General features: G+C 38.8%; 1 protein-coding gene across 2 annotated transcripts; it reads left to right on the top strand.

Moving 5' to 3' along the window:
- Window positions 1–33,983: 33,983 nt before the first annotated feature.
- LOC127430152 (echinoderm microtubule-associated protein-like 2) lies at window positions 33,984–60,076 on the top strand. Of its 2 annotated transcripts, XM_051679686.1 has the most exons (22): window positions 33,984–34,069; window positions 37,709–37,894; window positions 38,365–38,491; window positions 41,419–41,523; window positions 45,412–45,440; window positions 47,305–47,434; window positions 47,849–47,998; window positions 49,596–49,665; window positions 49,892–50,002; window positions 50,182–50,277; window positions 53,852–53,986; window positions 54,266–54,365; window positions 54,577–54,731; window positions 55,078–55,203; window positions 55,294–55,425; window positions 55,658–55,725; window positions 56,644–56,732; window positions 56,925–57,022; window positions 57,167–57,254; window positions 57,345–57,440; window positions 57,764–57,894; window positions 58,007–60,076. In XM_051679686.1, the coding sequence occupies exons 1-22, from the start codon at window positions 34,000–34,002 to the stop codon at window positions 58,130–58,132; spliced, it is 2,418 nt and encodes an 805-aa protein (XP_051535646.1). In that variant the 5' UTR covers window positions 33,984–33,999; the 3' UTR covers window positions 58,133–60,076. The 2 variants fall into 2 exon arrangements, with proteins under 2 accessions (XP_051535646.1, XP_051535645.1); XM_051679685.1 differs by lacking the exons at window positions 33,984–34,069; window positions 37,709–37,894; window positions 38,365–38,491; window positions 41,419–41,523 and adding an exon at window positions 43,249–43,368.
- Window positions 60,077–67,355: the final 7,279 nt, after the last annotated feature.

The following is a 67,355-nucleotide window of genomic DNA, read 5'->3' on the forward strand; positions in this document are numbered from 1 at the left end:
TGGTCCCAAGAAAATTTTTAGTGGGTGTAAGTCAGCTCATCATCATCATACTGTTAGATTATTAGAGATATGGTCAGATGAGAATACAGCATTCGCTTTTCCAGCCTCTGTGTAGCTGCTTCCCCAGTTAAATGGAGTTTTAGCATGTGAATTCTGTGACTTTTTCCAGATGCCTAAAGTATGCTACAGTATGACATTTATCAAGTTTTATTTGAAATAACACATCTTCAAGTTTTTATTGTTAGCCCTGAACATTTTTGAACAAAACCTGATAACCAAAAAGGGATCTGATGTCAAAAAAGATGCTTTGAAGATGAACAGATTTGTTGCCAATCAAGTTAAATTAGGTCACAAAATAGCAAACAAAGTTAACAAAAAGTCTTCACAGTGTTGACATTTGCCACTTTCCACCATGCTAAATGTTCAAGGTTTTTTTGTTTTGTTAATTATCAGCTATTGTGGCATAGCAGTGGGATGTGCTGGAGATTCACCTTTAATCCGGAACAATTACTGGGGAATTTGGGAATAATGTGCCAGTCTATTCTACTTTCTCATTTTAAATAGTATCAGTTTAGTCACTGTTGGTATAGAAGGTTTGGCATCTTAATTTCAAACCCTCCCATATTTTCAAGCAGCTTTTCAGCTTGTTGTGGTACTGTGTCTTGTAGTGTGTCTTGTTTTTTTCACTAGACCAAACAAAGAAATTCTGCATGAGTACAAAATAGAGAAATGTCACCAGTAAAAATAGGGATTGTTTTGGAAGTTTATTTACTTGCAAATTAAATGTAGTGTAGCCTGATCTGTAGTCAGTGGTTATACATTTGCGAGGCTTGCTTGTAACACTAACCTAAGAATTTATCAGACATTCTAATCCTTTATAATAGTTTGAATTTTTTTTTTTAGCGTTTGTGAATAGATATCTTTTATACTTATGGATCAATCAGCACTGCATTCCATTCTAAGGGTCACTGCTAAAATTCACAGGGGTCTGGGACAATTTTTTAAATTGTTTTTTTATGGGCTTCCTCAACAGGTTCTATTGAATAGGCTACATTATAGAGGATCTTAGTGGCTTTCTTGCTGTGGCACAAAAACAGAGAAAACTAGCAGAATGTCCAAGCTGCTCTGTCTCTGGTCACAATTCACTGTCTTTCAATGTATAGAAAAAAATTACAATGAAAGTAAATGGTGATCAAACAGGGACAGAGGAACTTGGTCATTCTGCTAAATATCTCCTATTGTGTTCAAGAATATCATATCAAGTTGAGACAGAATTTGTGGATGAAATATCCCCTTTAATAATGCTGTTCAATATATCTACCTTTTGTGACCAAGACCATGTAGGTAACTGGATTGAACATTTTCCCCCTTTCACATGGTTAAAAAATCAAATCTTCTGCAAAAATCTTCAAAAGTTATTTTATGGGCCACCCATGGATTTACTGTGACAAATCCACCCTGTCAAGCAGGGTGGAATGAACCGAACCCAGTGTGACTCATCAGACTTATCAGTATTTCCAGAGAGAATTGACATGTGTGTATAATTAGTCCACAATATAATTCATATTTAGCTGTCTTTAAGATAAAATAAACAAATTTAGTTACTAATATACCTTCTTTTACACATGATGTGTTCACAGTGTGTAATCACAGTTTTCCATCAAATTCTTTATTGATTTCGATCCATTTGGTCATTTTTCATTTCAATCACTGTAACAATACAGTAAAAACTACAAGAACCCACACTGTTCATTATTGTTATTTTAAGATTCTTAAAATTATTTTAACTTATCACTTATATATATATATATATATATACACAAAGGCAAAGAAATCAGTTTTAACTTCCAGCAGTGTTTATTGAAGGAAAAGGTGTCAGGCAAAATATAACATCTACACTGTGGCAATAGTGTATATCGGGATAGGGTAAATCAATGTCATGGACACCAAAATGTCATTTCCTAACAGAGAGTGGGTACATTTCTAAAATATTATGTCATCTATAATAGTTTCACTGTCTGATCTGCTTCTCAGATTTTCTCCTGAGAAAAAGTCCCAAGTAGTTTCATGTGTGTGTCTTATAGAGTTTCAGAGGAGACCTTACCATGTCACATAATGTGTTTAGTTCAGTCAGGACCACTTTGGCAAACTATGGCAGTGGGGACATGGTCGAGCGTTTGTCCAGAGAGAGAGAAAACGGTAAGGGGGCACACACCTGAGCGTTATAATATCTAACACCTGTTTCTGGTTGCAGTAAGGACTGGGGAGAGCAATTAAGCAGGAATCACGCCAGAGGCGAGAGAGAGAGCCCTGCACACACACCCACTGAGGCTGTGTGGTTGTTAAGCTGAAAAGTAATTTATCGTTTGAGTGTGAAAATAAAACTTAAGTTTCCGTCCTCTGCTTCCTCCTTGTCAACACATATTGAACCTTCTTACACTGGTGCCGAAACCCGGGAGAATTGGACGAAATATAGCCCTCACCATTGGCGGAAGTAATCCACGCCCTCGCCAGCATCAACATCAGGCTCTGCTTGAGTTGCGCAAGGACCAAGATCGTCGGTTCCAGGAGGTGCTCCAGGCTCAAGCAGAGGACCGGCGGGTGATTCAGAACTTACTGCACAAGGAGAAAGCCCTGGCCGCAACACTGGACACCGCTTCCCCCATGCCTCTGGCTGCCTTCATGAAAATGGGGGCAGAAGATGACCGGGAGGCTTTCTTGGACTAATTTGAGCGCATGGCTGAGATCTGGAGGTGGCCACGAGCCCAGTGGGTGGCCAGACTCATCCCACTTCTGTCCAGGGAAGCCCAGCTCGTGGTTCAACAACTACCAGCAGTGAGTATCCTGGTGTATGGTGATCTGAAGAAGACCACCCTGCAGCAGGTTGGCCGCAGCCCCGACAACGGTTTCGATCAATGAAGCTGGACGCGTGTGGCCGCCCGTATGCCTTCGATCAGCAGCTCCGAGAGGACTGCCGGAAGTGGCAGGTGGCTGAGGACCGCAACGTTGAAGGAATCATCGACCTAGTGGTGCTGGAACAACTTATCTGTCATTTGCTGAAAGAAATGGCAGAGTGGGTCCAGTGCCACTGCCCGGCGTTGCTGGAGGAGGCCATCCAATTGGCTGAGGACCATATGTCGGTGTACTTGAGGGCGGTAGAGCCCTCCCACTCTTTCTCTCATAACCCTCTCTCCCCCGCCTCTCTCCACTCTCTCTCTCTGCCCCCTTTTCACAGACTACCCCTGTTCCCAGGGAACACAGGTATGTCCCGTCAATGCCGGCTCCCCGTTCGCGAGGTATTCCCCTGCTGCCGGCCACCCCAAGAGCGCCATTGCTCCACCTTCCTTTAATCGAGGTCCCCTTCAAAAGAATTGGCATGGACCTCGTCGGGCCATTAGAGCAGACGGCATGTGGACATTGCTTTGTATTGGTTCTGGTGGACTATGCAACGTGATATCCAGAAGCAGTGCCTCTGCGTAACATCTCAGCTCATAGTGTTGCGGAGGTATTCTTCAGAATAATCTCCCGTGTGGGGATTACGAAAGAAATCCTCACTCATCAGGGCACTATGTTCATGTCACATACACTACGAGAACTATACGAATTGTTAGGTATTAAATTGATTCGCACCAGTGTTTATCACCCACAGACAGACAGGTTGGTGGATCGGTTTCATAAAACCCTGAAAAATATGATTCGTAAGTTTGTACACAAGGATGCTAGAAATTGGGCCAAGTGGCTTCATCCCTGTTATTTGCAGTTCGAGAGGTCCCACATGCCTCCACAGGATTTTCCCCATTCGAGCTGCTGTATGGGCGGTGACCGCGCGGTGTGCTCGACATCATGCGAAGCTTGGGAGGAGGGACGTTCAAACAGCAAAAATGAAATTCAGTACGTTCTTGATCTTAGAGAAAAACTCCACACTTTGGGTCAACTAACACAGGAGAATTTGCTCCAAGCTCAAGAACGTCAAAGCCGACCGTATGACAGGAGCGCTCGGCTATGGGAATTTGCACCGGGAGACAAAGTGCTTGTATTACTCCCAACATCGAGCTCTAAATTACTTGCCAAGTGGCAAGGGCCCTTTGAGGTCACACGACGTGTAGGAGATCTCGATTATGAGGTAAGGCGAGCAGACAAGATGACGCATGTCAGATATACCATCTCAACCTCCTGAAATTATGGAGGGAGGCGATCCCTCTGACATTGGCAATGGTGGTTATGGAGAGAGCGGAGCTCAGTCCAAAGGTGAACTTAAAAGCCAATCATGTCACCCCGGTCACTTGTGGGGACCTCTCACCGTTGCAAATAACAGAAGTTGCAAAAGGAATTTGCAGATGTGTTCTCCCATCTGCCTGGTCATGCAAACCTCATTCAGCACCATATTGAGGCTGCACCCAGGGTAGTGGTACGTAGCCCTACCGACTGCCCGAGCACAAGAAAAAAGTAGTTCAGGAAGAATTAGATGCCATGCTCTATATGGGAGTAATAGAAGAATCCCAAAGTGATAGTGTTCTTCTCCTGCAGTTAAATGAAGTAGATGGAGGCCCTACATGACCCCACATTACACACTCTACTGACTGGTTAAGTTTAGATAAGGGGTTTGGGTAAGGGCATAATATTAATAAGTATGTCCTTAATGCCTCGTGCGCGGAACTTGTGCTTACTTCCACATTACAAATCCAGGAATTTGCACGTGATGAAGTCGTATGAGTTTCTGGGAACAACATCGTTTGAGACCATACGAATAGCCAACTTGTAAATTATGTAAAAATTTTCATGAGATCGGGTTGGCTGCCCTTGGTAGAGAGACTACTGGGGTTGGAGGAATTAGGTCTGCTGGGTGTCAGCTGGTGCTGAGCTGTGCCTTTCGTGGCCTGCCTAAACTTTCGCTATGCTTGATGTTTGCCAAGATACCACATTCTGCAAATCAGAAAAAAGAAAAAGAAAAAAAGACTGATTTCAATTTGAAACCAAACATTTCTCATCAAATTCTTCTAAGACTAAATTTAATTGTTAATCAGATTATATATATATATAGCTCTAGTCTTAACAAATTATGGGAACAACAGGTTTAGACTTTAGATCTTAATAAATGATTCTGTAACTTCAATGATAGCACAACTCTGTGAAAGAATTACAGTTAGGCGTTGCACCATGACAATGCACTATACAGTTCACTTTTCTCTCTCACTGACAAAATCAGAGATAGAAGTATGCATTAGTATGCAGTAAGAGTTTTGAATTACACTACTGTCAGTTATAATTCTGATGGAAAGAGAAATACATGATACAAACCAGTTTAGCTGAGGTCGGGCTTTTAAAACAATGAGAGTGCATTGAAAGATCTAACCAAGGAGCTGTGCTGTTAAAAGCTAGTATTGCAAACTTGCAATTTCACTTAGCAGTGCATCCATTTACACCAATTATACTGTGCTATGACTCAGAGAATGAAACTGTCAAAGTACTAAAGTAATTAATTGTGAGAACAAATATTACAATTGATTCTTGGCTTCCAAACAACAAATCTAAAGTCACAGATTGAAGCTCCCTGATAATCGTTTATCTCTAAAGTTCAAGGAGAAATTAAAATCACAGACTTGTTTATAAAGTGGTTAATGAGTAATTTTGGACTGATTCAGCATCTTCAAATAATTTACTTTACTTCACTCGCCAATGAAATCAAAATTGGAGTCTTTTAATCCATGTCTATTAGCTTTGAAGCCATTAATATGTTAGTGTACTCCTAAAAATTGACAAAAATATATTTAAATGTACAGTCTTTCTCTATTGGGAAAATGGAGCAAATATATTGATGACTCATCTCGTAACTAACAAGTAGCAGATCATGGCTGACGGCTGTGATGTAGCTAAAACCTATTGGTTATAAAAAATAAAAAAAAAGACAATCAATATGCCCTGCCCAAACTTCCTGTTTCAATGAGAAACATGTCAATAAAGAAAGAAAACTGCATTTGTCAAGCCATTTCATGGGGTCATTAATGTATAATAGGAAATGAGGACAAAAATCTGATTCATTTTGAGTTGAGTGTATTGTACATGAAAAATTATCAATGTGTCACTGTTTCTTGGCTCACCATGTCCTTAAACTAACAATTTTTTTTCTTAATTTGTTCTTTAAGCATCGACTCTGACATCCTGAACTTATAGTGTCCTAGAAATGTCCAGAAAAGCAGATCCAAAAGTGAAGGAGTATTTCACTTTGTCAAGGTGAAAAGCGGTTCAATTGCTTCTTGCTTATCCATGAAGCAGCCTATGAGCTAGGAGCAATTATTCACATCAAGCTTTACGGTGGTAAAGCTCTGTGAACAGCACAAGGGCATAAGCCCCAAGTAATTGTTAATTCGAGGTTTAAAACGAGACAGCATCTCATAAATCTAGGCCTGTCACAATCAGTGTGACTGGGAGCATATCACTGATTCAGATAGGCTGAATGATGACAAAAACCTCACTGGTGCAGAATTGTTCTTTACCTATCTCCATGATTAAAATGACAAACTTTTGTGGATCCTGCATGTGGTGAAACTGGGTAAATGTGAGGACTGAACTTTGTTGTTTTATGGTGCTTTTTGTGGTTTATTTTGTATTTTTTGGCATATTCTGAAAACTCCTTTTGTGTCCCATGGCAAACAAAAATAAAATTAACTGATTAAGAAATGATTAAACGATTACAGAGTTTTTATTAATTTTATTATTTTTAATTTTAGTCTTGGTTAAAGTGATATAATCCTTTAAAACATTGTATAGGGCTGCAGAAATCACACAGAACTGAATGAGACCATTACAATGTCATATTATAATGTCATCTGCGTTAAATGAATGTGATGGCATTATAAATTAAATGTAATTAACTGATTAATTCTATGAATTATTCTATATTAATGAATTAAAACAGTACACATAAACATTTGTATGTTTCTATAGGTGTTAATACATAAAATGATGTCGTTTAGATGCTGTCAATATGTCAATATTGTACGTTTCAGTGTCTTTGCAAATGTAACAGAATGTACGTTTGCTTGAACTAAACTTTGCATAAGAATACATACAAATTTTCATGAGATCACGTTCCTTCATCATAAAGGGAGTTTGAGCAGCCACAAACACAGAGACAGCTCACTGGCTAAACAAAAATGAAGATATAAAACAAGATTTAAAAAAAAAAAAAAATTATAGTGATGGGAAGATATCCTAAAAATAGCATCTCTGTAATGTCCAAGGAGAAACAAAATCGATTTGTTCATAAAGTGCATAATGAGTAATTTTTTAATGATTCAGGGTCTTCAAATCGTTAACTTTAATTCACTTCCCCATGAAACCAAAATTGGAGTTTTGTGGCTTTTAGTCCATGTCTGTTTGCTTTGAAGCCATCTATATGCTGCCTACTGCCAAACATTGACTAAATTTACCTTTATCAGAAACAGTATGCATGCATCTTTCTATCTCTTCTGGGACAGTGACATATAAAGGTCAAGTTTAAAATAACCACCTGGATTGAGGCAAATCACTACGCCACCATGAGGACTTAGAGCACATTGGGAATTGGGCATTCCAAATTGGGAGGAATAAAATAAATATCTTTAGAACATAAAATGAATAAGGAAAGAAAAAAAATTCTTTTAAAATAACGCAGTGTATCCCTTTAAAGGAATAGTTCACCCAAAAATGAATATTCTCATTATTTATCCCAGATGTGCATGAATTTTTTGTCTTCTGCTGAACACAAACAAAGATTTTTAGAGGAATATCTCAACTCTGTAGGTCCATACAATGCAAGTGAATGGGTATAAAAGTGTAAAGTTCTTCTTATGTTTTTGGCGATTCACATTCTTTGTGCATATCGGCACCTACTTGGCAGGGAGTAGAATTTATAGTGAAAAAGGACTTAAATATTGATCTGTTTCTCACCCACACCCATCATTTCCCTACTGAAGACAGATTTAACCACTGGAGTGTGCTTTTTGGAGCTTTTGTGTATTTTGGCACCCATTCACTTGCGTTGTGAGGACATACAGAGCTAAAATATTCTTCTAAAAATCTTCTGTTGTGTTTTGTTGAAGAAAGAAAGTCATACACATCTGGGATGGCATTCATGTGAGAAAATTATGAGATATTTTTCATTTTTTGGTGAACTATTCCTTTTAGTGCAATACAGTGTTAAGTCAGAGAATGCACAGGTAAACAGGTGTGCTTTCAGTCTGGATTTCGATGGGCCTAAAATAGTTGTTATTTTTAGGGGAGAATACCGTCCATTATACAATAGGTGTGTTTGTTAACTCCTTAAAAGAAATCCACTGTTTACACCTTAAATGAAACACAGATTTGAACCAATACAACTGATCCAACCCATCAGAGTTAAAGCTGACAATTTGAGATGTCCAAACTTTTTCTTGACAAAAGGCTATTTTGCCAGATACAGTATACGCCTGACTTGTAATTGCCGTTGGGGACAGGGATCGGTTCCAGGGACAGGTGCTTGGCTCAAACAGTTGAGGTCTACTCTCCACTAGTTACACTTTCCACTGGGGCTGCCAAAAAAAGTAACAGTGGAGCTTTGAGAGTAAACTTACAAGAAATAAAAATCTCTTCTAAATTGGTGACAGTCATACATTGGCAGTGGTAGTCTAATGCTAAAGATTCTAGGTTAGTAACACAATTCCAGAGCTGCCAGATCTGTTATCATGATGTCATGATGTAACGCTATTTGTTGTGAATTCTCGATGAACCTTTGTCAAGCAGTTACAAAAGACTTAAAAACATCCATAAGATATTGACCAGTTTTACTGAGATCAAGAACCAGAAGTAAGTTCTACTCTAAGACAAACAAGTCATTTGTGAAAAGTACACTCTGACAAAGATATGAGGAACCATCTCAGGAAATTTTGGGCCATGAGACACATGGCTGACGTCCACAAACAATGACCCTATTTGTGAGCTCAGAATCCCAAAGAAGATGAAGAGTTGAGCCAGAATGATCCGCAGACTTTCAGGAGTTGTGATTTATTTTAATTTCCATTCCTCATGAAGTTCAGACTCGTTTGTGCATATCAGTTTAAACAAAAATGTAAATCACAAGTCAACGCCAAAATCAGGTTGTCTTAGTCAAGTTTGGTCTGAAGTGTTGGGATAACAATTACAGTAAATTGCAAAAAATTTCCCAGATTACCCTAATTCAGCCTACAGTATATACATAATGACAATAATGCAGTATTCAATTGTCCTGTTGGCTTTCCCATTTGTTAGGTTTATGTCTTTGAAAGGGGATTTTAAAACAATTTCATACACGCTTCCGTATTGAGCCATCAAAATAAATCTAAATGTCACAATAATGCTGTGCTCTGCTTTAGTTTCCTTTCACATACTCCTGTCTGGATGAAACATGACAGTTCAAAACAACACATTTACTGGCAGATGCATCTTGAGTCAAGCTATGGTGTTTTACAGAATTAGGACTGTCTGTTTTGATTATACTGTAGTAATCTGCTTAAAAATGTGGACCATTATGTGGACCATTAGAGTAAATAAAGAGAAATGAAAACACCAGTTGCTTCTGATCAGAAAACCTCCAACATCTTGCATAATCAACTTGTCTAGAGTGGCATTAGTTTAGCAGTTGAAGCTTTAAGCCTCATAAGCTTATTAACAGTAACTTTACAAATACTCGACATTCCTCTTTTAAGACTTTGTAGATTTTAACTGAACTAATTCATCCCCCAATCCTTAATATTTCCCTCTGTTATAACTCCTAAGAACAATGAATCTCAGATTTGTGGATGTCCAGCTGATGAAGCCAAGCCAATATAACATTTGCAGACAACACCTAAATATGTGATTATCTATAATTAGAAATTAAATGTAATTTAATTGAGAAATCACAAAGTTGCTATTCTGTTTGCACAGTGATATGTAAATATACCTAAAGTATGAAAGCTGCTGTGTAAGTCAAATTGAAGCACAATATCAGGTGAAAGGTCATTAGACTTGTGTGTAACACTGAAACATTTTCTGTACTGTATGGTGTAGCTTACACATGTCTGTATTGAGAACCTTTACGACAGTTTAATTCCTCACAGTCTGAGGTCGGTAGGTCAACCTGTAATGGTGTTTGTTTACCACAGTTTAGCTCATTATTGTATCACTGCAGGATTAAAGCAAAATAAGAGTTTAGAGTTGCTCACATTGCTCTATATAATGATGGTTTTAGGGTCAAAATTTGATATTTTCAACACAGTGCCTATACTGTACAAGTGTAAAGTTGTAATCTGCGCAACTTCAGCAGAACCATGGAAAACGTTAAAAAAGATTTGAACTAGAAAGTTTTCAGTATATATCAAGCGCAGAGTAATACTGTATATATTCCAAAATGTGTTCTCAGACATATAAGCTCAGACACTTTTTAGAATAACATGAGTTAGCTGGCTGTGTGTCTCCTCTCATGTGACTGGCCTCAAAGGTCTAATTAATAAGGTTAAGAATGACTTCTGAATGTGCTAGACTGGTGATTCCTGGTGATTATGTAATTCATATTACACCAAGGGGCTCTGACTACTTTGACTGAGGAGGTAGGTGGGGACTTAGATATTGTGGTCAGTTCTCCTAGAACAGATTTGCAGGGACACAGTGTTAGAGGAGCAAGTGCATAGTGTTTTTATCAGATCAGGAATAGTATTGGGAAATTTTTATTTTTTATTTTTTATTTTTTATTGAATCTGTTTATATTTAATCATTTAAACCAGGAAGAAATGGGAAGACCAAGTAGTTCTGAATTTGACAGTGGAAGAGAATAAACAATGCCAAAACTGATGATGCTACTTTCTGTGTGTGTTTTGGGGGAATAAATGTCAAAGCAACAAAGGCAGCATAAAATCTAATTGTATTTTAAATCAGAATTGACTTACCCACCATTTTAAAATACTGTATTACTGTGCAGTATATTAATTCAGATCCACAATCCTCAGCTTGACAACAGTTTAAAACTGCTGCTTTGGTGTATACCATGTTATTAATCTTCACACTGACCCTGGCAAGTTACCGATCTCGACCCACGCAAGCATGAAAGAAAAATTGCGTTGCAGATCATATAAATGCATATTTGTAAGTCTTTGTGGTTAATATAATAATAATTATCCAATATTATAAATGTTTGCAACAACACTTTAAGGTTAACATTAATGCAATAGTTAACATACTAACAATGAACTATACTTTTAGTATATATAATATTCTAGGTTAATGTTAATTTCTACATATTACATTACTTAATGCATTATGAACTAGCATGAACTAACAATGTACAACAGTACATTTATAAATTAACCAAGATTAATGCATGGTATAAAAAAATATAGTTCATTATAGTTCATGAAACCTAATGCATTATCTAATGTTAACAAACACAACCTTATGGTAAAGTGTACCTAAATGTTACACTATCGGCTCTAGACAAGAAACAAAGCTGCTGTTCATGCAGAGCATGGTGCTTCAAATATTTTACTACCACCATTATGAAAAGGCTTGACAGTTTGTTATAAAAAGTTGTGTCTAAAACTAACAAGTAGAGATAAGATGTTATGAAAGTGCTGAAGCACAAATGAACTAAGCATTCATTTTCTTTGTTTTATGGATTTTCGCAGCACCGGTTTCTCTCTGAGATATTTCACTATTGAGCAGCTGACAGATGTGGCATAATGGAATTCAGTGAAGCATTCAGGTGTCAATGACATGTGACAACTATAGCAAACACTTTCCCATTATAGTGTTTTGCCTATGAATATTAAAAATGCATTTAAACAGACAACAAGTGTCAAGCCACTTTGGAACAATATGTATATCATATCAAATTGAACTTTTTTTCTTCTTTTTTTTAAGGAACAAAAGTGCAAACACACTTTAAGCTAATTGTCACAGTAAGAACTCGGATGCAAAGGGATGGACTCAATTGCAAGGTTTATTGACAAGGAAAAGGATGAGAGGTGAAACAGATGAGGTAATCAAAACACAGGTATGACACCAACAGCAGGTGACTAAACTCCAAACAGGGTAATTAACAAAGTGCAGATGATCAGAAAACTCACAATAGTCTTTTGGTCTTTGTAGGAATCGTGACAAACAATGGGAGAGTCAAATCCCTGGAGGAATACACAGAGGATGAAACGTACAACAAACTCAGACGATGGGAACAAATAACAAGGTAGGTAAACAAACTGGTAAGTATTGAAGTAGCTAGGGAGTCCATAGTCTTAGGGTGTATATAGACGAGAATAGACAGTGAATGAGAATGTGAGCAGGTTTTTTATGCAGTCCATGATTGGCGTTCTGATGATGCGCAGGTGCGTTTAATCAACTCAGGGGAGAGTGAGCGCTGTGTGGAGTGAGAGAGGGAGTCCGGTGGATCCGTGACACTAATAGGAGATATTAATTTTTAGACTGAATTCTATTCTAATAAGGACATCATTCCAACAAGCACACCAGAAGAGTTCTAGTTCCATCTTGTCTTTCCTGAAACTGACTTGTGATCTGTTAATTGAAAATAACTGCTAATGTCTGTGATGTATTAAAGTTGTATCCCACCCCCCCATGCAAGATGCCGCCCTGGCCAACTGCCCATGTCGCCCATGCCTAAATCCGCCACTGGTTGTATTATTGTATATTTTATAAACTTAAATTAGCATATGTTGAAAATGTCACATAATGTTAGTCACATAATAGAGCATCGTTTAGAAATCATGTTTATTGTTTAGGGTGAGTAGATAATGAAAATTACTATTTTTTGATTTCTTCAAAAAAATGAAGAAAATTACTCTTAAGAAATGAAATCATTTGAAAGCTTGAGTAAAATCATTACTTGAGGGCCTGTATTACAGTAAGGAGAAACCATCCTGCAACTTAAAGATGCATGTCCGAATAGTACAACTGACAAAATTACATTTGAAGTTGCCAATTTGGGAGAAGGGCCTGAAATGGGCAGATTTTTAATTTGTTATGTCCTGGTGCCATTCAGACACTGAAAATGTTTAGTTTAAATGCAGATGCTGTACCTCCTTTAAAGGCAATATTAAGTGGAATAAATTTGCAATGATTCCCAAAGCACCTAAATCCACTTGGCAATTGTCGCTGTAAGTACTGTACTTTTATGCAAAGTCAGGAATGTCAACATAAGTGTAATCAAACAGAGGTATCTATTGTATTGTAGCACTACTGAAGGAATTCTTAAATGGGCAATGTGCCCTGTCCTTTACAGTATCTGACTAGTGACTACCACAACTTTTCATTTTCACAATATCTCCAAATTCAAATCATCTCACTTAAAGTCTATCATTCTGATGATACACAATATTTCACAGAGTCCAGCTATAAGAATCTGAGGATGTTTAAACATACCCCATTACATAGCTTGAAGAGTGTTGACATCACTATTGAAATAGGAAGCTTGGATGGGACATATTGAAGAGTTCATATTGTAGTGTACATCACAACCACCATGTGATGCTGCTTGCTAGACGTTTGCAGGGAGACGAACAGTCTCATTCTAGAGAGCATTTGATTGGACAAAAATTTGTGTAGTGCAATATGAGTTATCAGTATTTGTGATCCTTTTTCCTGGTTGAGAACAACTGTACATTTTAAATATCTTTAGAAGATTTGCTTCAAGTTTTACTTTCAGTAGTATTAGGACATAGATAGATTCAAAAGCCACAAAACGCCAATTTTGATGTCAAAGGGGTCTTCAACCAAGACAGAACAATAAAGTTTCAATTAACTTAATTATTCTGTCCAGTACTTAAGTGCTGGCAAAGCATCAGATTATTCACTGCACTGAAACACACCATAAATGGTCAGAATAAGTGGTAAAGTAAATGTATTGTCACAGCTGACTATGATATCATGCTGTATTCTGATAGCACAGAGACTACAGAAGCATTTGGTTTATTGATATTTCACAGAAAAGTGTGAAATTGCTGTTCAACAGTTTTTTACATTTCACAGTAGGGATGATTCTTACAGACTGCATGTAATGGAATAGCAATATTTGAAAACTGTAAGCACAAGATTAGTGTGTGTGCAGAGCTGGCTAATAAAGTTAACAAAGTTGACAAATGAACACTGCAGAGGTCTTATTAAATAATCCTTTTTGAAACATATACTGTAGCTGTACTTAGATCCTAAACTTTAGTTTTGGTTGAAGTTATCTTAATATTGTATTTTTGTTGAACACTTATTTCATATTTAATTTAATTACAAACATTATTTGGAGATTAATCAATAGTTAGCGCACACCATTTGAAGACCCCTGATTTATATCCAAGACTCGAATCTATTAATCATATTTTCCTTTAAAAAATGATTGATCCTTATCTCAACAGCACATTGAGCCAAATAAATGCATTTGGTTTTACTTCTTGCATGTTTTTACACACAGCAACTCCCAGCACACATACATACACACACAGAGAGATAGAGAGAGAGAGAGAGAGAGAGAGAGAGAGAGAGATTGAGTTGAAAACATCATAATAAATAAATGATTTATACAAAATTACAATATGCTAACAGAATCTACTTCAGTCAAACCGATATTTGCTCATTTACAAACATCTTCCAAAAAAAATTGAAGCTAAGCTCCTTTGGAACATATCCACAAGTCTGTGAGGTGATCTGACATGTCTCGTTTGCCAGCTGAGATTTAATGCATACTTAATTCCTATTAGCTCAGTATCTGGCACTATTACCACCAGAACCCAGACTAATCACTAGAACCACACTGACAGAGGTGGACAAAGTAAAACAAAAATCAGAAAGTCATTCTCTCTCTCTCTCTCTCTCTCTCTCTCTCTCTCTCTCTCTCTCTCTCTCTCTCTCTCTCTCTCTGTCTCTAATTCAATCAAAGCCTTTGAAAACATTCCTTCTAGTGATCACTGCAACCTTCTTTCATAAAGTTAATTCAAAAGTTTGGGTTTTATCAGCTTTTCCACGACACCCATTGGGCTGTTAACAGCTGTTGGGAAATGTCAGTACGGATCTATTTTATTTTTGATATGTCAAGCAAAGCTTGGTGCTGTAATTCTAGATTTTTCTGAAGCCCCATGCAGCTCTGAGAAAGACAATACAAGGAAGCCACTACTTTTGTATTTTATCATATGTGACATACAAACTACAGTGGACAAAATTATGTGGACACCCCCTTCTAAATGTAGCCGGTGGGTTGCAAAGATACAACACAAATACAAAAATATATTTTTTGGGTTTTATTCTGATGGCTATTTAAATAAAAAAAGAACAGCGGTCTATGGGGCCGTATTGTATTTGAAAAAGAAAGAAAGAAAGAAACAACCAAAAATGGAATAATGGAAGATTCAAAAATGAAAAATGGAAATGAGTCTAATGTCAAATGAAAAAACAAAAAGGGCATTAGCCTTCCCACATGCTTCAGCATACATCACATTAATACATGCTTATAACATTCACAGCATTTTATGCATTTAAGTACTTGCTTAAACACAGTATTTTATTTATTTTTAACCAGGCTTAAAGGACATTTATAATAGAGTTCTCATATTTTAACATAAAACACATATTAAACATATTTACTAAACTGGAAAACACTCTGGGCTATAAATCATTAAATAAGATATGATTCATTCTAAATATACATACCCAGTCCTCCATATGCACCAAAACGTGGTCAAACTCCACACTTGCAATCCATATGCATCCTTCATAAATGATCCATAACAAACACTCAATTTTAACACACGACTCTTCTGAACACATATTTAATGCAATTTATCAGCAATTTGTGTGAAATGTAATATTTACCCAGATAATTCTCAAACAATGAACACTTTTCTAACATGAGAGAGTGCTGGAAACCAAGCATCGCAAAACTCCAGTGTCGCAAAACTCTGGTCTTAAATGGGCCAAATTTTGAGAATTACATGAAATTTCTCCACTTGGCTAAATAAATAACAGGTTTGCCTATTCCAGTAAATCCAGTGAAAACAAATAATACAATGACATTCTAAAGAACTGAGCACTTCCAACTTTGTGGCAACAACTTTCTTGAAGGCACTGTGTAACAGGCAAAGGATGGGCAAGGAGGAGGCGGGAAACGACTGAACAGTCAACATAAAGTTTAATGATATAAATGAACTTAAAACAACATAAAACATAAAGGAACCCAGACACACATGCAGCGCGGCTGCGTGCATCTCTTTCTCTCTCTCGAACTGGTGCCTCCGGCTACCCTTTATCTCGTTCTTCCGCTGATCAGCTGATTCAGCACCGGCCATGCACCATCCCGGCCCGACAATGCCCTCCTCCTCGCCACACTCCTCCCCCGCCCAATTCAGACCAGGGCACCACCGGACTGATTTACCCCCCCCCCCCCCCCCACCTCTGGAGAGGAGATACTGCCCTTCCGGCTGTTCTGTCAGCCAGTGGTCAACCCTGCCTCCTGGGAACCTGGGGAAGAGATGAGGGGAGGCATGGGGAGAGGGAAAGGGTGAGCGAGAGACACATAGAGAGAAAGAGAGAGAGGGGAGAGAGAGAGAAAACTTGCTCGCTGGTTCCCGGACACGCTATTGCCCGGCCCTCAACCATTCCTCCACCCTCTGGCAGATGACAGCTTGCTCCTCCCCCGGCGGATGGCAGCGAGCCCTCCAACCCCTGGTTGACGGAACCATTCCTCCCCTTCTCTGCAGACGGCAGCAGTTCCTCCGGCTCTCAGCAGCCGGCAGCAACCCCTCCTTCCCCAGGCAGATGTCCGGGCTGCTCCCCTGGTGGATGGCAGTGGCTAGGACTCCGTGACAGCGTATCCCTCCTCCCTCCAGGGTTTTGGCACCACAGTAACAGGTAAAGGATGGGCAAGGAGGAGGCAGGAAACGGCTGAACAGTCAACATAAAGTTTAATGATATAAATGAACTTAAAACAACATAAAACATATAGGAACACAGACACACATGCAGTGCGGCTGCGTGCGTCTCTCTCTCTCTCTCGAACTGGCGCCTCCGGCTCCCCTTTATCTCGCTCTCCCGTTGATCAGCAGCCGTGCACCATCCCGGCTCAGCCACGTCCTCCTCCTCGTCACACTGTCTGTTCCAACATGAAAATGCTCCTGTGAACAAAATGAGGTCCACAAAGAAATGGCTTACTGAGCTTTGTGTGGAATAATTTTACTCGTCTGCATAAAACCCAGACCTGAACCCCACTGAACACCTTTGAGATAAATGCATCAGTAGCATTTTACAATAAGGTTCCATTTTTTAACATTAGTTAATGCTTTAGGTATCATGAACTAACAATGAACAATATATTTTTTACAGCACTCATTAATCTTTGTTAATGTTAATAAAAATACAATAGTTCATTGCTATTTCAGTAACTAACGTTAACAAATGTAACTTTTGATTTAAAAAATTTATCAGTATATGTTGACGTTAACATTAACTGAGATTAATAAATGCTGTAAAAGTATTGTTCATTGTTAGTTCAGGTTAACTAATGTTGTTAACTACTGTTAAAGGTGCACTCAGTAACTTTTGTCATTGTGTCATCTTGGACTTACACTGACACCTAGCGGCTTAGATGCAGCATAATTTGAAATCAATAGTTTTCAGTTTCAGATGCCATTTTAGACATTTAATTTAGCATTCACAGTCAGCTATGATTACTTTAATCAATTAGTGAAAGTGTCAAATGAAACAACTGAGAGTTACTGAGAGTAGTATTCGGATAGTCATGTGATCTAATATGGCAGACCCCTTGTGCGGACCTCTCCATGTAGAATAAAACAGCTTTTATATGGTTACTGAAATGACTTGAGTCTTCATTTTAATGTGAGTGGTCATGATTTCCTACATATTGTCGCTGTCTGATGAAAAGCACGTATCTCCAAAAAAATAATGTTTCAAGAGCATGAAAAAAATATTTTTCTCATAAACAATCTATTAGTCACCTTTAGCACCATAAATAGAATTATTATACACCCGTCAGTGAACTGTTTGATATTTTAATTGGACTTACATGGATTTTTGTTAGTGAACGTGGACAGACATGCACAGTTTTCTTATCATGGGTTCAAATGGCGCATGTTCAGTAACAGTATGGCGTTAAATGGTGGACAAAACAGCGCAAGTGCATAAACACAGCGCGCAAGTGAATTACAACAGTGTGAGCACCATTACAAAGCTTACACGTAAAATGTAAACCTGCAGAACTTGCAAATACCAAACTCGAGCACAAAAAAATATGATTGTGCACACAAATTAACAAATCATGAGCAGAAATAACAAAGTTGCGTGTCCTGACAGTTCCCACATAAGCGCACAGATCTGAACACATGCGCGAGTGGCAAGCCAAAGGGCTCACAATACGCTATAGACTAATTGCATTTTCATCCACTTGTGTTCACCACCTGGCGTGGGCTCCCAAGACTCCCGTCCAGGGCCTGTAGGTTTACGTCGTCCCTGACGGCTAGAGCCTACGTTGCCGCTGAACAAGCCGCCTCCACCCTGCACACCATGGCTCTCCTGCAAGTACACCAAGCCAAGGCGCTTCGATTCACAAAGGTCGCAGAGGCTGCCCTTGCCCCGCTAAGGGAAGTTGGTGTCCGAATCCTCAACTATCTCGACGACTGGCCAATCCTAGCTCACTCTCAATAGTTACTGTGCACACACAGGGACCTCGTGCTCCGGCACCTCAGCCGACTGGGGCTTTGGGTCAACTGGGAAAAGAGCAAGCTCTCCCCGGTTCAGGGCATCTCTTTTCTCGGTTTGGAGTTGGACTCAGTCTCTATGACAATGCGCCTCACTAATGAGCATGCACAGTCAGTGCTGAACTGTCTGAAGGCATTCAGACGGAGAACAGTGGTTCCATTGAAACTTTTTCAGAGGCTCCTGGGGCATATGGCATCCTCAGCGGAGGCCACACCGCTTGGGTTGATGCATATGGGACTGCTTCAGCACTGGCTTCAGACTCGAGTCTCGAGATGGGCAGGGCACCGCGGCACACATCGCGTGGCCATCACGCCAATCTGTCGCCGCCTCTTCAGCCCATGGACCGACCTTGCATTTCTACGGGCAGGGGTTCCCCTAGAGCAGGTCTCCAGGTGCGTTGTAGTTACAACAGACACCTCCAAGACAGGCTGGGGTGCCGTATGCAACGGGCACATAGCCGCCAGCTCCTGGACTGGCCCGCGGCTGCGTTGGCACATTAACTGCCAAGAGTTGTTGGCAGTACTGCTCGCTCGAGGAGGTTTCGGCCGTTGATCCAGGCTAAGCACTTGTTGGTCCAGATGGACAACACAGCAACGGTAGCGTACATCAACCGTCAAGGTGGTCTACGCTCCCGTTGCATGTCACAACTAGCCCGCCGTCTCCTCCTCTGGAGTCAGCAGCGGCTCAAGTCGCTATGAGCCACTCACATCCCGGGTGACCTCAACACCGCAGCGGACATGCTGTCATGTCTGGTTACCCTCAGGGGAGAGTGGAGACTCCACCCTCAGGTGGTCCAGCTGATTTGGAGTCCATTCGGTCGAGCACAGGAGGAATCCTCCCTCTGCCCTGATTTGGTATGCCCTGACCGAGGCACCCCTTGGTATAGATGAGCTGGCACACAGCTGGCCCCTTGGACTACGCAAATATGTGTTTCCCCCAATGAGCCTACTTGCACAGACCCTGTGCAAGGTCAGGGAGGACGAGGAGCAGATCATCCTAGTAGCACCCTACTGGCCAACCCAGACATGGTTCTCGGATCTCACACTCCTCGCGACAACCCCCCTCCCCCGGCGAACCCGCGACCAGACCTCTGCAATCTCCACATCTGGCCCCTGGACGGGACATGGAAGACCTAAGTGGCCTACCACCCGCGGTGGTAGACATGATCACTCAGGCTAGGGCTCCCTCTATGAGGTGCCTGTATGCCTTGAAGTGGCGTCTGTTCGCTAAGTGGTGTTCTTCCCGATGTGAAGACCCCCAGAGATGCACAGTCGGATCAGGGCTTTCCTTCCTGCAGGAGAGGATGGTAAGTATTTGGGGTAGCACGACTTGATAATCAGGTTCCTGAGAGGTGCTAGGAGGTTGAATCCCTCCAGATCATGCCTCCTTTTAGGGATCAGGTGGTGAACCTGCAAGCACTGCCCCAGGAGGAGGCAGACCTAGCCTTGGCATTGCTGTGTCCGGTGTGAGCTTTCACATCTATTTGGATCGCATGCAGAGCCTTAGAAGCTCAGAGCAGCTCTCTGTTTGCTTTGGTGGACAGCGGAAAGAAGCGCCGTCTCCAAATAGAGGATCACCCACTGGGTCATCGACGCCATCACAATGGCATATCAGGCTCAAGACATGCCACCCCCTGCGGGGTTATGAGCCCACTCCACCAGGAGTGTGGTGGCCTCCTGGGCCCTGGCCAGTGGCACCTCTTTGGCAGAAATCTCCAGAGCAGCGGGCTTGGCAACACCCAAAACTTTTGTGATGTTCTACAATCTCCGGGTTGAGCCGGTCTTATCCCGTGTATTGGCAGGCATGAGCAGGTAAGTTCCGGGACAACTGGCCGGGTGTACTTCTTGCGCATAGCGCCTTTCCCCTCCCTTGAAGGGAAGACGTGTGCTCTTGACTCCCAGTCGTGTTCACAGACTGTGATCCCTGGATGACTTTCCTCCTTAGCCCTCTGGCAGCTGAGTTTGTGGAGAAACTTGCTGACTGGCCCAGTATGTGTGCTAATGAGCCCCTGTACTGAGGTAGGTGCTTCACATGTGCTGCTTCCCTGAAGGAGACTCCATGTGATATCTTCCACAAAAATTGTTTCCCTGACGGCAAACTGCATCTTCCTTGGCCCTCTGCCCCCGGTTGCCATGCTCTGTAGAAACTCCTCTCCCTTCGGGTAGGACCTACCATGGGACCGCTCCACATGAAGTACTTCCGAAAAGACTCGGTAAGGCCATGTGACGTATTACACTCAAAATACCCCCCCCCTTTTTGGGCGAGGTGTGGTCTCTGCAGTGACACCCCCCGATGCAGACTCTTATGGCTCCCAGTCAGTTAACAAATTCCACTCTTTTCCGGGAGAAAAGAGAGGGAAAAGAGGCCTCGGCTGGGCTAGCCTGTCCCTATAGTTGGGCAGTCGACTTGTTCCTGATGGACCGTTTGACGCTCATAAGAGCACTGGGGGAGGTTACGTGACGGCCTGGTGCGCTGACTATGAGGCACACAGCAGTCTGTCCATCACACACCACCAGTTCACATAACACAGTTCAGCTAGTTGTGGCATTTTGTATAGGGACCCCTAGTGTCACTACATCGACACAACGTCGAGTGAGTGACAGATAGGGAATGTCCTGGTTACTTTCGTAACCCCTGTTCCCTGATGGAGGGAACGAGACGTTTTGTCCCTCTTGCCACAATGCTGAACTACCCGCTGAAATGGCCGGGACCTGGTCTCGGCTCCTCAGCACAAAACTTGAATGAGTGGTTGCATACCAGCTCCTTTTATACCCGTATGTCCGGGGGAGTGGCATGCAAATTCCACTTGCCAAATCTCATTGGCCTTTTTTCAAAAAAGCAGAGGTGTTTGGGGCTCCCAAGAGTGACCCCTATTGTCACTACATCGACACAAAACGTCTCGTTCCCTCCATCAGGGAACGGAGGTTACGAAAGTAACCAGGACGTTATACCCTATTGAAAATAGATATACATGCCAATAGAGGGCACCAAAATGCTCATTATTGTAATTTAACATTTTCACTGTATAACATTTATTATTACAGATAGGCTACTTATTGTTTTCAAACTTTCATTATAATTCATATTACAAAAATGTATTGAATATAACAATTGTCAATAATTGTCGACCTTTTTTTCGTATTTAGACCAGATGCATAATGGGCACTCATTTTTCTCAACTATCACAAACTTTTCTTAATTTAACATGAGTAGGCCATAGGAAGAAATAGAAATGTCAAAACCTCTTGTTTTAATTAGAAGTTAGAAAAAACATGAATTTATTAAATAAATAATCAAAACAATATCTAACCATGCATTTATTTAAAGTAGCCAATAGCCTACATTTGGAAAATACCACTATTCTTACCCTCGTTTCAGATTACATTTTCTTGATTTTAAAATATCTCAGTGGATCCTGCTCTTTTTGCTTTGGAGAACTACTCAGACAATATATATATATATATATATATAGAGAGAGAGAGAGAGAGAGAGAGAGAGAGAGAAACATACATGAGGAATTGTTTATTTATTCATTTACTTTAAATGCGTTTGTCACCTAAAAGCAACATCTTGTGACAAAGAAATAAATTTGCTATCATTATCTCTCACTTGTGTAGCCTATGCCATGCACGCCGACACTATAGAGTGTTCATTATTAAAGTATTACCCGTTTTTGGTAGACAAAACATTTTAATTCACTTTTCATCCTGCGTATATTTTTTGATTGCAACATTTTATCATTTATTCAGTTATTTCATATATTTATTTGTTTTATTTAGTCCTCTACATTTATTTCAAAGTGTATTTCATGTCGTATTTCATGAGGTTTTTCATTTTAAGCTGTATCTCACGTGGCATTTCATATCCTTTTTCATGTTTTATGAATAAATAAATTAATACATTAAACTCCTTATTTATTTATTTATTTATTTATTTATTTATTTATTTATTTAACAGGGTTCCTACAGAGTCTTGAAAGTTTTAAAAATGGATGAAAATGCGATTAGTCTATAGCGTATTGTGAGCCTTTTGGCTTGCCATACCTGTCAGGACTCGTGGCTTTGTTATTTCTGCTCAGTTTGTGTGCACAATCATATTTATTTTGTGCTCAAGTTTGGGATTTGCAAGTTCTGCAGGTTTACATTTTACGTGCGAGCTTTGTCATGGTGCTCACACTGTTGTAATTCACTTATGCGCTGTGTTTATGCTCTTGCGCTGTTTTGTCCACCATTTAACGCCATATAACAGACTCGAGTCTAACTGTTCGTGTTCCCAGAACTCAGTTGGTAGGTTATCGATTGCTAGAGAATTTCTTTTTGGATATAATCTGAGCTTTCACCTACTATTTTAGGGCAAAATCAGTTTTATAACTAGGGTTTCTAGTCCAGTTGTTGAGTCGGCAGTTCGGTTTTGAGACACGTTTTCCGCATCCAACGCATATTTTGGCTGTCAGAATTAGCTTTCTCTCGCGGTTTTGTGAAGATAGAAATCTGGCAACCATATATGGCTGGTGTAGTCTACTTTATTGCGGTAAATGTAGTTTTATATTTGACATTCGTTTGACATTCGCGACAATACCTATTAAACTCTCCGTGCAAATCACATTTTCAAGCCAAACCAACTTGGACATGCATGAATAGGTTTTCTTTGCCTAGCACAAAGCTGTAAATTTCACAAACAGAGCCTTGTGTCATGAAAGGGATATCTTTAACAACATTTCATATTTGATGTGATGTCATAATATCAAATGGTTAAATTGTTTAATTGATATATAGGACTAATAAAATTGATATGAAAAAAAACATTTTTTTAAAATTCAGCTTTGTGCTAGGCAAGTAAAACCTATTCATGCATGTCCAAGTTGGTTTGGCTTGAAAATGTTATAGGCACGGAAAGTTTAATGGGTATTGTCGCGAATGTCAAACGAATGTCAACTATAAAACTACATTTACTGCACTGTCTACATTTTAAAGCCACCTGACATTGTGCGTGCATGAAAAGCTTTGGTTGTCAGGGAAATCACAGAGTCAGCACGATGTAGGCAATCTCTTCACTACGTTTCAGCCAGATAGCTGAGGTAAATTAGTTGACGCTCTTCAGAACATAAGGGTTAACATATGTGGTTTTGATGGACACTTCTCAAGGCCAATGGAGATACTTGTTAAACAGATGATAACTGATTAAACTTCTTTTCATTGGTCATTTCGATGCACAAGTCAAACAGTAGGAAGAGGTCATTTGGCGTATTCCGTCTATGGTAAAAAGTCAAAATTGCCAAAAGTGTAGATACATGTTTTTCATCAGACAGTGTCGATATGTTGCAAAATTACAATTCATGTCTTTCTGAGTGAACCTTTAACAAATGGAACCTTATGGAACCCAGTGTTATGCTTTTGTGTCTGAATGGGAGCAAATCCCTGCAGCCATGTTCCAACATCAAGTGGAATGAAGAGTGGAAGCTGTTATAGCACCAAAGGATTGAATTACTGTAATGCCAATACTTTTTAATTGAAATGTTCAACAAGCACATATGAGTGTGGTGTTCTGGTGCCCAAATACTGTACTTTTTCGACATGTACGTAGAGTATCTATGGTCTCATAGGCTAATGCTGCTTTGAGAATCTTTTTTTCAGGTGAGGTAATTGTGATGAGAATAGTGTAGGCAAAAATCATTGCTGAAATTGCTTCATTGTTCTGAATAATGAATGCAGAGAAGATAATCACAAGGTGACATGTGGCCATGTGAAAACCCTGGAGGAACACTTGAGGTGGTGGACAGAATTCACCAGACCTTACCACCACACAGTCTGCAACTATACCAGTCCATCAGCATTCCCTTCGGCTGTCTTCTTTTTAGGTTTTAGTGCAAAGATTTACTTGTGGCTCATCCACTGGCGTGGAGTGTGCTCTGTGATGAGTGCATCCCCCAGTGGGCCAGCACAGCCCACTTGATTGCCTGCACTTTCTGCATTTCTCCTCAAGGTACAGCTTTTAAAGAACTTTCAGCAAACTGTGACTAGATGCTCGTTCTTCTTCAGAAAGCCCCAATCCTGTTTCTAGCAATCTTTTAAAAAAAAAATAAATAAAACAATTCCACAGCTTTCATCCATTCTATTCTTTTGGTTAGAACCTTTCTTGTCAAGTTTTGTAAAGAGAAAAAAATATATATAGCAGAGGTTCTCAACCTTCCTGTCTTTTAAATGTAATCAAATCAAACCAACCTGAACCAGCTAATGAAAGTATTTCGGTTCACTTGAACATTTTCAGACTGATCTCACTGTGAATTCGGTGACAGTTTGAAAGTTCTTCAGCTGAAATTGGTCTGCGTTTACTAAAATTTGAACCACTGCCACAGTGGCTGAAGCTGGAAGTGTTGTTAAACACAGGGGCATGTGTGAGTACCTGTTTCTGGGTGAAATGGCCACAAAGTGGCACCAAAAGCGAGTTGCATTTTTAGTTTTTTAGTCATTTATGTAAAACTGTGAAGATTAATTTTTCAAATTATTTGCATACATTAATATTTGCCATGAAATGCCCCCAAATAAAAGTTATTCAATATAATGATTAAATAAGAAACAGTTATGTAGATAATTATAAATATAATTTATATAATAATATAATACTTCAGACAAGTAAAATACTTTGCATTATTGTGGCAGACAATTATTGCATTGATTAGGCAGTGGCTTTAGAAGACAATATTGTCAATTTCCATTTCACTGAACAAAAGCCTATCATTGGCTTACAATACACAATGCATTTTGTAATTTAATTTGTCAATCTGTCTGAGGTATATTTATAAGGGCTTTTTCAAGGACAGCTATGTACACAAGGGTCTAAAGAATGCATTTGGAGCATCTTTAATTGTGTTGCACTAAAAACAGTGATTTTATGATGCTGTGTCAAGTTAAACAGTTTTGAAACTTAGAAGCCATATTTTGAACACATTCTCATCTTGTGCTGTCAATAAGTGTATTTTTGTTGTTGTTGTTGTTGTCTATACAGCTGTATTTGCACCTACTATCCCATGCTGACGGAAACTTAAAACATGAAGGTGGTACAGACTTCAAGATTGGATTGCTCCAATGGCAGGAACGTACCTTACTATGGTCCAGGGACCCTAACTTTTTTTATACAGTTAATTTCACTGAATTAACACAATTATCAGCTCAAATATTTTATTAATCTTACACCCTTACTTAAACCCTAACCATCAGTGGAGTTAAAAAAAAAAAAAAAAAAAAAGGATTCTTAGAGGAAAAACAAACTCATTTATTATGTGATTGCAATTACTTCCATGAAAACAGAACCCATGTCTGTTGAGGCTGCTCACACAACACACTATCAGTACAGCTACAGAAAAAAGGTGAACACATTTGAAACACTGCAAAGATGTCTGATGGCAATTGTCAGTAACTCAGCAGAATGGGGTTGATGTCAGGGTACTGGTACATTCGGTAGCAATATGTTGAGATCCTGTGTGATTGTCACAAGTTGTGGTAGTGAAGATGAAGAGGCGATGGATCTATTTGCAGGCTTTAATGAGGATGGAGATATAGAACAACGTGGAGTGCCATAAACTAAATAAACCATCACAAGCTTTACACGGACAAGAACTGACAACCAAAGAACAAAACTGGAGGGTATTTATACACAATGGGACTAAATGAGGGAATGGAAGACAGGTGAGGATAATCAGGAACAGATGGAAGTGATAAGGGTAGTGCACTATGGGAAATGGAGTCCAGGGGGAAATTTCCAGAATCCATGGAAACAGGGAGACAGAACGTGACATTACCCACCCCACTCCCCCCTTTACAAAGCGACTCCTGGTGCCTAAAGATGAAGAGAGGCAGGAGGAGACGTGACCAAAGGACAGGGGTGGAGTCAGGAGGTTTGGGGGGGGTGGCCACGGAGCAGGGACAGGATCAGGAGGCCTGGGAGACTGAGTCATGAGAGGCGGAGCCAAGGAAGGTGGAGCTATGGAGCTCGAGGAAAGGCGGAGCTAAAGGAGGGCGGAGCCATGAGGCTAGAGGGGCGGAACTGGGGATCCTAGTGCCCGGAGCATAGCTGAGGGATTGGAGGACCAAGGCAGAGCTGGAGGGAAGGAGGTCCCTGGTAGAGCCAAAGGCGGAGCCAGGTGGCCGACTGACAAAGGACAACAGTGACACCGACAGCCCACTTTGGAGACGAGAGGATGTAGGGCTAAGGCGGAGTCCAGGGTTCAGAGGGTGAAGGTAGAGTCAGAGGGTAGGCAGATCCCCTTGTCCGTGGGGTCACCGGGGCCGATGGTCAAGCCGGTGATTTGAGGGGAAATGGCTGATCAGAGGGAGGAGGAGCCAAGGAAGGTGTCGAGGGAGGAGACATGGAAGGCGTCGAGGGGCTGAAGGGAGCCTGCGGAGCCGGGGCCGAGGGATTGGATGGCCTTGGCAGAGGGAGTGGGAGGATGGACGGGAACAGCAGAGACGAGGAGACTTGGAGACTAGATGGGATCAGGGGTGACTGGAGACTCAAGGGACAGATTTCAAAAACAACTATTTTAGTAGGGACTGGGCTCAGCTCACCCTCAGTGGCGGGAGTATGGTCGGGGCTCCACTCAATGCCCTCGAACTCCACTAATATGCCTTCTGGGACGGATGCTGGTGCCGGCTCTCGCACCTGGTCAGACTCCGCGATGGGATCGGGCTTGGAGTCTGCGGTGGGCTCTGGCTGTTGGTCCGTTGCGGGCAAGGCTGATGGCTGGGCTCTGGAGTGGGGCTTGCATTGTCCTCATTAGCAGGGCAGAGAGTGAATGGAGTCCAGGGGAAACTTCAAAATAAGAGTCCATGGAAACAGGAGGGAGACAGAATGTGACAGTGATCATGTTGGTTGTGTACTCTTTGGTTTCTTTTTCTATTTTGGTGCTGAAAAATCAGGATTAGAATGAACTGACTGGGCAAGCGACCAATCGTGAGTTACCATATCACTAAAGCCGTTCCACCAGAACAGTTCTCTGTCCTGAGAACAGTTCGTTAACCAAACTGAGAAATCCGTGTGGTGAAGAGTTTATAATCAAACCATACCATGCGGACCATGCTCAGAACCCTTCAGCCTGTTGATGGAAAATCTGCTTTTTAGAAGTGACATGGGCACCTGCCAATATCTTTTTGTAACACCTAATATGAATACAAAACATGCTTTTACATGGTGCTCACTGAGTTTCCCAATGCAGGTGAAAGGTAGCTTGGAAGATACTGTAGCTTGCAGTTCATGCGCTCTTGTAACACTTTTTTTCATCTGTATCTAAACTAAATAGCCTGTCTTCTTTTCCAAACTGCTGCCAGTAGCACTGATATGGCTACACTATGAAGCTGTGCGGATATGTCATTCTGCACCACTTTAGACTGCCGAAGGACATAAGAAAAGACATTGGAGGACTGAGAGATCAATTCTTTTCATGTTTGCTTTTTAAAGGAGGATAGATGAAGGTCCCGGGTCTACTACAGGTGAGGATTCTACAGTATGTGAAGGTGGAGAACTATGAAGTATCCCACATTGCCAAGAGGTCAAAAACTTGATCTCTTGACAAGAATTAAAATTAGAAATCAAGACAAGCAGGTGTTCAGGTGTTTCCAGTCTTTGCTTGGCGACTCTGTTTGTTTACCATCACCAGGGTGACGCTACCACATGCACAAAGAACTCTTGACAGGTGTATAGAAACAGACTTTCAAAAAGCTACAAATTTAAAGATCTTTTGCAACTTCCTCTGTGGCAGTGTGTGTAACAAGTTGATTGGTCCTTTTGCCTGAGTTATGAGTGGTAGATTTCCGAGCAGTTAATGAAAACCTCCTTACTGATTTACTGATGTATTAAGAGCATAGGTAACAATATACAATATGTGGGTAGGGCCCTTTTGAAATCTCATGTTTTGTAGGTGACAATACAGTCTAACTGGTAAACTTGAAAGTTTTTATCATGCAAACTGGTTTGTGTTGCACCTACTGCAAGGCAAAATTCAATTTCCATCTATAGCATGTCTTTAAAAAAATGTTCACCCAAAAATAAAAAATCTGTCATTATTTACTCACTTCAACCTTACTCACCCTGTTCCATGGAAAAGAAAAAAAAGTCATAAAGGTTTGAAATAACATGTGAGTAAATTATAATTGACTTTTCGTTGTTGGGTGGACTATCCTTTTAGCACACATACGGAAGTCATGAAAGCGTAATGCAGGAATGCAGTGGTACTTACTCTGTCATGGGTAACCTAATTATCTAATCCTGCATTTAAGTTTATGCCACCTCAATGTACAGTTCTCAAGACTGACAATAAAGTTTATTCCCTTTGTTGGCACCTACAAAGTGGTACTAGCCTGAACCTAAACGTATGACTACTCTATATTCGAAGACGGGCAGTGACACACTCACAAGGGGCTGACCACCTCTGTTTGGGGTCATTGTGAGCTTTGATATGGCTTACTTAGTTGAATAAAAGTGTGGTTATACAAACACTTATTAGAACCGCTGACTCATTGATTTAGTTTCAGTGCAGGCTTTGGGCACACCTTTATACTGTATAGTTCCTTGATTACATACTGTAGAAAACACCCTTTGGTCTCACAATGCCTAAAAAACAAACCTAACCTAACACTTCCACTTTGTATTGAAACCTCTACATACCCAATGGCATGTTATTCTTAAGGGGTTAGTTCATTCAAATAGGAAATTATGTCATCATTTCGGCCATCATTTAACATTTCATACCATTCCAAAATTTGGGAGAATGACAGTTTCATTCACTTTCATTGTATGGAAAAATGATGTGACTAATATTCTGCCAAACATCTCTATACATTTGAATGCACTTGCTGGCTTCATTTTTGTAGATTGCTTCTACAGAAGTAGTAATCATTACCAAAAAACAAAAAACATATGCACTTTTGTTGAAGTTGTTTTGTGTTTGACAAGAAAGTTCTTGCCTTGACAATTAAATTGTAAATGTTACAACTCTTTAGGAAGAAAACCCAAAAATGGAGAGCCATACATGCATGCATAATGTAAAACTATTGGACTCATAATATGACTGTTTCCTGCCCCTCAAACCACTTGATAAAATTTGCACATTCACTTTTCCAACCATGTAACAAATATATTATAAAGCCACATGCAAGATATCTCTATGACAAACAACATCAAAAGTAGCTTTCACTTAAATACAATGAGAAGTGGATAAGACAAATGTCCTTTAGTCTCAATGGAAGGATGTTCACAAGAAGAAAAGGAAATGGGGTGACCACATCATGTCTAGTTCTGTCTTTGCATAGTTGAGGTTAATGTCAAACAAAGGAAGGTGGAAAGGCATCATGGAGTGATGAACTAACGCTCATGTCCAAGTAGTGCTGGAGCATTAAAATAAAATGTTAACTGAAAGGCTACAACCCCATCCATATCAGGAGCTTAGTCAGATATTAGTACTGATAAGAAGTAATAATACAGTCTTTTTATTGATATTATGCTATAGTGTCTGTCCAGTGGTGTCTTTTAGCAGAATGATGGACGAATCTGGAAATCACAATGCAAATCTTTCTTGCACTCCCTCTGTCCACAACCCAATTAAAACTCTTTTTGCTCCAGTCAACCTTATATCGGGGGTAATCAGAGAAGCTCTGACCTTACACAGTGCACACAGAGGGCATCTGCCATTTGACAGCCATCTGAGAGGTATGTGTCTTCTCTGTGTTGGCACATTGCCACTGAGGCACAAGATGAGAAGTGAACTGACAGAGCAATGGGGCTTATAATAAGCTACAAAGTACATCAACTCAGTACACCAATTGTGTATCATAATGATCTTGCATAAGCATGACCCATGAAGTCATTAACAAGCCACTGTTAACAATAACATCTCTTGATTTATGAATCAGGTGATAGAGATGCTCAAAAACAGTTTGAGAGGTCGCTTCCTGATTAAAAGAATAGTTCACCAAAAAAGAAACTTCTATAAGCATTTACTCACCCTCGTGTCATTGCAACTGCTTATGACTTTCTTTCTTCCGTGGCGTGAACACAAAAGCTAACATCTCGCTGAAAACGCTGCTCTTTCCCCTGCGATTACAATGAACTGGGACTGAAGTCTTCTGAAGCCATACGAAAGCTTTGTGACAAACAGTAGAAATCTTGACATTGCCCTTGCCCTACCTGGCCTGTTCATGAGAGTTCATGAGAGAGCAGCAGCAATTTCCAATTCACGAATCATTATTTTGAATCGGATCAGACTAGAACAATGTTCTGAGTAGCATACTGCCATACTACACTTACTATTTCTGTAGTAGGATGTAGATATGACAGAAATATGAGCAGCATGGTAGTATGCTATTCTGACACAGATTCATTCAAATCAGACTAATCCGGTTCTAATTCAACTCACTGACTGAAAATAAAATCAGTATTTTTGTCTTGTTTTTCATCTCAGCGTTAAAAAGATACATTTACAAAGAAAAATGACCTAAGATATTGACATGTTTTCAGAGAAATCAAACAAAATTAAGTAAAGGTTATGCTTATAACAATAAAAAATTATTTGCTAATGGATTAAGGGAAAACTACTTTTTGAAAGAAAGCTACATTTATTTTTCTTACCTCACTGGCATATAGTTTGTTCTTATTTTAAGCATAAACCTGACAAAATGTTGTTAGATTTCTCTGAAAACACAACAAAGTATGTTATCTCATTCTGCTTCTCAAGTAACTTTTTCTTGTTTTAAGGAAGTTTTGATATTTTTACTGAAAATAAGATTTTTTTTGTTTGTTTGTTTGTTTGTTTGTTTTTTAGCAGTGCAGTAGCTAAAAGATTTAGTGCCCCATCATTGTAATTGCATGGGGAAGAGTGACCTGCACAGACTTTAAAAATGTTTCTTTCGTGTTACACAGAACAAAGAAAGTCAAACGTGTTTTAATGACATGAAGGTGAGTAAATGAACAGAATTTGCAGGAGAACTGAAATTTTGGGTAAACTCTATTGATGGTGAAATTAACATGTTAGCCTCACTCTCGGAAGAGACATCTTTGTTTCTGTGACAGGAAAATGATGAACAAACACAAAGGTGGCTGTTGAGGTTTCAATGTCAATCTAACTTATATTTCACTGCAGAATTAAGACACACTTTTTAAAGGGATAGTTCACCCAAAAATGAAAATTCTCTCATCATTCTCATCATATTCCTCTAAAAATCTATGTTTGTGTTCTGCTGAAGAAAGAAAGTCATTCACATCTGGGATGGCATGAGGGTGAGTAAACAATGAGAGAATTTTCATTTTTGGGTGAACAATCCCTTTAAGTAAGCAGGTAAAGTACAGGCAAATGGGATGCTAATTTAAATGTAGGGTATATTACTAAAATAGGTAATTGAACTTGAAAGTGTAGAATGCTTGACTGCAATATAAACTGCCCATCCAAAACCCATCTACACAAACACACATCAGCAGTAATTTGAAATTGTGTTCTCTTTATTTTTTGCTACATCCTTTGTTTCAGTCATATCCATTCAGCAGAATCATGTACTATTAGAACTGGATTCTGATACCTGGGAGTACATTACATGACAGTACAATACACATTGTGAATATTTTCTGACACAACAAAGATCTATAATGAAATATTAAATGAATTAAGTAAATTACAGTAATGCAGTAATTGAAAATTTAATATTGATTACTGTTATCAGGATTCCCACTGTTTTTGAACCAATGAATTTCAATGACTTTTCTGATCTTTCCAGTCATTTGTGATTGCTAGATAAGGATTTTGGCAAATCAATTTGTAGAGATTTATTGGGCTGATTTTCATTTGTTCCAGTCCTTGGAAATAATAAATTGTTCATTCCAATTTGTGTCCCATAGTCAACAATTTATTAGTTACTAACGTCTGCAGCCATGTGATGTTGTCATGCTGGCGTGCAAGTTTTACTCTATACAAGCACTCACAAAGAGCAAAATCTAGCTAATAAAATATTTCAGAGTAGCGCAAAACTAAAAAAAAAAAAAAAAAAAAAAAATAACATTCACTTTGGAAGTATCCATGACTTTTCAGATTGTATTTATTTCCACTTTTCCAAACCTGGAAATCATAATTTTTAAATAGCTGATATTTCTATGTTTTTCATGACCATGGGAAACCTGTGTATCATTGCATTGGGATGCCAACACAACATACACTCAAAATGATTTTTTGGCCTATTTTTGAGATTTACGCATTTCAATTTCATAACAAAATTCCATCAAATTTAATTTTATTATTTTGTTTCATTTAATTTCATCAAAGATTACTCAGTTCAATTTAATGGAATATTGTTATGAAGTTGAAATGTGTAAACCTTAAAAAATAGGCTAAAATATATTTTTTTAGTCTACCAGTTGTTATAGGGGTAAGATTAGAGTCTGTGTTAGAGATGTATGTCCTGCCTCACAAAATGTGCTACTTACTTTTATTTTATTTTTTACAAGTTTTTCAAGGTTGCAGTATGCCCACCTTGTTATTTTCAGCCTGACAAACTGTGCAACCCATGATTTTCTACACGTTTATTAAGGTATATACATCATTAACACAGTAGGATGCCACTTTACAGAAATGGTACCGTATACTGTACATAAAAGTCATCTCTTGTATTCAGACACAATGTAGTTTTTATGTAGTGTCTCACATCCTTTGCGAGGCCTACTCATCCTTTTACTAAGACCTGCACTGCCCTCTACTGTTAGATACTAGAAATAGCAATTGTTAGACTGTCAAGGACAAGGCTCTTTATGACACCAACATCATTTGCAAGTACCTTTCCGCTGATACATATCTTTCGAGCGGTTAAACTAGGAAGTTATGATCTGTTAATCTCTTATATGCATATGCTGCGCAAAACAGTCAAATATCATGATGGGACTTTGTCCACGGGGCGTCATAATTTGACTAATCTGTATCACATATCTGAATATCATACACGCATCATGCTCATGTGGAAGTAGTAACTGCAAATTATAGGACTCCAAGAGTAAACATGCTGTTTTGTTTCCTGTGGGGAGCGGATCAGCAGTGAAGCTGTTGCTATAGAAACGCAGGCAGCACAGGTTGTCGTTGGCTGTATGGTGGAAAGGTATTGAAGGTGCACTCATATGTCAGGGAAGTAATAGGCTGGTGGGTCTGGAGACCGGCGATTAAAATAATAATAATAATAATAATAATAATAATAATAATAATAATAATAATAATAATATAGGATTTGATAAAAAGAGACGGACATGTCGGAGCGAGTAGCCTCATGTGGGAACCTGTATGATGCAAACACCCTTCTGCTTCGATATTGCAACGGTAAGTTTGGCAGCGACTTGACTGAACACACATAATGCGCGCGAGACCGCAAGAGACGCTAGTATTTGTTGTCGTCACACGCGCAGGTGTGATCGATTCGAATATGTATTGTTTCAAATGTTGCACTTTTTAGTCATTATGAGGTCATTCAGAATTGTACATTAACATTCCACTAATGTAATGGAATTGACGTGTCAGAGTGCGTCACTGCCTGCGCGGGTACAACAGAATAAACGGTCTCAGTGCTATTACCGGCGACTATATTTGTTTAAATTGCTAATCATTTTTGAATACATGCAAATTTCACTCCTCCCTTAAAACACATTTTCTTATTATCGCATATCCGCGGTTTGGTTACATTGTCAGATGGTTTCGTCTTTGTGAGGGTACAAAAAAGGAAATTATTCAGATTCACACAGGCTCTTGAATGATGTGAAATATTTCTGTTGACAGAAAATCTATGATCTGACTTCAAGATTATGTGTTTACATTTTCTAGTCTGTGTCAAGCAGGTGCCCTCATCAGCTGTTGATATGATTCCAACCTGTTCCCATTTTCTAAGACCGCACACATATTCAGCTTGTTAAATCACTGGGACTTTGATGATTGAATTAAGCAATAAGAAAGCTTTTAGTGAAAAGAATGCACAGAGTTACTTATGTATTGTGATACATTAATCTAGTGTATAATATAACCCCCTTAGATGGATATGTCTTGGTTACAGTGTTGTATCCCTGGTATACCAATTTCTAATGGACAGTGAGTTTAACAAAGAACTCTATCACAGATACAGTGTCAGGATGATGTAAGCATTAGCAAGCAATAGTCAAGTCTTGTTTATTTATAGGCATAAAACACATTTAAAAACAACTGAAGTTTGAGCTAAAGGGCTGTATATTATAAGCAATTATTTCAAAGCAATTAATAATTTATAAATGATTGAATTTATTAAAAAACAATTGTTTACATGCACGTCCTCACACTGATTATAAGCCGGCAACGTGAATAGTCATGTAAGTCATTAAATGGTTTTACTTTATCGATGCAAGGTCATAAATGGCTTAAGAATAAATCGACTGGTAGATTTTTGCCCATTATCCCGATTTCGTGTAGCATGTAAACACCTTTACCGGTGTTCATGTAATTGTTGAGCGCATACCTTTTCACTGAAAAGTGCACATGCCTTTTCAGCAGAGAATAACTAGATTTTTTATTTTTATTTATGTTAATGTGGTTTTCTTGCTTTGTTGGATTTTTTTTAATAAACAGATTTTTGGGAGTTGTTATTGGTGTGCATGTAAACTGGCTCATTGTTTGGGTTTTCAAGTTGGTCAATTTCTGCGACAGATGGTTGGCTGAACGACAGATGGATGGGTAGACCCTATATGATGAGAATAGGCTGGTGGGTCAGAGAGAGTGTCAGTCCATGTTGTACAGCTCGATTAGTGCACATCAAACAATACATGGTTCATGCTCTCTCATGTGTCTGTGTCTGTCTACTGTTTAGATCCAGGGTTTTCAACCCTTGAAGGACTGTGACGTGAAGGTACTGCAGGAGGTTAGTGGAAAAGGTCTATAAAATATATGCAATTTTCTTTAAAAATTGTCATGACATTGTTTATCTGTTTGAATGAACATCGACTAATGATCTGATGAACATTATATGATGTAAAAAAGATTTTTGTTGTTTTTAATTAAACTTCCCTGTATTTGGGTTCCCGGGTCTGGATGAGAGTGTTCCTAGGTCTGTAAAGGTTGATAAACCCTGGTTAGACTGATTTAATATGTTGGATCTCAGAATCTGAGATTTGAGGTCTGGCTATGATAGAACCATAATCCCTAATGTGAACAGTATTGATTCAGATTATAAGAAAACAAGCATGCACTCCAAGGATTTGATGGTGCAAGAGGTTGCAAATTGTCAAACAGACAGACACACTTTTTGTGTGCTATTGGAGAGGCTGGTCAGTGCACTTCCTGGTAGTGCTTGGCCAATGCATCAGACAGGTCTGGAGTCCAGCCAACCCCTTTTCTCTGCCAACAGCACCACCAGCAGTTTTATACCGCATAGGAGACGGCAGTGAAGAACAGCGTCCTATTACAAACATCACTCTTCTCTTTACTCACAGCACAGAGTGGTAAAGGGTGGGGGGAGGGAGAGGAAGGGAGGTCCAGACATGGGATCAGTCATCCAGCAAGCAAGGGGAAGGTGGGAGAGTGAAGCCTTGGCCGGGAAGGCATTTAGTACCTTTAGGAAACCCCTAGAGAAGTACAGTGGATCAGGCTGTCTGACTGGTTGATTGACAGGCGGACATAGTACTGACTGGAATGGCAGGTAGGAGGGAAATACAAGCAGAGCGGGATCAATGAATATTTCAGCAGGATCGGTCACTGAGCATCCGGTTTCCTCCAGACTTCTTTTGTCTTTAAACATCGTTATACCTTTTTCTTCAATCTCCCATCCTCTCCCCTCCCCTCTCTTACCTTCTACTTTTTCCTCCCATCTTGTTTCACTTTTATTATTGCGGTTGACGTGCTTGCCACCTGCTGATGGTGCCTTACGACTGTGATCTCTGTGTGTTTAGCAGGTGCAGGCGTTAAAAGAGGTTTATTAGATATGCACACTTGGCGTGCAGCCCGTTGCATTGCCCTTGGGAAATATGATATTGTGCAGCTAAATTTGGAAAAATGACAGAATAGATTCTGATTCTGTTTTCTGTAATATATGCATATGTAATATATAGAAGTTTTAGACATTTGTTAACATTTCATTTTGTTTGAAGATGCATTCAATTTCTTAGGCTTCATTTTTTAAAAAAAAATTTTTATCTGGTTTGTACTGTAGATCAGTGGATTTCAACCGGTTTTGTGGAGACCTAACACAAGTTATTTATCGTACTAAAGTAATTAAATATTGATTACCAACCTACAGTAACATGGAACAAACAAAATTTGGCAATTTAATGTCAAAAATTGTGTTTTACTGCTTATATCAAGGAATGGACAGCCAGATGTTGTCATCCGCCTATGTTGGCTAGCTTTGACCAAATGACAGATGAGTTTACCAAAATAACTTTGACTTTGATTGGATGCACTGCCTGTAACTTCAACAACAAAAGATAAAGGGAACCCTTTTTAAAGTACATAAGAATGTTTAATTTGCTACCCCTACTATGTATAATTACTGTAGTTTATTATATGCATTTAGCTAAGTTTCCCCCTGCTGTTCACGACCATATCAGAACAGACTTGCGACCCTTTTTTGAGTCGCTATTCACCAGTTGAAAACCACTGATATAAATTGTTTGATTTATTATTTATATCAGTATGTACAAATTATGTTTTCTTACCAATCATGTAGTCTGTCTTTTTAACCACAGATGTTTTGATTTAATATCACAAATTAAAATGGGCTTTTCACTTTAAGTTGGTGTAGTGGCTTTTTAGACAAAATCCATTGTTTACATTTGAATCTTTCAACCAAAGCAACTTAGAGTGCGTTCATGCCATGCTTTACCAGTTAAGCTACAGCAACACAGCTTCTTTGAAAATAATGCTAAATGCCAATAACGAAATTCCATTCAATTTTAACACTATATTTCATCTGACTGTCTCCCTCCTTTTCTCTCTTTTGCTCAGATGATAACTTATCAGCCGGGAGTGGGATGGAGATGGATGACCGTCTGTCTCACCTGGAGCAGAGGGTGCAGCTGCAAGAGGATGAGATTCAGCTGCTGAAGGCGGCACTGGCGGATGCTCTAAGACGATTGGGCTGCTGTGAGGAGAACACCCAGGCCAGCAGCAAGAAAGGGGGACCCACTAAAGGTCAGAACTCCATCACGCCCTTATGTTTAATACCAATATGGTCTGTAATACCAGGAGAGAGCACCACAAGAAAACACTCAGTCCCAAGCCCTTACTAACGACTATCCTGAGCTCTGACGAATGGCCGCAGACAGTGAAAAACAGGGGGGAAAAATTTATTTCAGCCCTTAAAAAAAAAAAAAAAAAAAAAGTTACTGGCACAACATCTATAATGAAATGTGTTTGGTTTAAAAATTATGATCGCATTGAAAGTATGGCAACGTGCACAACTAGTAATTAGAGCCAAAGTTTTGTAAGGGGACAACCAGTTTTTGTGCTCTGCTTAGAGACAATGTAAATGTTAATGTTGAGCCAAAGCAACCAATTTAGAGGGTAGTGGTCAGAGGGTAATGTTAAATAGATTGCATGTGGGAGGTGAATTTCATTTGCATATGTCATCTCAGTTCTTCTGTTTCTTCCTTTCTGTTTAGTTCGGCAGATATTGCAAGCTCTGCCATCCAAGCCTCTTACCAATGGCTATGTACAGACAAAACGCTTGAGTGGCTATCCTTCCTCTCCCTCCTCTCCTAAGAAGGAGGTGCTGATGTCTATCAAAAGGTGAGAGTTACAGTATATGCAAGATATATAAACATTGTTTACACATTTTGCAAGTGTTGTTTTATTGGAAGGCATGCTGGTATCAGATGTCATAATAGCATTAGAATGTTGAAAAAAAAAAACGTCTCCGGTTACTCTCGTAACCTCTGTTCCCTGAGATGAAGGGAACGAGACATTGCTAAATGCTTTGGGGAAATTTCATTTCCACCACCTAGTTGAAGCCTTTGTATCATAACGGCAATCTTATGATTGGCAATGGTGTTTGAGCCTTGCCCTTTTAGGCGTGCATTTACCCTATATAAACGGGCACTCACACACCATTTCTTCAGAATTTTCTGACTGAGGATGAGAACGCATCAATCATACCTCGAAATTCTGAAGTGGTAGTGCGGCCAAGTTTGCAATGTCTCGTTCCCTTCATCTCAGGGAACCGAGGTTACAAGAGTAACCGGAGACGTTCCCTATTGATTCAGTTCAAGAGACATTGTTGAAAGCTTTGGGGAATGGAGTCCCATCACGGCGTGCTACGTAACGTAATACCCTTAGATGCACCAGAGTATAAAACACTTAGAAGAATATGTATATAAGGTATATAGTGTATATAAGGTCACAGGCCCATCGTGCAGTGGATTAGTATAATATCTCTTAAGTGTGTATGAAAATAAATATCCCCATATGGTGAAAACCAGACAGGGAGTTAATCTTAGTCTGAGGATGTATATGAGTCATATAATACACACAGTATAATTTAACCACTTTGTACCAGAGGTTTTATTATTTTTATTGGAAGTGCTTGTGACTTCTAGTGGGAGTAAATTGGGTAGAGGCCTACACAGGCGACTGTATTAAAATATAACAGGTAGCCCGCCCGTGATAAGGGCTCGGGCTCGGGCTCACCTGCCAGGTGTTGGAATAGTAAGTTCTCTAGACAGAGAGGACTCGTGAAGTGATGGTCTAGGTTATAAAATCTTGCAAACGTGTTTTGTGAAGACCATCCTGCTGCAAAGTATACATTCTGTAGGGATATACCATTTGTCCATGCCCATGAAGAGGCCATGCCTCTAGTTGAATGCACTTTCATGCCAATTGGGCATCTCACACCCTGTGATTCATAAGCGAGGTCAACTGCTTTTGTGCATCCTCCATAACAAACAAAGAGCTGATCTGACAGTCTAAACTGGCGAGTGCGCTCCACATACGTGTGCAATGCCCTTACGGGGCATAATAAATGCACTACCTGCTCCTCATCCGATTTAGACGGTGGAGAAGAGAAAGCTTGCAGGTGCACTATCTGAGCCCTAAAGGGTGTGGAAAGCACCTTAGGCACATAGTCTTTTTTGGGTTTGATGGTGGCTTTTGAAAGCCCAGGACCGAATTCCAGACATGAACTGTCAACCCACAGCGCCTGTATATTGCTAACTCGTTTGACTGAGGCCAGAGCCAACAGCAGTGCCGTCTTTAAAGAGAGCACACGTAACTCAGCAGATTCCAAAGGATTGAACAGCGATGAGATCGTGTCTGCCAATAGAGGAGTCAGCCTCTGGAGAGTGAAATGCAGAGATGGTCACTACATAAACCTTCAGAGTTGACAGAGTAAATCCTGCATCCAACCGCTCTTGAAGGAATGTAAGGATCTCCGTTATGGGGCAATTCAATGGGTCTTTGCTATGTAAAGAGCACCAATCTGTAAACACACACCATTTTAGTACATAGAGGTGTCTCGTAGATGGCACTCTAGCCTGCAAAATGGTGTTTATTACAGACTGAGCCAATTCTGTCTCGTTCATTGTGCTCCATTCAGGGGCCATACGTGTAGGTTCCACAGCTCCGACTGGGGATGCCAAATCATGCCCTGCGCTTGAGAGAGCAGATCCCTCCTCAGTGGTGTTTCCCAATGAGGGCCACCTAATATCTCCATCATTTCCATAAACCATGGTTGGTTGGGCCATTTCAGTTGCCATGAGAGTCACGGCATCGTTATCATTATCAGACCTGCCAGAGACGACCACATCACACTCATTCATAGAGGGCCGGAGGTCAATGTATAGTTTAAAAAAGATTTGGTGTGTGAAACCTATTATGCAGTGTTGATAAACATTTCAAACAGTAGTATGCTACATAGTCACATGACCTCAATATGTTGCATGTTTCAACAAGTGGCATTCAGTTACTCAGTTATAAAAATGGTTATTTGAATTTTTTCATTCTAATTTTGTGCAAAAATGCCTTAACTCTTGACAGTCTGATCAAATAAGGAGTTAAGAAGGAGATTATAGCTTCCCACCGGTTCATTCATCACACTGAAAATAGAAGGTCAATTTGAACACACTGCACTGTGGAATACAGTATTCCACACAGTCAGTTTGCTCTGTTGCATACTGCACATTTTAGCAAATGTTGGTCATCCCATTCAGTGCATAGGCTACTAAACATTTATGCATATTGCATACTGCAGGAAGTATTACAGTAAAATGGTAGTGTGCTTTTCTGAACATTTCGAAGCCTTTGTTTTTGTACTAGCATGCTACAAACGGACTACTACATCAGTATATACTCTGTACTGCATGTCTTCTTTTTAAATAGTATACAGTTCTGTACACAGTATTCAATGAAATGTGCAGAGTATTCAGATAAAAATGCATGCAGAATTTTTTTTTTTATATTTAGCATTATTAGTATGATTGTATGATTTTTTTTTATATATTTAGCATTATTAGTATGATTGTATGATTGCACACCTCTGAACGTCTTAAAAGACCAATACCTTATAGCAGATGAAGTCTTATAAGTGTTGTTCAATATTCAATGCCTAAACCGTGATTGTATTATGTTGTCAGCCATGTCCAAGGTCTGCATTGTTCTGTCTCTTCTTCTCCTATTTCTTCACCAGTTCTGTTCAATCTCATGCTCTTGTCTCTGTGTGTTAGGAAGAGCATGTCCACAGAGCGTCTGTCCACGGTGAAGAAGGATATGGCCGACTCCCGCAGCAGAACCACCTCATCTAGCAGCTCAACCTGCGGAAAGAGAGACAGGTGATCACACAGACAACATAAACTCATTCATCAAGGAGAATGCATCACATTTCTCTTGTACTGTCATTTTTCGAGGAGTATAGTGTCTACTATAGTGTACTAGTCAGATTTAAACAGTTGTGCCTTTTATCGGCTCTCTGTAGTACTTGATTCTGATTGGTCAATCACAGCATCCTGCTGTCAGATATTTTTTAGAATGACTACTAAACTGACGATTTAATTGAAGATTTGATTGACGATTGACCCTGGCAACCCAACTCCTATGCTACCTCCTTCAATTCTACGTGGCCACTTTCTAATTACAAGAAATAATTTCTACTCGAAAGAAAATTTCATGTCCATTTATTTACTTATTTGTCAAGTAGCCTTGTAATAAGTAGAATAAAATACAGTCTGCCTTACTTTATGGACCCTTTTGACAAAAGCTCAGTATAGTCCTCTCACTCTTTCTCATCTAACTGAAGTGCACGAAACTAAATGATTTTTCCAGAAACTGATATGGTGTATTGAAAACAGGAATGCAAATTCTGTTCTTCTCATGCTTTTCCTCAAAACCATGACTCTAGAACAAGATCTTGGGCCAAGACAGACAAAAATAGTCACTGTGTTTAAGCTTCGGTGTCTAATTAGATGATAGCCACAGACCTTTGTTCGGGGAGACACCCAGCAATTATTAGGTTTCCATTATGTGCTTGGGCTCAAAGCAGAAGAGCACAGAGAGTGCTGTCTCACTTGCATGTTGATGACAGATATGTCTATTGTTTTGTTTCTCATTAAAAAAAGACATTACATTTATTTTATGCATGTGATATATTCACCACTAGAGGTGCATTGTTGTGCATTTAGGCAGCTTAGGGAGAATATGATCAAATAGTCAAATAGTATAAATAATTTAGGATGTGTTTACATGGAGTTCCAGGAAAGAAGGTAAACCAGATGTTCAGGGTAGATCTTGTTTCAGACAAGGCAAGTAAAGTGAATTGCACAGGGTCAGCAAATTGTTGACCATTGACTTTTTTTAATCAACATAAAGATTTTAGCTTCAAATTGCTAAGAATGTATAAGGGAAATTGTATCTTAGGTCCTGTTATTTGTCACCATTTCTTTAACATTTTTAATAGTTAAAGTTTATTTTAAATGGTACTGCAGTGTGGAAAATTAATTTAAAATACAAATATTCTACGTAGTCTCTTAATTGCTGAGGTTATAATATCTGCATGCATAATAATAATGAAATAATTTGAAAAATGTTGTTAAAATCATTTTAAATGAAGTTTAGTTTGTCACAGGCCAGGACAATGTCAATTTCCCAGAAGTATTTCATGTACCCAAATACTGAGTAGAGAAAAGTTCAAGCTTGTCGCCATTTGTTAAGCCTTTGTTGGTACTCCAAACCACAACAAAATGAAAACTTAATGTCAATAAAGGGTTAACTGTCAGATCAAACAAGTTCCCCACTGAGCACGTGCAGGGTATTTGTACAATAGATAATCCTTCACGATAACAGTGTTTCATACTGTATATGGCGTGCTGATTGGTTGAGACTGAACATTGCCATGTGCGTGGCAGTTCTGTACAGGCAATTGGTTGGCACGCTCACCACTGAAAAAGTCTTGACCACAGAATGCATCATGTTACTGCATAAAGGACTGGGGGGTGTGGTCACTCAAAAAGGGGCTGTCATGTCTAGTCAGAAAGTGTTCTGTCATTGGCTAGTTAGGTCCATATTTCTGCAGAGCTGAAGTTAACTCAAACAAGGAACTGAGTCTTTTGCCAGACGGTTCTGCAAATTCCAGCTAGCACTTGAACTACATAACAGAAAAACACCATGAAGAGGTCAACAAGGTAAACAGCATTTTTGTTTAGCTCTTTCTTGTCATCAAAAGACAAAGTTTTGATAGCTTTGTAGGTAAGTTTGGTCATGGAGTGGTTGGTTTCATCTTCCTGCAACAAAACAAACAGAAGTAGACAAACACAAATGTTTTCAACAGCATCCCTATGAAAACGCAACCACAGATTTTGTTGATAAGCAACAAACACCTTTCTTTTTTCTTTGTACTTCAAAAGGATAGATTTCAAATGTGAAAACAATATTATTGGTAAATGTTAAACCTTTTAGATCCGGAGTTCACTCTGCTGTTTAATTTTATCTGGTTTTATTATTTGTTTATTCTTATTGCACTGAAGGGTTTGTGCATGAATCATCTTGCAAAAACTTGCATGTTTCCATCTGGCTTTGATTGCTCGTCAGCGTTGTCAAAACAAAACCTAGTTATTGATTCCCCGACTTCTATTGAAGTTGAAGCACGCCACATATAAAACAAAAGTTTTACTAATTGGCTCAGCACATTGCTTATTTGGCATTCTGTGCAGAGTGAACTATTGATTTGTCACTGCTGCTCAGCCGTATGTATTAAACATGGAACCCACCCATGGCCACACACACATACATCTTTCTGAAGGCAAATTAGAGTGCTCTGCTGCAGGAAAGGGAATGGTTTGCGGGACATCATGTCCATTAAATGCAGGCAAATGTTTTTAATGAACTCTGTCAGGGATTTTCTTATTTTAGAGATTTTAATTAATCCATTATACTTTGTGCAGGTCTTGTGTGTTGTTTTTCTGGATAAAATGTATGAATTGTGAAATTGGAGTACCTCGCTAGCACAGTCTATGGTATGGATGGGTGAATGCATAGTCAGCGCATTAGTAGCAAGTATTTGTATGGCTCTCACTTCCTTTGTGGTCATGCACATTAGTGGTACACATACGAACAACATTATATTGAGTGTGGTTGCTACACAACCTAGAGTGCTTGGTGGATTTTTCCAGTAAGTGCTAATAGGAAAATGGCTTTGTTGCCTGGTCATCTAACATTGTATGTGCCATCTATAAACCTAAAATAAGATGTGTAGACCCATTTACAAATAGAAATAGTTTTCTTTATACAGTTAGGCATAATATGTTGCTAAGTGAATGTCAAGTTATTTTCAACCCACACTACTCAGTAAAGGATGAGGCTTGGTTTGGTGTGGCCTGCTTTGGTTTAAGCATTGCTTTAATGAAGGATTTGGATGGTTTCAGCAGTATCGTCGGGAAAGAGCATTGTGGGGCTTTTTCTGTTCAGTGCCACCCACAATCATTCTGTCTCTTCTTTACATACTGTAACAGCCTTTGCTTTGCTCTGCATTGTAGGGAAGGTTAGCTCTTCATACCAAAGACAATATTTGCTATCCAACTCTCCCACTCTCCATTAGTGTACATGAGTTTCACACACATTTACCAGCAGATTCCTTACATCAATACTGGATTGACAGGTCTAATTGATCAGTGGTGTACATTTCGCGGTCTTAAACAAGCTGTCAATCAAACCAATCTTACATCAGCATGTAGTGGAAAGGTGTGTGGTTAGGAAAAGGTGATACAAAATGCACGCACAAACACTTTTTATTTTTCTTCAGTTTGTCTTTATTTCATTAATTTCATTTACATTACATTTTTAGCATGGTGGTGCAAGTGCATGGTTGTTTTTGGAAAATAATTATCCCCAATGCTGGCGTTCCCCCAAATCTGTTGTTTTTGTCCAGCACACGGCACTGAAACTGGCCGTACTGAAGTTGAAAGCAGTTTTGGGTGACCCTCTTCTCCTGTCACTTTAACTCAGTGTTCTCTCCATTGCACAGCAGTATACAGCTCAATGAGTGAGGCCACATGAAAGCAGGGGCGGAAATAATGACAAAGTACAAAAAAAGCAAAGAAAACATGCAAAACTTTACAGTGTTTATTATTATTTTATTTTTTAAGTTATGGGGCCGTTTTTGGCTTAAAAGGCTATTTGATCTGTGAAGTAATGAATGAATAAAAGACTTGTCTCTCTTTTTCTTTCAGCAAAACCAAAGAGTGTACCATTAATGCTGGTAAGTTTTCATACAGTGTATTCTTTTCTGAAGTAATATGATGCAAATTAAAAAATAAGTGTTTTATTGTTCATAGGTACATTAATAAGAGGCCAAGGCAAATTATTAGTGGTCCTTACTAAGACAACATCACTGTTACTATTGCTCATATTAATGATTTGAATAAATCCCTAAATATTAAACTCCTGTCAGAGTTCGGCCACTTATGTTGGTTGAATTTTTGTTGTCTTTGTGGCTGAGCTCTGACACCCCTGTTTAGCGTTTTGTCTAGTCTATGTGAGAATGCATGGCTCGCCCTCTTGGTGTTGTCATGCATTCTCTTGTCTTGTTGGTTATTGGCACGAGTGCATTGCTCTTATGTCATCCTTGCTGCATGCAGTCGTATCAGTTGTTTCATGTTTGTCTCTTGCGACCTTAGGCACGTTTCACGTTGCGCTCGCTCTGCACTGCGCATCCGGGTCGTGATTCTTTGTAATGTTGTGCTGGAGTTCGGCCGCTTCTTTCTTGGAGCCTGTTTATCTGTGGCCAAGCCCTCGCACAAATGTCACGTCTTGTCTGTCGTTTGGCATGAGCGCGTGTTGCCTTTGTCTCTGGCGATATGTGCTTGTGTCATTCGGGTGTTATGTCTGTGAGAGCGCGTGGCTTTGTTTAGTTTCTGTATTGCCACGTGTCTCTCAGTCTTGCGTCACACCCCGCCTCCTTGTCTGCTCATTATTAGTTTATTGGTTTCACCTGTCCCTTGTTTACCTGTTTGATTTCTCTTTCTTTATTAGCTCCTCGTGTGTGCTGTCCTGTGCTGCATTGTCTTCATTCGTTGGTTGGTTTTCTTCCCTGTCTGTTCAGTTCATCGTGTATTTATTTCAGTTGGTTTTGTTGGTGTTCTTTACTCCCTCGAGAGAGTTTATGCTATGTTTGTTTTTTATTTCAAATAAAAGCTCATTGATGCCATCTGCGCTTGGGTCCTTCCTTCAAACACCCCTTTACGTAACAACTTCAGCTCCTGATTCATCTTGCACCATTTGTGGTGTGCTATTACTATTCTGTGCAACTGTACTTACGATTTTGCTTGGGGACCGATAAAATCGGTGAACAAAAAAAACATATACTTTGCATAGTGGCACGAGTTTTGCATAGGCAAGCTAGCACCACTTACATTTTCTTCAGAAACTTAAAAGTCTAGTTTTTAATTCGCCCATTACTGTGTTTCTATTTTGAGAGGAGGAAATTCTTGTTTTATCTGTATGCATGTTGTTTAACTGTGGTTAGTGCAGAGAGACACTGAACCACGTGGTACCCTGTGTGGAATGTGAAAAGACTCATAAATTAGTCTGACCGCATCCAATTATTGTCTACATTACAGATGAAAACCATTTTAGTTTGACATAATGCATCAAACAGAAGCTTAGAGAGGCTAATTTTTTAATGGCAAGTTGGTTTCAATGGCAAGTGAAAATGTATCTCTTTGTAGGGCCACAATGACTTGACAAATCATCCTTTAACAAACCAAATGTCTATTGCTTGCATCTGTTTTTGCCACTCATGTTTCTTTTTTTTTTTTTTAAATCAAGCATCCCTTTTATAACCGGTCACCTGTTTCACAAAAAAAATAAAAATAAATAAATAAAAATAATAATAATAATATAATTTTTTTTTTTTTTTTTTTTTTTTTTTTTTTATTGAAGAAATTAGCAACAGTGTAGTTTTAGTTGATCACAGATGAGGTGAATGCCTTTCTCTCTTGGTGATCACACTTTGCAATGGTGTTCATCACAGATTTAACCATCTGTCACCACTGATACCATAATATGTACCACTTCAAAATGGGCCCCTGGGAAAGCCACTCATGTTTGTCACTCTTGAACAGATGATGGTTATGTGAGGATGTTCTTACGAGGACGTCCAATTACCATGCATATTCCATACCAGCTGAGGGACAGCTACAGCCTTGAACACAAGGTGGCGCTGCCAGAACGTAAGCTGAAGCTTCAATGGGTGTATCCTTGTAATTTCCCTGAAACTTTTTCTGAATGTAACTGTGGAAAAAATTAATTCTGTTCTTTGTTACCAGACAGATCCAAATACATAAATATTTGATCTCATCTTCAAAAGCATTGTTTTTGCTGGATATGTTAGACAGGCTCATAGATGGGAGTCCATTTTACTATAATTCAACCAATACAGAAAATGTTTTATAGGTCATATTTTAAGTAAATTAAATTAATAATATAATGCATCACTGACTATCAATTAACTTTAAGCTAATTTTCTAAATAGATTGAACTGAAACAGAATTAACACCTGGGAAGAGTGGGAAAAGGAAACTGATTGAAGAGCACATACAGTAGGCTATCTTAGGTCATGTACTGCAGTCCTTGGCAAGCTTTACATTTCTTAACACACTTCATTAGGTATGGCTATAGGGGCAGAGACTGCCGTTCCAACCTCTACCTGCTGCCGACGGGAGAGATTGTGTACTTCAATGCTTCTGTGGTGGTGCTCTACAACGTAGAGGAGCAGCAACAACGACATTATATGGGCCATAATGATGATGTCAAGTGGTAAATCTATAAAATATATGTGCTTAGGCTGTGCTGTCTGCATCTGTTATGTACTGTAAATAGGGTATATAATATATACAGTGGCTCCCAAAATTATTTGGATACTAAAAGTAATAGTTCACTCAATTTAAATTCTCTCATCATTTACTCACACTCGTGCCATCCCAGATGAGTATGGATTTCTTTCTTCTGCAGAACACAAACGAACTATTATGCTGAGTTACACCTATTATAACTTCTAAAGACATGGATTTAACCACTGGAGTCGTATGGTTTATTTTTATGCTGCCTTTATGTGCTTTTTGTAGCTTAAAAGTTCTGTCCACCATTCTCTTGCATTAAAAGGACCAACAGAGCTGAAATATTCTTCTAAAAATCTTTTTGTGTTCAGCAGAAGAAAGAAAGTCATACACATCTGGGATGACATGAGGGTGAGTAAACCAAATACAGAAACACTTGAATGGTGATCTTTGATGAAGCCATTATCAAGTGTCCAAATAATTTTTTGTCTTAATTTTAAACAGAATATCTATTGTTTTGCAGGGAGAGAAGTGATAGAAATACATTTTTCAAACTGTTATGACATACAGGGAACACAGTCTTTTATGCAGATTATTCTCAAATGAGGTCATTGTTCATAGGTCCATAAGTGTTATCAATGTGCTTATCATCGAAGTGAGAAAACAAATTGTACATCTGTCCGTCAAGCAACAAAAAGAGCCAAAGTACTCCGGAAGTGTTGTTAGTTTCTCTGCAAATTTGCATTTTTAGGGCCAGATCTGCCTTCGGTTAACAGACTCTTATCTTCAAGATAAGCAAATCTTGCAGTATATTAAAATGAACCTGCAATCAAACCAAATCTCTTTTGCCTTCCGTTTTCTCTTTGTTGTTTGGCTGCTAGGCAATTCTTGTGTTATTAAAGGGGCAGTTCACAAAAATAGATAATTCTGTCATCATTTAATCACCCACATGTCATTCCAAACCTGACTTTCTATTTGTGGAACCTGAAAGGAGAAGTTTAGCAGTATGTCCATGCTGCCCTTTTCTTACAGTGAACATGGATGGGGGACCAGGGGCTGTCAAGTGCCAAAAGGACAAAAACACCATAAAAGCATCATAAAACATGTTCAAACAATCTGTGAGCTATATTCCAAGTCTTCAGAAGACAAACAATAAATTTGTGCTAGGAACAGACAGAAATTAAGTAGTTATTCACTAAAAGTCTTGCTTGACATCTGTGGTCACCATTCACTTTTATTGCATGGAAAAGAGCAGCTTGAACATTCTGCTAAAAGTAACTTATTTTGTGTTGCACGAAAAAAAGGTTATTTTGAACTTCCTATAACAATTCGGATGCTATAACAAGTCATCTACACAGCAAATGAGCAATTTGTTGTAAAACTAGCTAATTCAAATTTGCTGCAAATTAAAATAGCACTGTTGAATATGTAAAAGTATGTATGGAACGTTCTCTATGCGACTTCTGAAATCCCTTTGCTGGTTTGCAAAACAGTCACAGTGTTCTGCTTTTCCTGGGATCAGAGAGATTGGAAATCTTTTCTGACAAGCACTGATCCTGACAAAGTTCTCTTTGCAGTTTGGCCATCCATCCAGACATGGTCACCATAGCAACAGGACAAGTTGCTGGAACATCCAAAGATGGCAAAGTAAGGTTAAAAATATACATTCTGCAGGAGTATATCAATGTGTTGACCTTGTGGCTTTAATAAACACTCAGAGACAAATCCCCTGTGCATTTCCCATTATATCTCAGTCGACATATGTTAGATTATCAATTTGCCATTTGAAGTGCGTTAGATACCTTAATTTGTATCAGAGAAGATCTTAAAGTCCAATTGTGTTTACATAGCTTCATCTTTGTTTTCCCATTAGCCTTTGCAGCCTCACATCCGTGTCTGGGACTCTGTCAGTTTGAACACCCTCCATTTGATCGGGACGGGTGTATTCGACCGCGCTGTCACCTGTGTTGCCTTCTCCAAGTCTGTAAGCGTCTTACCATTTTAAATTCTGGATAAATTGTCTGTGCAGTTTATTGGTGCTAGTATTTGCTCTAAAATATGAGAAAATGCACAAATGGATGTACACAATGAGTATTTGAATACTTTTGAATGACTGAATGAACAATGGTGTTTTAGATAGCTTTAATATCTCTCCCTTCTCAGAATGGTGGTGCTCATTTGTGTGCAGTTGACGATGCAAATGACCACATTTTGTCTGTTTGGGACTGGCAGAAAGAAAAACAACTGGCGGAGGTTAAGGTGAGACTGGGCGCCTGACATGCTTACTACTTTAAACAAAGCAGTATTGCTGGCCTAAACTGTACAATTTCCCAGTATAGTGTGGCTTGTGCTAGATGTCTTTTTATACACTTAATAAAGGTTCTCATGCATCCTGGAAAATCTGGAATTTTGCAATGCAGTTTTCCAGTCATGTAAAATTAGAAAAATAACTAAATGTTCTGGAAAATAATAATTTGTCTTGGAAAATATTTTAGTATAATAAAACGGGTTGACTGTTGCTAGCAAGGTTTTCATTACATGTACAAAAACATGGTAGCGATCGGGACTTGGAATAGGAATCAAATAAACAAACTCGTATAGTTTTGTCTCTGCCGGCAGCTGCACATTGTGAAACAACGTCAACGGTTAAGGGCGCTTACACCCTCATGATTGATTACAGCAGCATCCAATCGTGTGCTTGGCAATCGCGGTCCAACCGAGGCAGATCTTTTGATTGGTTACAGCTACAGCCAATCGCGTGCTTGGCGCGTGCACAGTGAGTGGCACTCGTGAAACTTCTCATTTAAAAACAAACTGAATGACCTGGAACATGTACCGACAGACTGAAAGAGAAGAGCATGTTTTTTGTTCACTTCACCATCGTCATGTGAGTCTACCTTATTCATCACTGAGAGAAAAGGGTGGAAAAGCTATTAATGCGTAAAAATGACTGATGTTTATACACGTTGATGGGCCTCCACATGACTCACGTCAGCGCTGCCGAATATATTGTAGTCTATGAAGTGATGCATCAGCGCAACCTCGGCTCCAACTTCACACCAGTGTTTTTCACACACGTTTTTGCCTCACAGATAATGGCTTTGAGAGTACAAAGCTACAAGAAATATTTTTAAACTGTCCAAATTTATGAAGAGATATTGAATGTCTCATAATTTATTTTAATTATTACCTTATTGTTTCCGGGTATCCAGAGACCCCAATTATTGAACTACAGTAATTACAATTATCAAAAAAATAAATAAAAATGCTAAGACCTAAACATAAACAAGTCCTCTTTTTATTTTCTGTAATCAAAGCAATTGCCATTTTTTTTCTCTTCCAAATACATGTTTTCAATGTTTATTATGCACACTTCCCGCTTTCTTGCATGGCAAGCTTGTAAATTCACCCCTCCGTGGCGCTTTCTGCAGCGCTTGTCATGTGGAGGACAAAGCGTCGCTTAACGTTGCCGTTGAACGGAGCGTTGATACCTCAACTCAGCTTTACAATGACGAAAGGACATTATTGAAAATCAATATTATTATTATTATTAGGCTATTATTGTTGTCTTTTCTGATAAAAGTCATGCTCAGCAGTTTAAATGCTGTAGGAAAATGATACAGTAGATCTGCTTTGTTCTTATAATGCTTAAATATTCTACTGAAGTCAGTAGATTTGTCATGCAGATTTTAATAAAGGAGAAGGTAAAGGCATAATTGATACTCATTAATATTATTAGACTATTATTGATTGTCTTTTTGGATGAAAAGTCATGCTTGGCAGTTCACAAACTGAAGGAAAACTATAGATCTGCTTTGTTCTTATAATGCTTAAATACTATATAAAGTATCTTGGCAGATTTTGGTCATGAACATCTCAAAATCATTCAGTGACTCACTCATAGCACATAAGATGCTCATTTGTCACCATCTAGTGGCATCTCCAGAAGGAGTCACTTAACTAGTCAATTAATTAAACTGAACAAATTTGTGAAAACAGAAGCAAGCCACAAAAAAAGTACCCTTTATTTTTGCAGCTAATTATGCACTATTGTGCAGATAATTTTCTATATTTGAATCATTGAAATGGCTTAAGTTGGTGCTTTTAGCTTATTCTTTAAAAAAATAAAAAAATAAAAATAAAAACAGAAAACATGTTCGTGGACCAGTAATTGCCTCACCCCTCATGAGTTTGCATCCCTGTGAGTTATACACTTTCACAGTCTGACCACTGATTTTCTTTTTTATGATTTCACACTGGGTTGGTAGCGTGGTGATTCGGCCTTATTACCTCAGGATGTAAATTCATTTTCAATAATTCTATGATTGGAGTTAGCTTATACCATGGTTACCACATGTAGTATGCTGAAAACACAGAATCTAGTCATAAAAATAGCATTAGCAATAAAATGCAGAATGTCATGGAATATGACACATTTGGATGAAAATTAATGTTTGAAAGTACAATTAATCAAATTAAAATTGTGATATGTCCTAGTGTGATAATTAAACTAAAAAAGGCTCTGATTTAATTGAATAAATAAATAATCTGCAAGTGATGCACGCTTCAAAATGAATGTGTAGAGCCGGCCGCTCATACACTGAAAACACCTCATCATGATCATCACGTGCATGTGTGTGTGTGTGAGAGATGACAGAGAGCACTCTGAAGTGCACAGCACATACAGACTATGTATTTATTAAATTGAATCACAGCTTTGGAGCAAACTGTTTATCTGGAGGTGTGAAACTACTGTCAAAAACAAACAGAAACGCCAAAATAAATTGATTTAAATGGACGCATGTGTTTTTGCTTAAATATTACACTTGTTGGGCACATAAAATGTCCTGGAAATGTCCTGGAGAATTGTGCCTTGAAAATAGTGGGAACCCTGTTAATGTTTCTTACAACAGGAACCTGAGTATTTGACCTTTCACAGACAAAGTGGTTCAAAACCCTGACAGTCTGTTCGATCTGGAAGATGTAATTTTAACCAGCGTCAGAACTTTTATGAAGGGGCAATATTTGCCCCCTAGAGTTGGTTTTCATGGGCATTTTTTACCTCTATATGGGCATATTTTTTTCTAACCATAAAAAACGCTGTGTCATTTCATGTTAATATTTTTAATCTGTTCAATAAAATACATTTTCAATAAAAATAAAATTAAATCACCATCAACTAATATTTTGTATGATAATATATTTAAACAGACCTAGAATAAAATATATCAGATGATGCAAACAAAACAGATGAATTTATAGACAATTTAGAAATTGACAGTTTAAAATGGGTGCATGTCCCCCCCCCCAAAAAAAGTTTGCTTCATAATCTTCCATTAAAATATACTTGCTCTCTGATAGACCTTCCTTTTCGGCTGATGTCACAAAATTCTCTTATTTCTCAACCACCTGGCTGCATTCTAGTATGCAAAGGCCACTTCTTACCATCCAATCAATTCTGGAATGATAAAATCAAGCCTCGCCCTACATATTTTCCCTGTTTCACCCAGTGAAATGTGTAGCAAATGCTGTTTCATGTTGACTTTAAAGCATTAGCTTTTCTGTAACACATTATAAAACACTAAAACATTCATTGTCAGGGGTTAGAACAATATTGATCAGATGTTTTCCTTGCTCCTTTTAAGATGTTTAACAGATATTTGAACATAAATGGCACGTAATCTGTTTATGCAAAAATCACGCAATTTTTAATAGAGCGCAATGTTTTCCAAATGATGTGCTCTTTCACACATTGCCACTTTGTTTTAGAAATAGGCGGATAATGTAAGATTTCCTTTTACGTTTCTCATTTTGTGTCAAATTTACTTTGCAGTGTTCCAATGATTCTGTGCTTGGTGTTGTCTTCCACCCCATGGAGGCCAACCTGATTGTCACCTGTGGGAAATCTCACCTCAACTTTTGGATGGTGGAAGGGAACATTCTGACAAAGCGCCAGGGACTTTTTGAGGTTAAGATAATTTACTTATAATATTCTCCCTGCAATACAATGTTAGTATTAAGTGATATACAGTATTTGCACTTCTTGGGCTTTATCACAAGCACAATGAATTTCTGTATAAAGTGTTGAAAAATCCAATCTTCCATAAATTATCAAGTTTCTGAATTGTTTTACAACCAATTTACAATTTTAAAGAATAAAGACCACTTTCTGCATGTGAATCATTCTGTGTTTGTTACATGTGATTGCCCACACTTTTTTTTACTCATTTTTTTTTTGTGGTTTCAGAAACATGAAAAACCCAAGTATGTACTATGTGTTGCTTTCGCTGAGAACGGAGATGCAATCACTGGGGATTCAAGTGGAAACATTTATATCTGGGCTAAAGGTCTGGAAATAATTATGCCTTTATACAAGTTTCTATACTGTGATTGACTTATCCAGATGCTAGTTTTGAAAGTCTGAAATTTCTAAGTAATACTTCTATATGCACATTCAACAGTACATTCATATATTTGACTGCTGTTGGTGGAGATACTCCCTCAGTGTTCCTGTGACTTGATGGTGAATCTGATTTGATGATGAACTTTGATTTAAAGGTGGAAACAGGATCAGCCAGGTGGTTTCGGGAGCCCATGAGGGTGGGATCTTCTCTCTATGTTTGCTGAAGGACGGAACGCTGGTATCCGGCGGAGGGAAAGACCGCAAAGTGTTGCTCTGGGATCACGATTACCGTAAAAAGAGTGAGATTGAGGTAGAATTATTGTTTTCTTATTCTTACAAACAATTCTATGAAATTAAAGAATGCCTGACTCTCGTAATTAAATCCAGAGAGCAGAGTGGAATTAGATACTCATCTCAAAGATGACATGAAAGCAATCATTTTTATTGTTTTGAAAGAATATTGTGGACAATTTATCATAGTACTAAAATCCATTTCAGGCATTGCATTTGTCTTATCTATTAGATATAGCAGCATCAGCAACGTTCTCAATGAGTTCACTCAATTTAGAACAATGTGGACAAATCTTGCTGCAGCTGAGATGCACGGATTAGATGCAGAGGTTACATGTTCCTTAAAGTTTTCTCTGCGTAATCAGGTTTCTGAGGCTTTTGGCCCCGTCCGCACTTTAGCAGAGGGAAAACAAGATGAGCTGTTTGTGGGAACAACCCGGAACGCTATTCTACGGGGCTCTTTCTCTGGTTCCCTCACTCCTATTGTTCAGGTATAGATGGAAAGATGATATGACTCCATGATGTCTTTGATGGAGAGTTGCCATTCTAACCCTGGTCTCTATGTATTCTCCCTATGAAAGGGTCACACAGATGAGTTGTGGGGTCTAGACGTGCATCCCAGTACTGAGCAGTTTGTGACATGTGGTCAAGACAAGCAGGTCTATCTTTGGGACACCGGCTCCCATCTGCCTCTGTGGAGCAAGAACATTGAGGTTATTATGAACGGCAGCTCTCTCTTTCCATTTGGAATCTTTTTACAAATATTACCTGTTGTGCAGATTTTATTTTTTGTGCTATATTATATACCGTACTTGGGAACGGAAAAGTGTCTACTGTGTTTACATTGACTTTAGGGAGCAAATGATATTTTAGCCTGGAATTTGTGTTGTGTCTTTACATTTAAATGTTAATTTGATCATTTTTGTTTTGCCGGGGTGGCTCCAGGACCCTGGTCGTTCTGTCGGCTTTCATCCCAGTGGCACTGTGCTTGCTGTGGGCACCATGACAGGAAGGTAAGGTTGCTCTTGGGAACTTCACAATAAGGTTGTACCTGTCACATCAAGAACTGACAGCTGATTTTAACCAAAAACAATTTAAACCTAAAGATTGACTTGGATTTGCTGACCCATATAGTCTTATTCGATGTATGCTGAAACTTGGTGGCATGGTTGCAGCAAAAACAAAAGGTTTTGGTTATAATGCCATTATGCCTTGTTTGTGGTCAGTAATCATTAATTCATGCGAGGAAGCATATTTTACTATACTGTCCTTGTTTTAAAAACACTAGACAACATTTCTATTCTGAAAATTCTTTATTGGATGTGTTTAAAAAGGTTTCACCAGGATTGTTTTTTTAATTATTATAATTTATTTATTTAAAATGTCATATTGAAAGATCTTGTATAGTTTTTGTTGTAATGCTGTAAGAAATGTTTTTGTTTATTGTTTGTCTTATCTTAAACTACTTTGATCTTGCCATTAAAAAATCCATTGATTAAAATGAAAAGATTTAAATAATTATTTTGCTATAAATTAAGATTAAAAGAATAATAAATAATTTTATTCTGGGAGCAAGGGCATCCAATAAAAGAGGGGCTAGTGAGATATTGTGAGAGTAGTATTCGACTGGTCATATGATCAGCTAATAAAACCGTTTTTATTAGGCTTCTAATATGACTGAAGTCATCTTTTTATGTGAGCCTTTGTCATTTTTATCATATATAAAAATTACTTGTTTCTTTATTATAAAGCTTTTTTAACAAGGAAATCAAATACTGAGTACACCTTTTTAAATCAACACATTTTTTTAAAAAGCAATGTTTTAAAATTAGAATGTTCTCTTCTCAACTGTTGATTTAAAATATAAATATATGTAGTTTTTATTTATTTCATGACTGCTTAAAATGTACCAAAACTGTTATTTATTTTAGGTGGTTGGTGCTGGACACTGACACGCATGATCTAGTCTCTATGCATACAGATGGCAATGAAATCATCTCAGTTGTTAAATATTCTCCAGGTGTGTTATGTCTTTTTTTGTGCTTTTAGCCTTTAGTCATGGCTTATTCTTCATTCACTGTCTGACTGTTCCTTGTCTTTTGTTTTTAAACCTATTTCACCCAGGTGAAATGTATATGAAACTTGTGTCCAGGAATCACTGCTCACATCCTCTCTCGCTCTCGCTTTCGTTCTCTCTCTCTGTCTCTCATAGATGGGGCGTACCTGGCTGTTGGTTCCCATGACAACTTTGTTTACATCTATTCTGTTACTGAGAACGGCAGGAAATACAGCCGCATTGGCAAATGCACTGTGAGTGCTATAAGGAAGCAAACAAATTCATCATCCCTTCAAAAATGTTGCTTCAATTCCAAAGCAGATTCACAGCTATAGAGGTCAGTTGCATGGTACTCTTTTTGTAGCATTCAGTTAATTTTATTTTCCTTGCATTTGTAGGGACACTCCAGTTTTGTCACTCACCTCGACTGGTCCACCGACAGCCAGTTTATTGTAACCAACTCAGGCGACTATGAGATCTTATTCTGTAAGTTGTTTTCTTATCTTACACTTGTGGCAGTGAATGGAGCTCATATTTCATTGTCTTACCAGCCTGTGTCTTGCCTCCTGTAAAAAGGGGAAGCGTCCAATGGGAAGCATATAACAAATGCAGAGTCGGTGCGTAACCTAGAGTGGGCCACCTCCACCTGTGTGCTGGGTTTCAGTGTTTTTGGTGAGTCACGCCTTGCACATAAAATATCAAACTCAACCCTTCAAACCATTTCATAAGCATCCATCTAATTATTTATTCTGGAAACTGCTGTGAAATGTTGAAGTGATGTCGTCTGTATGTTATCAAAGCATGCTTCTTATTTCTTTCTTTACTTGTAACTGTTTTGTTTTATTGCTTTGCTTTTGTGTTGTCCTATTGTTTTGCTTTTTTTTTTTCATGTTTTTGTTTTGCTTTTGTTTCATGTGTTTGTTTTGCTTTATTTTTGTTTCACGTTTTTGCTTTGCATTCATGATTTTCATTTTTGTTTTGTTTTGTTGTTCTAGGCATCTGGCCAGATGGTGCTGATGGTACAGACATTAATGCTGTTTGCAGGTCACATGACAACAACCTCCTTGCCTCAGCTGATGATTTTGGCAAAGTGCACTTGTTCTCTAACCCCTGTTCCCAGCCAAGGGTGAGATTCTTAAATACATTTGTATCCTAGGCTAGCTCTTGTCATATTGGCCATGTTTTTCCCTATTAGATCATACAACATTTTAATTTATCAGTACTCTTTTTATCCTCAGGCCCCCAGTCATTCCTATGGTGGGCATAGCAGCCATGTGACCAACGTTGCCTTTCTCCATGATGACAGTCATCTAATCTCTACTGGTGGGAAGGACACCAGTGTTCTTCAATGGGTGCTCGCTTAGTCATATCTGAGCTATCCAGGTGCAACTACATTGTAGACTCCTGCCCACTAGAGGGCAGCACTGCTGTGCCTAATTCCCTATATTACTTTCCTGTTTGCCTGTACTGTATACTATGGTGTTTTTTTTTTTCATGAACTGCTGGCATAGGGCCAGTTTTGTCTCTTGTCAAGCTGTAATTACCATGGTTTGAGGGGTGGAAGCTGAGCTTCAATGAGTGCTAATGGGCAACCTCTTATCTAAAGTGAAATGTGCATTTCACTGAAGCACCACTAGAAGGAAACCTGGTGCAGGAAAATAAGCATGTTCTTAGCTGTTGACACTATTTAAGACTAGTTAAAGAGTTTTAGCTGCTATTTGTGTTGCCAGATCCTATAGAAATAATTGACGCTGCCACTTAGTGGAAGTTGTATTTTAATATTGGAAGAATGTAATGTTGTGGCACTTAGTTTTGACGCATATCTAGGGTGAACTTAAGCTGTGCTTTGCCTTTTATTTGTTATTAAAATTTCTCATATAGCTATGTGTTTGTTCCCAAAAATATGTCATTGAAATCTAGTAACACATTTCGAGAAGCTGATTTACAACTGACCATAAAGTTTAACAACTTTGCATGACATACTAGGACACAGTACACTGAAATTGACACTTTTTACTGTTGAAAGCACTGGATAAAATGCAAATAATAAAGGACGAGTATATTCATGGTCAGCCTATATGGAATTCCCAATGGCCAATACCGAAATATATGAAAACAAGTTTATATTAATTTTTAACAAACAGACAAATCTGCCCGAGCTTCAGCAAGGCTGGAATCTGGCAGATACATCTTTGTGAAGGATGCATGATTCTAGCCACATACAAGGTTATCCTGGAAGAGAACTTGCTTCCTTCTGCTCTGACAATGTTCCCCAACTCTGAGGATTCTTTTTTCCAGCAGGACAATGCTCCATGCCACACAACCAGGTCAATCAAGGTGTGGATGGAGGACCACCGGATCAAGACCCTGTCATGGCCAGCCCAATCTCCAGACCTGAAACCCATTAAAAAAAAAAAATCTGGAATGTGATCAAGAGGAAGATGGTTGGACACAAGCCATCAAACAAAGCCGCGCTGCTTGAATTTTTGCACCAGGAGTGGCATAAAGTCACCCAACAGCAATGTGAAAGACTGGTAGAGAGCATGCCAAGACGCATGAAAGCTGTGATTGAAAATCAGGGTTATTCCACCAAATATTGATTTCTGAACTCTTCCTAAATTAAAACATAAGTATTGTGTTGTTTAAAAATGAATATGAACTTGTTTTCTTTGCATAATTCGAGGTCTGAAAACACTGCATCTTTTTTATTTATACAAATAAATGTTCTAAATGACAATATTTTTATTTGAAATTTAGAGAAATGTTGTCAGTACTTTATAGAATAAAAAAATTTTTTTTTTCATTTTACTCAAACACATACCTATCAATAGTAAATCCAGAGAAGCTGATCATTTTGCAGTGGTCTCTTAATTTTTTTCCAGAGCTCTGTGTGTGTGTGTGTGTGTGTGTGTGTGTGTGTGTGTGTGTGTGTGGATAGATAGATAGATAGACACACACAGTTGCTTAATGCCATAACCATTATATTATGTTTGCGATGACCTATTAACTAAATTACTGGAGTACAGCTCTGTTGCTTGTTTCTTTAGCCATAGCCTTGCACATGTAACTCCTAGTAGAAGCTTATTTAGGAGTATTTACAGCCAACTTTTGTATGGAGACAGACAGAAAGGTCATAAGGTAAAACCTTACAACATAAACAACCACCTACGCCATCTACAACTTCAAGATGTTGACATTCTGAGCATTACCTCTGCATTGTGCATACAGTATCAGTCCTGGTTCTGGCTGTTAATTAGTAACCGATATTTCAGAATAGTTCTTTGGAATTAAAGCATTCATTCATAGTACTTTTTCTCAATGCCCTTTCATAATTTTATTCAATATGTAGGTACAGGTACATGCTGTCTTGTTATTGCTTGTGAGACATGAATTGCTTTCTTCAGCGGCAAAAGATGAAATTGCAGAACATCTGCCCTTCCATTCCTTCCTTCTTTCTCTACAATCATAAGTTTCCATGGAATAGAACGGGAGAAGAGCCATCAATATTCTTTACACCCATCCACCCTTTTCAATGTTGTTACAGCTGAGCACAGCACTATGGCAGAGCTCTGGTATCAGCTTACACAGAGAAAACACCTCTGTCCTTTAATTTCTAAATTTACCTGATGTTTAATAATTAATTGGGCATTGCAGCAATCTGATTCACTGATGTCTTTTGCACAAAAAGCTGAAATACCTTCATCTTGACATACAGCACACATTAAAGTTTCCTGGAGAGAAAATATACATGACATTAATAGCAAAATATATATATATATAAAATAAAAAATCACTTCCTTCAAAGAGGAAGTGCAAATCTTGGGTAACTGGTTGCACAGCAACGGCACAGTAGATACTGGCTGTGTGGGAGCACTAATCTACAGCTCTGTATACAGAATGGAGGGGGGAAATAATATCTGCTTCTTAGCAAAATGAAAAGCTCTTTCCCCTCTTTTTAGACAAACACTTCTTTAGAAGAATTAACCGGAAAGAGCCTTTCTCTACAGTAGTGTTGAGCACCCGCAACAAGTGTTTTTTGCTTAAGATTAAAGCCAATATAAGATACAAATGGACTTGCTTTTATATCATAAAAAAGAGGAGGCATCTTTCCAAATAAATGTATTGTTTTATACAATGACTTTAGATAATTTTATATAGAAAGAAATTATGTATATTTTTCCCAAGATGCCAAATGTTAACCAGTAAAACCAGGGAAAACTGGATTTATTTAGTTATATTTAATTTTTCGTTCCTTTTTTGATAGCTATAAAATTACTTCTTTTGATCTCATTTGGCATCTGGTTTAAAATTATATGGCCTTGGCTAAACAAACCAAGAATCAACCATAAAAACAGACCATTTCTGACTCCAGTTTTCTATTTTCTTTTTTTTTTTTTTATTAAAATTTTTATTGATTCATAAATTAACACAAAAAATACAACAACATCTATATAATGAACCAAACACTTTGAACATTAAACCCCCACTATATCCCCTCCCCCTACCAAACTCTCAACCCACCCTGACCCCCACCCCACGAACACCCCTGTGGTCAATAGAATATAGACACACACACAGAAAACTAAAACAACAACATAAAATAACATACAATAATCAAGTATAATAATAAACAAAACAACAAAAAAAACAACTAAACTCTAAATTACTCCCTCCAACGCCCCACCTCGAGATTCCCTCAAAAATGCTAAATAATTGCCCCATTTCTTATTGTAAGTCGTCGTCCCCCCCCCTCAAACTAACCTGCCTACCAATCATCACACTGGTCAAAACCCATTCCTTCATATACTTATCTACCAAAACCTTGACCTCCCTATCTCCCAAAATACAGAGTCTGGGGCAGAACAAGACCTGAGTGCCCAACACATCACACACAAAACTTTGCACCTTCAGCCAAAATTCTTGGATCTTAAGGCACCCCCAAAATACATGGATGGTGTCTCCATCTTCAGTATGGCATTGCCAGCAAATGGGTGTGTCCTTTAGACCAAGCCTATACAATCTAGACGGGGTCCAATAAAATCTATGTAAAATCTTAAACTCGCATAAGGCGAACCCTTGCATCTCTAGATGCAGACTTTATGTTTTTAGAATCCTTGCCCACACTCCCTCCTCCAATACCAAGTTTAAATCTTTCTCCCATAATCTTTTAAGAGAATTTAAAGCTCTGTCCCCCAGACTCTGAATTAACAAGGAGTAATACACTGATGCCTCATGACCCTCCCCAAAAGCAGCAATCACCACTTCCAGAGTATCTGAGGCTCTAGGGGGGTGTATGCTACTCCCAAAAACAGAGCAGAGCAGGTGGCACAGCTGTAAATACTTATAAAATTGAGATCTGGGAATCCCAAAATGTTGAATCAAATTTTCAAAAGATCTCAATACTCCACCCTCATACAGGTCACCAAGTGTATTAACCCCCCTCACAATCCAATCTGACCAACAGAAAGGGGACCTAATATCTTCATCAGTGGATGAAGACATGGAACCATAGAGATCAAGATAGAACTCTTTAAAAGCATTATTAATATCAATAGCCAAGGTAAATATTTCACCACAAGCAGATTTCACTGAGGGAATGATAGAAAAAGACTCTCTCTGCTTTATATATCTAGCCAAAAGTTTTCCTGCTTTATCACCCGACTCAAAGTATAAATGTCTTTCCCTGAATAACCAAAACTCCACTTTCCGTGACTCTATATTTCAATCAGGTCAATTCTCTGAGGCCATCAGATGACATACGGCACTTCAGCTCCGCCACAGCACTTTTAATATTTCCTTCCAACTCCACAAATTCTTGTGCTTTGGATTTTTTTAATGAATGAGGCATACTGTATGATACGACCCCTAAGAACCACTTTAAGTGCCTCCCAAGCCACGCAAACAGAGGATACTGAGGACCAGTTGGTCTCCATATAAACACTGATTTCAGTCTTTAACATTTGTTGGAAATCAGGATTTTGCAGAAGGGATACATTAAGGCGCCAACTATATGATTTATTTTTCTCTATATGTGGCAACACCTCTAAACAAACCAGAGCATGAACTGAGACTAAGATATTTCCAATTGAGCAATCAACAACAGATGAAATGAAGGATTTAGATATTAAAAAAAAATCTATTCTAGAATAAATCTTATGGACTGATGAAAAAAAATGTATAGTCCCTACCAGATGGGTTCAAAAGTCTCCAAATATCTGTAAGACCAAGATTTGTACACATCCTGTGAAGCATCAATGTTGCTCTAGGGGGCTTGCACACTTTTGCTTCACTATGATCAAGGACTGAATCCATCAATAGATTAAAGTCTCCTCCCAATGTTATATCATGAGGGGTGCCAGCGGCTTGCAACATCCCTTCAAGATCTATAAAAAAGCCCTGATCATCAGCGTTAGGTGCGTAAATATTAGCCAAAATCAACCTTTGCCCTTGAATTTCAACTAACACAATAATGACTCTTCCTAATTTATCTTTAATCTGTTTGAGACATTTGAATTGTAGATGTTTATTTACCAATATAATGACTCCCTTGCTCTTACTTGAGCCAGTACTAAAGAAAACATGTTCACCCCATATCTTCCCAAATTTTTCAGCTTCCTGCGGGGAGAGATATGTTTCTTGAAGAAACACTATATCATATTTCTTACGTTTAAAAAAGAAATAACCTTCCTTCTTTTTATGGGGTGCCCCAACCCATTCACATTCCATGTGGAGAGAGATAGTACACTCGTATTAACGTTTGACGTTTTGATATAGTAGAAAAAATAAATTGTGTGTCAAAAACAAAATTATACAGACCACATTCCCCATTAGTGAAACAATCAACCCCCGAACTTCCCCCCGAACAAAACAAACAGAAAAAAGAAAAACGTGCGCATTAACCCCACTCACGACAGCGCCAACCGGCGTCAGTCCCTTAAAACTCAAAAGGTCCATGAACGCACACGAGCCCCCATGACAACTTTGCCATCGGATTGCTCAATTTTGCCTCAAAAATTTGTGAGGCAAAATTACATAACAGAAAATACTTTGTAAAATAAACCCAGTCAATAGGAAGAATGAACACAAAGAATGTGTAGATTCATTCACAGAACTGTCTCAAAGGTGTAATCTTCCACAAAACATATTCCAGCTGATATAAAACCATTCAGATTCCTCAGTCAGACAAACGAATGTTCAGTGAGCCAGCTGTTGAGGTCAGCGGATGACGTAATCATTCCAAAGTCTCGTAAAAAAAAAAACTCAACAAAACAAACTACAGCCAGCAGGAGGAATAAGCACGAAGAACGAACAGATTAATCCACAGCTGTTCCAAAGGAATGTTATTCAACAGAACAAGCTCCTGCCGCTAGGCGGAACCAATACAAAAAGAAACAAAACCGGCATCCCAGTTCCCCGGATGATCGAGTCAATTCACTCGGAGGCTGCATAAAAGTATATACCATGATTTACATAATCCGTCGACTTCATAAAAGACATCCTTTGTGTGAGCAGCATGTAGATATTTTGCGGTCATCCGTAGTGTCTACTCTCAATCTGTCCGGGAACTTCAATGCAAAAGTAATCTTTCATCAATGCAAAAGTTTCTTTAAGGAAAAGTGTTATTCACAAAACAAGCTCCAGCCGCTCGGCAGAGCCAACGCAAAAAATCCAAAATGTCGCCCAGCTTCCTCAAGAGTTAGGTATAGCGAGTCAGGCCCACTCACATTAGAAACATCCAATGGTTTACTCAGTCATTGATTCTATAAAAGACATTGCCAGATTTGGACATGTAAATACTTTGCGACCAACCTTCGTTTCTATTCTCAGTTTGGCAGGAAACATTAAAGCAAACGAGATCTTTTTCTGATGTAAGAGTTTCTTACATTCCTTGAACCGATCGCGTTTCTCTCTTGTCGAACTCGCAAAGTCCGGGAACAAGAAAATATTATGGTTCTTCCAAGAAAGCTTCCCTTTGCTCCTCGCTTGGCGCAACACAAGATCTTTATCGGATGATCTCAGAAATCTGTCCAGAATCGATCGGGGCCTATCTCCCTCAGCAGATCTCCGAGCCGGCACTCTGTGAGCTCGCTCGATTTCCAGCTTGTGGCCTGTTATATCGAGCAGACTCGGGAAAAACTCGTCTAGGAATTTCACCATATCTCTGCCCTCCTCATGCTCAGGAATTCTAACAATTCGAACTTTATTCCTGTGGCTTCTATTTTCAAGATCTTCAAGCTTTTCAAGGAGATGTTCCAAATCAACTTTGGTCGCGGGTGGATTAGCGGTTAATTCCCTCTCTGAAGATTCCAGAAAATCGATTCGTTTTTCAACATAAGTCACTCTTGTACCTAACTCGGAGAATTTTATTTCCATCAGCGTGATCGATCGATGTATTACAGCGAGATCCTCCAAGTCAGCAAGAATCTTCGTCAACATCACCGACATGTTGGACAACTGATGCTGGATCTCCTCTCCCACCGCGCCATCCAAATCGAGTCCCCGGTTTGTAGGCCTGTCGGGGCTTTCATCCTGAACATGTAAGTGTCTTTTAATGTCTCCATAGTCCGAGGATTTTGACTTCTTTGCCTTGTTTTGTAACAAAGGGCAAATGTGTAACTGGGTGTATCAAATTTCACCAGATTATAATATGAAAACAATTGAAAATTCAGCAAAATGCGCAGAGCTCGTTGCTCACACGTCTGCTCCTTGCATGGTGTCACGTAACTCCCCCCGACTCCAGTTTTCTTAACATTTTCTTGTGTAATGTAAAGTGATTTCCTGAGGCAAAGTGTTCATTTAAATATAGAGAGTGATAAAATTCTTTCATCAACCTTGGGTTATCTAAATAGCTCTAGTTCCGCATTCTCGTGTAGGGGATTTTTAAGGATTTTTAGATATTTTTACAGGAAAACAATAAAAAAATTATTATCAAGAATACGATTTTTGCCCTAATATCAAAGGTCTTACTAGAAAAAAAGAAATTATGATCCAACGTGAATTTTCTTGATAAAAAAATATGATCGTGCCTGGTAACGTGCATGTAAAATGGCTACAAATAGCATTTTAGCTTAGCGGTAAGCTGACAATTTACACAAGGTTTATTTCTATTTCTTCTGCTCCAAACTTACTTCAATCTTACTTCTCTGTCTGCTCGTATGAATGTAACACATCATAAGAAAGTGTTTCACCGATGTTCAAATGCACTTTGATCACATCATTTATATGTATAAATGTTTTATATCTGAAAGGACTAAATATTAAATGAAACAAATGACAATAAAATTCAAAGTAATCTCTTCAGTAATCAAAATACTTTTAGAATGTAACTGTATTCTAAATACCAATGATTTAAATTGTAACTGTAGTGGAATACAGTTACTTATATTTTGTATTTTAAATACGTAATCCCGTTACATGTATTCCATTACTCCCCAACACTGTGTATATATATATATATATATATATATATATATATATATATATATATATATATATATATATATATATATACACACACACACACACACACACACACACACACACACACACTGGCGGGCAAAAGTTTGAAATAATGTACAGATTTTGCTCTTATGGAAAGAAATTGGTACCTTTATTCACCAAAGTGGCATTCAACTGATCACAATGTATAGTCAGGACATTAACACGTGAAAAAAAAAAAAAAAAAAAATCAGAACTTCTTAAACTACTTCAAAGAGTTCTCGTCAAAAAATCCTCCACGTGCAGCAATGACAGCTTTGCAGGTCCTTTGTTGTCCAGATACTCAGGTGACATTTCACCCCACGCTTCCTGTAGCACTTGCCATAGATGTGACTGACTTGTCGGGCACTTCTCACGCACCTTACAGTCTAGCTGATCCCACAAAAGCTCAATGGGGTTAAAATCCATAACACTCTTTTCCAATTATTTTCCCACTCTAACCTTTTCTTTTTGTTTTTCTATTTCAAAAGTGGCTTTTTCTGTGTAATTATTCCCATAAGGCCTGCACCCCTGAGTCTTCTCTTTACTGTTGTACATGAAACTGGTGTTGAGCAGGTAAAATTCAATGAAGCTGTCAGCTGAGGACATGTGAGGCGTCTATTTCTCAAACTAGAGACTCTGATGTACTTATCCTCTTGTTTAGTTGTACATCTGGCCTGCCACATCTCTTTCTGTCCTTGTTAGAGCCAGTTGTCCTTTGTCTTTGAAGTCTGTAGTGTACACCTTTGTATGAAATCTTCAGTTTTTTGGCAATTTCAAGCATTGTATAGCCTTCAATCCTCAAAACAATGATTGACTGATGAGTTTCTAGAAAAAGCTGTTTCTTTTTTGCCATTTTTGACCTAATATTGACCTTAAGACATTACAGTCTATTGCATACTGTGACAACTCAAAAACAAACACAAAGACAATGTTAAGCTTCATTTAGCGAACCAAATAGCTTTCAACTGTGTTTGATATAATGGCAAGAGATTTTCTAGTACCAAATTAGCAATTTAGCATGATTACTCAAGGATAAGGTGTTGGAGTGATGGCTGCTGGAAATGGGGCCTGCCTAGATTTTATCAAAAATGACTTTTTTCAAACAGT

This window comes from Myxocyprinus asiaticus, chromosome 39, assembly GCF_019703515.2.
Source record: "Myxocyprinus asiaticus isolate MX2 ecotype Aquarium Trade chromosome 39, UBuf_Myxa_2, whole genome shotgun sequence".
NCBI lineage: Eukaryota > Metazoa > Chordata > Actinopteri > Cypriniformes > Catostomidae > Myxocyprinus > Myxocyprinus asiaticus.

Coding starts and splice junctions, on each gene's coding strand:
- LOC127430152 (XM_051679686.1), top strand. CDS start 34,000: ATGTCGGAGCGAGTAGCCTCATGTGGGAACCTGTATGATGCAAACACC. Junction 56,733..56,924: donor AGTTGTTAAATATTCTCCAG/GTGTGTTATGTC, acceptor TGTCTCTCATAG/ATGGGGCGTACCTGGCTGTT. Junction 57,895..58,006: donor ACCCCTGTTCCCAGCCAAGG/GTGAGATTCTTA, acceptor TTTTATCCTCAG/GCCCCCAGTCATTCCTATGG.